This window comes from Saccopteryx leptura, chromosome 4, assembly GCF_036850995.1.
Source record: "Saccopteryx leptura isolate mSacLep1 chromosome 4, mSacLep1_pri_phased_curated, whole genome shotgun sequence".
NCBI lineage: Eukaryota > Metazoa > Chordata > Mammalia > Chiroptera > Emballonuridae > Saccopteryx > Saccopteryx leptura.
Genome location: NC_089506.1, coordinates 125,630,745 through 125,697,682, shown reverse-complemented (window position 1 = coordinate 125,697,682; position 66,938 = coordinate 125,630,745). Strand labels below are relative to the sequence as shown.

General features: G+C 52.1%; 6 protein-coding genes and 1 long non-coding RNA gene across 11 annotated transcripts; 3 read left to right on the top strand and 4 right to left on the bottom strand.

Annotated features, from left to right (window-relative positions):
- Positions 1-17,637: 17,637 nt before the first annotated feature.
- On the bottom strand, positions 17,638-24,742 carry SLC25A10 (solute carrier family 25 member 10). 2 transcript variants are annotated; one of them, XM_066381517.1, is made up of 11 exons: positions 24,355-24,731; positions 21,589-21,708; positions 20,924-21,038; positions 20,750-20,798; positions 20,506-20,547; positions 19,613-19,656; positions 19,383-19,453; positions 18,980-19,072; positions 18,607-18,684; positions 17,943-17,999; positions 17,639-17,853 (listed from the first exon to the last, which is right to left on the bottom strand). In XM_066381517.1, the coding sequence occupies exons 1-11, from the start codon at positions 24,445-24,447 to the stop codon at positions 17,752-17,754; spliced, it is 864 nt and encodes a 287-aa protein (XP_066237614.1). In that variant the 5' UTR covers positions 24,448-24,731; the 3' UTR covers positions 17,639-17,751. The 2 variants fall into 2 exon arrangements, with proteins under 2 accessions (XP_066237615.1, XP_066237614.1); XM_066381518.1 differs by lacking the exon at positions 21,589-21,708 and having other exon boundaries at positions 17,638-17,853; positions 24,355-24,742.
- A 5,800-nt stretch (positions 24,743-30,542) lies between these two features.
- On the bottom strand, positions 30,543-33,806 carry MRPL12 (mitochondrial ribosomal protein L12). 2 transcript variants are annotated; one of them, XM_066381546.1, is made up of 5 exons: positions 33,599-33,801; positions 32,822-33,008; positions 32,599-32,682; positions 30,984-31,118; positions 30,543-30,907 (listed from the first exon to the last, which is right to left on the bottom strand). In XM_066381546.1, the coding sequence occupies exons 1-5, from the start codon at positions 33,670-33,672 to the stop codon at positions 30,791-30,793; spliced, it is 597 nt and encodes a 198-aa protein (XP_066237643.1). In that variant the 5' UTR covers positions 33,673-33,801; the 3' UTR covers positions 30,543-30,790. The 2 variants fall into 2 exon arrangements, with proteins under 2 accessions (XP_066237643.1, XP_066237644.1); XM_066381547.1 differs by lacking the exon at positions 32,599-32,682 and having other exon boundaries at positions 33,599-33,806.
- A 75-nt stretch (positions 33,807-33,881) lies between these two features.
- On the top strand, positions 33,882-37,559 carry LOC136403126 (uncharacterized). Its single transcript, XR_010751108.1, has 2 exons — positions 33,882-34,123; positions 37,094-37,559. It is a non-coding gene; the product is annotated as an uncharacterized lncRNA (long non-coding RNA).
- On the bottom strand, positions 34,845-48,688 carry HGS (hepatocyte growth factor-regulated tyrosine kinase substrate). 2 transcript variants are annotated; one of them, XM_066381538.1, is made up of 22 exons: positions 48,556-48,688; positions 47,153-47,237; positions 46,843-46,918; positions 46,311-46,403; positions 44,619-44,742; positions 43,360-43,412; positions 42,877-42,945; positions 42,104-42,228; positions 40,630-40,708; positions 40,457-40,555; positions 40,230-40,325; positions 39,610-39,648; positions 39,390-39,533; positions 39,238-39,297; positions 38,580-38,793; positions 38,085-38,257; positions 37,865-38,005; positions 37,608-37,785; positions 36,874-37,007; positions 36,690-36,779; positions 36,245-36,334; positions 34,845-35,902 (listed from the first exon to the last, which is right to left on the bottom strand). In XM_066381538.1, the coding sequence occupies exons 1-22, from the start codon at positions 48,590-48,592 to the stop codon at positions 35,792-35,794; spliced, it is 2,310 nt and encodes a 769-aa protein (XP_066237635.1). In that variant the 5' UTR covers positions 48,593-48,688; the 3' UTR covers positions 34,845-35,791. The 2 variants fall into 2 exon arrangements, with proteins under 2 accessions (XP_066237635.1, XP_066237636.1); XM_066381539.1 differs by lacking the exon at positions 46,843-46,918 and having other exon boundaries at positions 48,556-48,578.
- Positions 48,689-48,728: 40 nt separating this feature from the next.
- On the top strand, positions 48,729-53,690 carry ARL16 (ADP ribosylation factor like GTPase 16). 2 transcript variants are annotated; one of them, XM_066381548.1, is made up of 6 exons: positions 48,901-48,979; positions 49,234-49,292; positions 49,802-49,915; positions 50,495-50,610; positions 50,969-51,136; positions 51,658-53,690. In XM_066381548.1, the coding sequence occupies exons 1-6, from the start codon at positions 48,901-48,903 to the stop codon at positions 51,713-51,715; spliced, it is 594 nt and encodes a 197-aa protein (XP_066237645.1). In that variant the 3' UTR covers positions 51,716-53,690. The 2 variants fall into 2 exon arrangements, with proteins under 2 accessions (XP_066237646.1, XP_066237645.1); XM_066381549.1 differs by lacking the exons at positions 48,901-48,979; positions 49,234-49,292 and adding an exon at positions 48,729-48,853.
- A 2,048-nt stretch (positions 53,691-55,738) lies between these two features.
- On the bottom strand, positions 55,739-61,557 carry CCDC137 (coiled-coil domain containing 137). The gene is made up of 6 exons (XM_066381545.1): positions 61,425-61,557; positions 60,519-60,652; positions 57,237-57,453; positions 56,489-56,571; positions 56,245-56,324; positions 55,739-56,110 (listed from the first exon to the last, which is right to left on the bottom strand). The coding sequence occupies exons 1-6, from the start codon at positions 61,547-61,549 to the stop codon at positions 55,928-55,930; spliced, it is 822 nt and encodes a 273-aa protein (XP_066237642.1). The 5' UTR covers positions 61,550-61,557; the 3' UTR covers positions 55,739-55,927.
- A 109-nt stretch (positions 61,558-61,666) lies between these two features.
- On the top strand, positions 61,667-63,327 carry OXLD1 (oxidoreductase like domain containing 1). Its single transcript, XM_066381550.1, has 2 exons — positions 61,667-61,800; positions 62,736-63,327. Exons 1-2 carry the CDS (start codon positions 61,744-61,746, stop codon positions 63,153-63,155), a joined length of 477 nt encoding a protein of 158 aa, XP_066237647.1. The 5' UTR covers positions 61,667-61,743; the 3' UTR covers positions 63,156-63,327.
- The last annotated feature ends 3,611 nt before the right edge of the window (positions 63,328-66,938 follow it).

The window sequence follows — 66,938 nt, the reverse complement described above, 5'->3', positions numbered from 1 at the left end:
AACTGTCTTAGCCCATTTTACTCTCAGGTTGTTTTCTTTTTTCCAATGCTTAAACTGATGAGTTTTTGTGTTGTTGGGTTTTTTTAAATTTATTGGTTGATATTAGAGAAAGGAAGGGAGGGGAGAGAGAAACAAACATAAATCTGTTCCTGTATGTGCTCTGACCAGGGATCAAACCAGCAACTTTTGCATATCCGGACAATGCTCTAACCATCCAAGCTATCCAGCCAGGGCATGGTGGGTTTTATTTAATTTTTTAAATTGAATTTATTGAGGTGACATTAATTAAAATTATACAGGTTTCCACATGATCTTATCAATAGATGCAGAAAAGGCTTTTGATAAAATACAACACAATTTTATGTTTAAGACTCTCAACAAAATGGGTATAGAAGGAAAATATCTCAACATGATAAAGGCCATATATGATAAACCATCAGCCAACATCATATTAAATGGCATAAAACTGAGGACTTTCTACCTTAAATCAGGAACAAGACAGGGTTGTCCACTCTCTCCACTCTTATTTAACGTGGTGCTAGAAGTTCTGGCCAGAGCAATCAGACAAGACAAAGAAATAAAAGGCATCCATATCGGAAAAGAAGAAGTAAAGGTATCACTTTTCGCTGATGATATGATCCTATACATCGAAAACCCGAAGGACTCCACAAAAAGATTATTAGAAACAATAAACCAATACAGTAAGGTCGCAGGATACAAAATTAACATACAAAAGTCCATAGCCTTTCTATATGCCAACAATGAAATATTAGAAAACGAACTCAAAAAAATAATCCCTTGGCCCTGGCCGGTTGGCTCAGCGGTAGAGCGTCGGCCTGGTGTGCGGGGGACCCGGGTTCGATTCCTGGCCAGGGCATATAGGAGAAGCGCCCATTTGCTTCTCTACCCCCCACCCCCCCTCCTTCCTCTCTGTCTCTCTCTTCCCCTCCCGCAGCCAAGGCTCCATTGGAGCAAAGATGGCCCGGGCGCTGGGGATGGCTCCTTGGCCTCTGCCCCAGGTGCTAGAGTGGCTCTGGTCGCAGCAGAGCGACGCCCCAGAGGGGCAGAGCATCGCCCCCTGGTGGGCAGAGCGTCGCCCCTGGTGGGTGTGCCGGGTGGATCCCGGTTGGGCGCATGCGGGAGTCTGTCTGACTGTCTCTCCCCGTTTCCAGCTTCAGAAAGAAAGAAAGAAAAACAAAAAAACAAAAACAAAAACAAAACAAACAAACAAAAAAAAAAAAATCCCCTTCACGATTGCAACAAAAAAAATAAAATACCTAGGAATAAACATAACAAAGAATGTAAAGGACCTATATAACGAAAACTACAAGGCATTATTAAGAGAAATAGAAAAAGACACAATGAGATGGAAAAATATTCCTTGTTCTTGGATAGGAAGAATAAATATAATTAAAATGGCCATATTACCCAAAGCAATATATAAATTTAATGCAATTCCCATCAAAATTCCTATGAGATTTTTTAAAGAAATGGAACAAAAAATCATCAGATTTATATGGAACTATAAAAAACCCCGAATAGCCAAAACAATCCTAAGGAAAAAGAATGAAGCTGGGGGCATTACAATACCTGACTTTAAACTATATTATAGGGCCACGATAATCAAAACAGCATGGTATTGGCAGAAAAATAGACACTCAGACCAATGGAACAGAATAGAAAGCCCAGAAATAAAACCACATATATATGGTCAAATAATCTTTGATAAAGGGGCCAACAACACACAATGGAGAAAAGAAAGCCTCTTCAACAAATGGTGTTGGGAAAACTGGAAAGCCATATGCAAAAGAATGAAACTTGACTACAGCCTGTCCTCGTGTACTAAAATTAATTCAAAATGGATCAAAGACCTAAATATAAGACCTGAAACAATAGAATACATAGAAGAAGACATAGGTACTAAAATCATGGACCTGGGTTTTAAAGAACATTTTATGAACTTGACTCCAATGGCAAGAGAAGTGAAGGCAAAGATAAATGAATGGGACTACATCAGAATAAAAAGTTTTTGCTCAGCAAGAGAAACTGATATCAAAATAAACAGACAGCCAACTAAATGGGAAATGATGTTTTCAAACAACAGCTCAGATAAGGGCCTAATATCCAAAATTTACAAAGAACTCATAAAACTCAACAACAAACAAACAAACAATCCAATAAAAAAATGGGAAGAGGACATGAACAGACACTTCTCCCAGGAAGAAATACAAATGGCCAACAGATATATGAAAAGATGCTCAGCTTCATTAGTTATTAGAGAAATGCAAATCAAAACTACAATGAGATACCACCTCACCCCTGTTAGATTAGCTATTATCAACAAGACAGGTAATAGCAAATGTTGGAGAGGCTGTGGAGAAAAAGGAACCCTCATACACTGTTGGTGGGACTGTAAAGTAGTACAACCATTATGGAGGAAAGTATGGTGGTTCCTCAAAAAACTGCAAATAGAACTACCTTATGACCCAGCAATCCCTCTACTGGATATATACCCCAAAACCTCAGAAACATTGATACGTAAAGACACATGTAGCCCCATGTTCATTGCAGCACTGTTCACAGTGGCCAAGACATGGAAACAACCAAAAAGCCCTTCAATAGAAGACTGGATAAAGAAGATGTGGCACATATACCCTATGGAATACTACTCAGCCATAAGAAATGATGACATCGGATCATTTACAGCAAAATGGTGGGATCTTGATAACATTATACGGAGTGAAATAAGTAAATCAGAAAAAAACAAGAACTACATGATTCCATACATTGGTGGAATATAAAAACGAGACTAAGAGACATGGACAAGAGTGTGGTGGTTACCAGGGGTGGGGAGAGGGAGGACATGGGAGGGAGGGAGGGAGAGAGTTAGGGGGAGGGGGAGGGGCACAGAGAACTAGATAGAGGGAGGCGGAGGACAATCTGACTTTGGGCGAGGGGTATGCAACATAATTTAATGACAAAATAACCTAGACATGTTTTCTTTGAATATATGTACCCTGATTTATTAATGTCATCCCATTATCATTAATAAAAATTTATTAAAAAAAAAATTATACAGGTTTCAGGTATACAATAACATAGCACATCATCTATATATTGTGTGTGCACAAGCCCAAGTCAAATTTCAGGTTGTTCTTATTTTATTTTCTAATTTATTAATCTGGTGTGCCTGTGTGTGTGAATTTTGAATCATGATGAACCAGCAGAGGCTGAGTACTCAGAGTCTGTGTGGCAGGAAGGCAGCCACAGTGACTTGCATTTTGGCAGAGACTCAAAGCAGGCAAAGAAGGGGGGCAGCTTCAGAGTGAAAAGGGGGGCCCAACATGCCCATATAGGAGCTGTGGGCCTGGGGAAGCCACGGACTGCCAACTAGGAACAGGTCAACCTATGTGATGGGTTTGGGAGCAGGTTTGACTTTCTTGGGCTGGTTCCACTTTGGAAACAGAGGCAGAAATTAGGGAAGCTGGCTGTTCTTGACCAAGTCCCGGTGGTGGGCGGCCACTCTGTAGCTGGGTTGTATAGAGACAGGATAGTAAGAAGCTGGGAAGATTCCTTAGCAAGTAGAATGGGGAAAGTGAGACAGACAGCTGAACAAACTGGCTGAGCAGTGTACAGCCAGACGCTGAAGGTCTGTTCCCTAGAGATGATATCTAGGCCTCAGTTGTATTTCAGTTGAGGCTCAGAAAAGTGGCAAAATCAGGTGGGTGGGTGATGCCAGAACCAACTGCAATGACTAATGACTCCCTGCCCTGGGCTGGCCAATCAGTAAGACCACAACCCCAAAAGGGCACACCTGGAAAAGCTGATGAATATTCTATTGAGATCCTCTCCTGTTAGAGATGGAATTAAGCAAGACTCGTGGAGATAAAATACCTGGGCAAGGCAACTTTAATAACTTCTGCAGATGGGCGTGCTGCTGCTAGTGAAAACCAGTCAGCAAGCGTGCTGGCAGAGGGCAAACTTTTTATCCCTAACACAGGCCCTAGGATGCTGGATCTTGCTCCATTGGCTGGAGTGTTGACCGTACCATCTTATTTTTTCCCACTTGGCTAGTTTAAATGGCTGCACCACGGTGGAAGGGAGAGGTGGGGATATCATTAACTAGGTAGGGGTTGAGGAATGGTCAGATGACCGGATAAAGGGAGCTGGGGGATTGGTAAACAAGTTAGCTGTTTCTCATTCTATTCCCTGGTCAGAGGAATCCAAATGAAGGGGGTTGGGAATCAATTGAAGAAAAGAACCTGAGTTAAACAATTCCTTCATCCCCTATACTCTCAGTCTTTAAAAACCTCAGAAAGCCTGACCTGTGGTGGTGCAGTGAGTAAAAGCATCGACCTGGAATGCTGAGGTCGCCAGTTCGAAACCCCAGGCTTGCCCGGTCAAGGCACATATGGGAGTTGAAGTTTTCTGCTCCTCCCCCCTGCCTTTCTCTCTGTCTGTCTGTCTGTCTGTCTCTCTCTCTCTCTCTCTCTTTCTCCTCTCTCTAAAATGAATAAATAAAATCTAAAAATAAATAAATAGAAACCTCAGAATGAAGGACCCAATATGCTCTCTATTGTGACTTAACAGGCTTTCCCTTCCCTCTCCCCCTCTCCTTCCCCCACAGAGTCTCCTGAACGCTAAGGGTCCTCATGAGACTTGTAATCAGAGTCATCCCAGGTTAACCCTGGAACCTGTCTCCAAGGGCCCTTTTCTCTGACTTTCCAGTTTAGGCTCGTTTCCTTCCTTATAGGTATTCTAGAGAGCCAGGGCAATCTTGCCTAGGCTCTTCCTTGTTTCACTTTCCCCAGCTTTATTAAACTTACTTTCAAAATGACCTGGATTTGCCCTGGCTGGATAACTCAGTTGGTTAGAACATTGTCCTGTAGTGCAGAGGGTGCCCGTTTGATCCCGTCAGGGCACAGACATGAGCAGATTGATATTCCTATCTCTCTCTCCCTCTCTTCCTTCCTCTCTCTAAAAAATAAATCATCTGGACTCAAGCTGTGAAATTTTTCCTGCACAAAGTCAAGAACTGGCACACTACTGGCTGGCCCTAAGCATACCCAAAGGGCCAGGTTCCCTTTCTGGTAACAGTATACTCAGTCTCTCCAAGCCTCTCCACATTTTTTCTTTTTTTTTTCGAGAGAGAGAGAAAGAGGGGAAGGAGTGAGAAGGATCAACTTGTAGTAGTTGCTTCCCATATGTGCCTTGACCAGGCAAGCCCAGGGTTTCAAACCAGTGACCCCAGCATTCCAGGTCGACGCTTTACCCACTGGGCTACCACAGATCAGGGTCTCCACATTTTTTCACGGGAGCTATGACTGTGGTTCTGTGGCCTTAGGCCCAGGTGCAGCAGCAGGAGCACCCTGGCCTCATTGACTGGTATGTGGAGGAGCAGGTAGGTCTGTGCTGAGTCAGTTGATGTCTGGCTGCAAGCTGTGGGTCCTTCATTGAGTCTGGAGATCACAGCCCTGCTCTATCCAGCCATCCACGGCTTCCCACCCCAGGACTGATCACAAGGGCAGCACTACCAACCACAAGGAAGCCAGTGACACTGAGATTTGGGCCAGGGCATGGCCAGGGCTGGACAGCAGGCCCACTGAGAGGGCTGCTCCCTGCTCTGGGCCGCACTGCACCCTGGGCTGAGGGGAAAGAGGGCAGCAGATCCCCAATGCCCAGAGGAACCCAAGGGTACTGAACTGCATGACCAAGTACATGGGATCAGCCAATAATAGGAAGAAGGAAAGAAAAAGGGACACACACACTTAGAAGGGGGAGAAAGAGAAGGAGAAAGAAACAGAAAAACATCCCTGCCTGTGAGAACAGACCAAGTACCCAATGCAGGTAAAAAGTAACCAGGAGCAAAGGCCACTCCAAGAGAATTAAAGGCACTTCTTTCCGTTAACCCTTGGTGCTCACAGAGGAGGCACAAAGCTGCCCCAGGGAGTGGACTAGTGGACTCAGAGGGAACAAAGGGCTGAAGTGACAAAGGGCTGGGGGTGACTGGAGAAAAAAAGAGCTAGGAAACAGACTAGAAATGATAGGAGAGACTCCAAGTGGCCACAAGCCACTTCAGGAAGGTTGAGTGATCACCCTGAGGGCAGAGAGACAAAGCAATTCAAGCAGATTACAGGTGTGGACAACAAAGACCACTCAGGAGAAGGGGTCTCTGGAGGGACTAAGCCTGTTGGTCACTGAAATTCAGGATTCAAGAATCATTGAGACCTCCAGACTTTGGGTGTGTGGGGGAGAACTACCCACGAATGACAGGTCGATGTAAGAAATGTCCAAACATGTAGAGAATTTCTGAGTTTATTTCTGATGCCATATGCCAGGGACTGAGATTTCAAATGCTCTGGAGAATAAGAGTTTGCAGCTTGTTTTATTTTTTAATGTTTTTTAAATTGATTTGTATGTGAGAGAAAAACATCAATTTGTTGTTCCACTTATTTATGTATTCATTGGTTGATTCTTGTATGTGGCCTCACTGGGAATCGAACCCACAACCTCTGCATATCAGGACAATGTTATAATCAATTGAGCTACCAGGCTAGAGCAGTTTGCATCTTTTATGTATTTTTTTTTTTAATTTCTCAACTTTTTTTTTTTTTTTTTTTTTTTACAGAAACAGAGTCAGAGAGAGGGATAGATAGGGACAGACAAGGATGAAGAGAGATGAGAGCATCAATCATCAGTTTTTCGCTGTGACACCTTAGTTGTTCACTGATTGTTTTCTCATATGTACCTTGATCGTGGGCCTTCAGCAGACCGAGTAACCCCTTGCTCGAGCTAGCGACCTTGGGACCAAATTGGCGGGCCTTTGCTCAAACCAGATGAGCCTGCACTCAAGCTGATGACCTCGGGGTCTCGAACCTGGGTCCTCCGCATCCCACTGTAGAGTCTGACGCTCTATCCACTGCGCTACCGCCCAGTCAGGCCTTTTATGTATTTTTTGTTTGTTTTATAGAAAGAGAGAGAGAGAAGAAGAGGGAGAGACAGGAAGGGAGAGAGATGAGAAGCATCAGTTCTTCATTGCAGCATCTCATTGCAGTTGTTCATTGATTGCTTTCTTATATGTGCCTTGACCAAGCGCTACAGCCAAGCCAGTGACCTTTGGGCTCTGAGCCAGTGAACATGGGGTTATGTCCATGATCTTGCGCTCAAGCCAGCAACCTCAGGGTTTTAAACCTGCATCCTCAGCATCCCAGGCTGACAGTCTACCCACTGTGCCACTGCCTGGTCGAGCCTTTTATGCATTTGAAATTAAGGAGGGAAGAGCCCTGGCTGGGTAGCTCAGTTGGTTAGTGTTGGGAAAACAGCTGTGTGAGGCTTGCACACTTGCACTTTACTTGATTAGTGTGTGAGAACGTGGTAGAGCCATGTGTGTATAGCCTATATAAGGCTACGGATGGTTTCCTCTGGCGCAGATTGCTTGTCCACCACTTGAATCATTTTGCTGTCAGTTTGCCTGCTGCTGTGAGAAGCAGTTTTCTCCTGCCTGTTTGCTTATTCACCATTTCAAGACTCTATTAAACAAGAATGGCCCAATGCTTTCTGGCTCTATAATTCCTCTACCATCTGCCCGAATCCAATGTAAACTGGACTGGCCTTGGCCACAGGCATTACAGTTTTCCTTCTTTCACCCCTCCTCCTCCCTTCCTCTCTCTGTCTCTCTAAAAAAATCAAAAAAATTAAGCCCTGGCTGATAGCTCGGTTGGTTGAAATGTTGTTCCAAAACACGAAGGTTGCAGGTTCAATTCTCCAATGAGGGCACATACAGGAGCAGCTCAATGTTCCTGTCTCTCTCTCTCTCCCTGCCCCCCCCCCCCCAAAAAAAAGTGTTAGCACTGACATTAGCATTAAAGATAATTGAGGGAAGTTAAAATTCTATGGAGGTGGGCAAAATCAAGGTGAGGATCAAATTATAGGAGAGTTAACAGGATTTTAGTGCTCTCTTGAGAGTTGCTACCCCCTTGGAGAGGTATTACTTCTGGAATTTCAAAGGTGTAACCTAGATGCCCAGAAACAATGAACAGTGCCTGCTTAAGGCAAAGATAAGCCTTTCACTAAGGAAGTTATAAATGTGAGTGTGACTCCCCACCATGATCTGCCCAGTTAGGAATTTAAGATCTTATGGTGTGAGGCTATTTTTCCTTGAACCCCTTATTTTCTGTCCAAAGACACCCAGGCAGGTGGAAAGGTCCAGGATAGGTCAGAAACACAGAAGCAGAATATTCAAAGGCCTGGAGAATTTCCTCCCAGTAGGCTGCAGCCAGGCCTCTGAGCCCCGCAAACCCTGGTGGCCTATTCACCTGTGGGAGGCAATGTCTGGGTGACGTTGGGCAGAATTCAGACCTTGCTCAGGAGGGGGCTATCGAGTGGGGAAGCTGTCACAAACAGGACAAGGCAAAACCTCCATGCACTAAAAGAGGACTGTGGGGAAGCAGCTGTGTTAGGTGGCTCGCTGGTTTACCAGCTGCAAGCACTTTGCCTGATTGGTGAGTGAGCATGTAGCAGCATCACGTGTGTATGGCCTATATAAGGCTATGGGTGCTTGAACTCAGGGGATTGGGGATGGCTGATTGACTGCCCGCCACTGTGAGGGGCCATTTTTGCTATTCATTTGCCAGAGAAGTGGTTTTCCCCTGCCTGTTTGCCCATCTGCCATTGAAAGACTATTAAATGGAATTGCCCAGTGCTTTCAGGCTCCACAGTTCCTCTACTGTCTACCTGAATCCAATGTGAACCTGCCTGGCCTTGGCCACTGGCATTACATCTGGCTCTTTGAGCAGGATTCAGAGCAAGTTGGTATTCAGCTGCCGATACCCTTGAAGGATGGAATATGGAATAGAGGAGTAGCTGTTCCCAGTGGCTCTCCTGTTGGGGACCATGGGCTGGGTGTTTTTAAAATCCTGCAAGAAGAAACCAAGAGCTCTGTGTGTGAGGTTGAAAGCTCCAGGATGAGCTGCAGACTGAGTGGCAACAAAGGTATGAACTGGAGTTTGCACTGGAGAAGGAGGCTGACTGGGTGAGCTGCAATGTGAAATGCAGACTGAGTACCACTGGTGCCTGGAACTGGAATGGTCTCTGGAGAAGAAATTATGGGTTTGCAAGTTGCAGTTTGCTCTGGGAGCTGAATGCTGGCAGCAACAGCTGTTGGAGAAACAACTGCGGGTCCAAGAGCTCAAGTCTCAGCTTCGGGTCAAGAGCTGGCAGCTGCAGGAACCAAAGTGGGCACGGAAGATGGAGCTGTATTCATGCCAGTGGAGTGGCTCTGAGTCAACAGGAGCAGGCGTTTCTAACCTCTCCTCTTCTGAGGAGGAAGTTCGAGCTGCAACTGCCATCTGCAGACCCAGAGCCTGGCCGGTGGTTGCCAAGAAGGTAAAAAAACCAGCAGCCAAGAGTCCCTCAGGGACAGGCACACCCTCTCCCCAGGTAGTGGACCACTGTTGGGGGCACAATTCAGGCAGAAACCAACCAAGCGTCTGGCAGCCTGGTTGCTGTGGTTGTGGGACATGAGGGGTGGATGGCATCATGCTCTCTGGAACAGAGATGGACTATATAAAGCTGTGAGGGCTGTTGCTTGTGCTGCCCCCTTGACTAACAAGAGAAATGGGCCTGTGAAGGTCACCCGAACACAGGTGTGGGTAGATTTGATTGCGGTCAGGGAAGATAGGGAGAAATTAGATGGCAAGCCTAATAAAGTTTTGTTGGAGCTTTGGTGGCAGCTTGAGTCAGAACAGAGGTTTCAATCAGTGAAAAGGCAAGGGAAGCAGGTGGCCCTGGCATCTGCCAGAAAAAATGGCTGGCATTCAGCTTGCAGGATCCCTAAGACCTGTTATCCCAGTTTGAATAGGGAGAAGGCCAAGGAACCTGTCCAACAGGGACTGGCAAGGGGCTGGAGAGCCCATGTGAAATTTGCTATCCACCGGTCCACTTCTAATGTGCAGCAGTTGTTGGCATTAGAAGTTAATAGGTGGTTTTTTATGCAGCAGCAGTAGCAGCAACAGCTAAGAGAACTGTCAAGGCAGCACAGGCCTTGAATGTGTTTCACTCCACCAGGCCCTGTGAGCTTGGACCTCTGAGGGGTTTGGATGGGGCTTGTGGCAACGGACAGCGCACTATGGAAAGGGGCTGAGGTCCGTTAATAAGGAGCTGTATGGCTAGTTGTCAGTAATAGACTTTTACCCTGGTGATTTGCACAGACAAATGGGCTGTTGATCATGGACTAATCATTGAACAGTATAATGGACTCTTGGACTATGACCAGAGAAGGGCACCAGCTCCCTTGATGGATGGGCATGTAGCTTGTGGACAGTACTATGAGACCCTGATGGGGGGAGCGCAGCACCTGTGGAGGCCCTCCTGCACCAGGAAGCTGCTCTCACCCAGTTGCAGAGATGTACCAAAGACACTCTCTTCAGGACATAGCCCTGGATTATGCAGGCCCTCCCATCTATTGTGGGATAGGGGGCTACAGGTGGGCCTCCAGTTGAACCCCTGGGAAGAGTGCTCAGGGAGACATTGTAATTGTCATTTTTGGTAATAACTTATGTATGTAATGTACCTATTGTGAGGCAAGCAACCCTGAAGGGGTTGACTGTGGGGAAGCAGCTGTGTTATAAACTTGCTCGCTGGTTTACAGCTGCAAGCACTTTGCCTGATTGGTGCATGAGCACATGGTAGCGCCACATATGTGTATGACCTATGTAAGGCTGTGGGTGCTTGAGCTCGGAATTGTGGATGGTAGATTGCCTGCTGGCCACTGTGAGGGGCCATTTTTGCTGTTCATTTGCCTGAGAAGCAGTTTTCCCCTGCCTGTTTAATAGAGGCTGCCATTGCAAGACTCTATTAAACAGAATGGCCCAACGCTTTCTGGCTTTGCAGTTTCTCTACCATCTGCCTGAATATAACATGGATCTGCCTGGTTTCGGCCACTGGCATTACAAGGACACATAAAATACAGTGTGTTGAGTAAACAAATGTTTTTAGGTTTGTTTACTTGTATTGAGGCAGCGCCATGTGTGTGTAGTCTGTGGAAGGCTGCGGGTGCTTGCCCTCAGGGCGGCAGATTGCAAACTGCAGACTGCCTGCCACTGTGGGGAGGGGAGACTGTTTACTATTATTTGTGGGAGAAGGGTTTTTTTCTCCCAGCCTGTTTTGGCTAGAGACTGCAGAGAGAGAGAGGGAGTGCTGATGGAATTGGGAGCCCTGATTTTGGCCCAGCCTGTTTGGCTACGGAGTGCTGTTTTGCTTCTGGGGGCCTGGCAGTCCAGGAGAGTCTGGAGTGAGAAAGGGAAGTGGTCTTCCCTGCCTGTTTGCTTGTCCGCCATTATGAGACTTTAATAAACAAAATGGCCCACCATTTTCTGGCTCCATACCAGAAAATGTTCCTTTACCATCTGCCTGAATCCAATGAGAACCTAAATGACCACAGTAATGGCAATTGGCCCTACACCTGGCATAGTTGGCAGGATTCAGATCAGATTGGTATGGAGCACCACCACCTTTGAGGGGTGTGGTAGAGGAGTGGTTGCTGTTCTCCAGCATATGGTTTCCCATGGCTGTCCTTTTGGGGACTGTTGGCTGGATTTTTTTTTTTTTTCAGCCTGAAAGCTCCAGAATGGTCTGCAAACCAAGCACCAGCAATGGCTCGAACTGGAGCAAGCACTGGAAAAGAAGGCCCACTGGGTTCGAGAGTTGCTGAGCACCAACAGTGCCTGGAACTGGAATGATCTACAGGTTCATAAGTAGCAGTTTGCCTTGGAAGTTGAACATTGGCAGCGGCACTTATTGAAACAACTGCAGGTTCAGCTTCAGGCTGAGAGCTGTCAGCCACAGGGGCTGAAGATGGAGCTGTGCCAGCAGAGTGGCTCTGAGTTGGCGGGAGCAGGCATTTCCAGCTCCCCTTCTGAGGATGAGGAGGCTCGGGCTGAAGCTGCCGCCCACAGTCTCAAAGCCTGGCCAGTGGTTGTCCAGAAGTTAGAAACCCAGCAGCAAAGAGCACCTACTGAGCTCCTGGTAAGCTTGCTGAGATTGTGGGGCATAGAGGTGGATGGCATCATGCTGTCTGGAGCAGAGATGGAGAGGTGGACCACTGTTGTCACGTGCTCCTCCTTGGGGCAGTGTCTTCAGAGCTGCCATGATGACAGGGATGAGGGCCTATGTGAACCTATCTGCCTGTAATGGACCTTTACCTTGGGACTTGCACAGACAGATGGGCTGTCTATCGTGGACTGACTCTAGGACTGCGGCCAGAGGGGGGCACCATCTCCCTTGTTGGATGGACATACCACTTTTGGACAGTGTGAGAGACCCTGATGGGGAGGGGCAGCTCTGGTGGAGGCCCTCCTGCAGTGGAAAGCTGCTATCATCCAGTTGGAAGAGATGCACCAAGGACACTTTAAGGTTTTCACGGACACAGTCCTGGATCAGGGGTAGTCAACCTTTTTATACCTACCGCCCACTTTTGTATCTCTGTTAGTAGTAAAATTTTCTAACCGCCCACCAATTGCATAGTAATGGTGATTTATAAAGTAGGGAAGTAACTTTACTTTATAAAATTTATAAAGCAGAGTTACCGCAAGTTAAAGCATATAATAATAATTACTTATCAAGTACTTTATGTCGGATTTTCGCTAAGTTTGGCAGAATAAATCTTTATAAAACAACTTACTATAGTTAAATCTTTTTATTTATACTTTGGTTGCTCCGCTACTGTCCACCATGAAAGCTGGAACGCCCACTAGTGGGCGGTAGGGACCAGGTGGACTACCACTGCTCTGGACTATACAGGCCCTCCCAGCTGCTGTGGAGTAGAGGGCTAGAGAAGGGCCTCCATTTTGCGCTTTGGGTAGAGTGCTCAGGAAGACATTGTGAAGGGCACCTTTGTAATTGTTGCAATTGTATAATTTGTGCTGTTACTATAGTTTGTTTATATAATGTACCTCATTCCTTGCACAGGGATAGCTATGGTGTAGATTGTGAAGCCAGCAAAAGGGGTGAAATGTTGAGTAAACAAATGTTTTGGGATATTTCAAAATGAATATGAAGCTATAAAACATCCCCTAATTTTTGTGAGCAGTGTATTTACCCCACAGTGCCTATAGGAAAAACAGCTGTGTTAGGTTGGCTCGTTTACATTTTGCATGATTAGTCCGTGAATAGTAGCCACATGTTTAGCCTATATAAGGCTATAGGTAGATCACTCTTCTATCACCGTGAGGTGCGGTTCCCTGACTCCCTTAGCTGTCACTGTGAGGGGCAGTGTTCCCGATCCCTTGCCCTCCACTGCGAAAAGCGGTTTTCCTGTTTATTCTCTTACCCATCTGTGTGAGTCTCCAATAAACGGGAATGGCCCCACACTTTCCAGCTCCACAGTTCCTCTACCGTCTTGCGTGAATTAAATGTGAAACTGCCTGGCCTCGACCATTGGCATTACAGTGCCTTTGTTGAAATTTCTTGACAGCTGTAAGGCTAGTAGTTGCAGCCATGCAGGTCACATGCAGGGCACAAAGAACAGACTGATGTTTCTCTCCCCTCCTTCTCTCTAAAATCAATAATTTTTTTTTTTTTTCATTTTTCTGAAGCTGGAAACGGGGAGAGACAGTCAGACAGACTCCCGCATGCACCCGACCGGGATCCACCCGGCACGCCCACCATGGGGCGACGCTCTGCCCACCAGGGGGCGATGCTCTGCCCATCCTGGGCGTCGCCATGTTGCGACCAGAGCCACTCTAGCGCCTGAGGCAGAGGCCACAGAGCCATCCCCAGCGCCCGGGCCATGTTTGCTCCAATGGAGCCTCGGCTGCGGGAGGGGAAGAGAGAGACAGAGAGGAAAGCGCGGCGGAGGGGTGGAGAAGCAAATGGGCGCTTCTCCTGTGTGCCCTGGCCGGGAATCGAACCCGGGTCCTCCGCACGCTAGGCCGACGCTCTACCGCTGAGCCAACCGGCCAGGGCAATAATTTTTTTTTAAAAAGCAAAAAAACGCCCTGGCTAGATAGCTGTTGGTTAGAGCATTGTTACAACACACAGAGGTTGCCGGTACGATCCCTGGTCAGGACACATACAGAAAGACTGTTTCTGTCTTTTTCATCCTCTTTCTAAAATTAATAAACATTGGGAAAAAAAATAAAGGCCTAGGGCTGCTCTTCACCTGAGCCCCCATTTCCCCAGGCACAGTCCTCACCTCAGGTTCAAGGACTCTTCTTTTGCATCAGCACTTGTTCCCTGAGCCTCTGCAGAGGAGCTGGCTCACCTCTTCTACCTCTAAATTTCTTTTCGTTTTATTGTGTGTGACAGAGACAGCGAGGAACAGCTAGGGACAGACAGACAGAAAAGGAGAGAGATGAGAGCATCAATTCTTCCTTGCGGTTCCTTAGTTGTTCATTGATTGATTTCTCATATGTGCCTTGATGGGGGGGGGGGGGCTATAGCAGACCAAGTGACCCCTTGCTCAAGCCAGCAACCATGTGGTGATGTCTATGATCCCACACTGAAGCTGGCAACCCCACGCTCAAGCTGGTGAGCCTGCACTCAAGCTGACGACCTCAGGGACTCAGCTTGGTTCCTTTGCATCCCAGTTCGATGCTCTATCCATTGTGCCATCGCCTGGTCAGGCCTACCTCTGTAACTTTCTAAATAAACTTTCTCTTGTAACTTGAAAGAAAAGAAAAAGAAAAAAGGCCTGGGCTGACTTGTGAAACGTGGAAACATGGGACTTGATATCCTGCAAGTGAGAACTTAATCAATGAACTTTCTTACTGGGGCCAGAGGACCTGCAGGTGAGGCAGGTGAAACCCATACTGAAGGCAGGGGCAGATGTGCCTCACACTCCATACTGGTTCTGACCCAGCACAGAAGGTGTGGCTCCTTAACTGAAAACTCTTGGGGGAGGGCCCCATGCTCCCACCTGCCCTCCAGACCCTTCTGCTATACTTGATACACCATCCCAGGAAGCCATGGGGAGGTTTGTCCACTGCTCTCTTGTGCGCCCCAGGAATTTCATATCCCACCCTGCCCTCTGCTTTCTGTACTGCACTGGTCCCTGGCCAGGCCAGTCCCCACCAGACAGCCTAACCAGATGGGGCACTTTCTCCCCAGTCCTGATCCACGCAGGCATTGCATAATGGGGGCCTGGCTGGGAGGAGGCTGGTGAGATGCCAACTGACTGCTGCCAAGGGTACATTTTTACTCGGGTGAATCGATGCTGGTTCTCCAAACCAAAGCAGCTTTTAGGAGAGACAACATGGTTCATGACAGTTTCTGGAACTTTTTTTTTTCCTTCAATTTCAGTTGACATTCAGTATTTTTTGTATTAGTTTCACGTGTTCAGTATGTTAGAAATTATATAATTTATGGCCCTGGCCGGTTGGCTCAGTGGTAGAGCGTCGGCCTGGCGTGCAGAAGTCCTGGGTTCAATTCCCGGCCAGGGCACACAGGAGAAGCGCCCATCTGCTTCTCTAACCCTCCCCCTCTCCTTCCTCTGTCTCTTCCCCTCCCGCAGCCAAGGCTCCATTGAAGCAAAGATGGCCCGGGTGCTGGGGATGGCTCCTTGGCGTCTGCCCCAGGAGCTAGAGTGGCTCTGGTCGCAACAGAGCAACGCCCTCCGGGGCAGAGCATCGCCCCCTGGTGGGCATGCCGGGTGGATCCCAGTTGGGCGCATGCGGGAATCTGTCTCTCCCCATTTCCAGCTTCAGAAAAATACAAAAAAAAAAAAAAAATTATATAATTTATGAAGTTATCCCCCGCCCAGATATTTCCAGTTCCCACCTAGAATCATGCAGTATTACAGTATTATTGACTATATTCCCTATGCTGTAATTTGTCTTGTGACTATTTTCCCTATGCTGTAATTTGTCTTGTGACTATTTTGTAATTACTAGCCTATGCTTCTCAATCCCTTCACCTTCGTCATCCAGCCCCCTCCCCCTCCCATCTGGTGGTCATGAATCTGTTCTCCGTGTCAGTTTTTATCCTCTAGATTCTGCATATAAGTGAAATCATATTTTGCTCTGACTTATTTCACTTGAACTTGTCTTTCTAACTCTCCTGGGGCCCAAGAGAAGCAGCACCCTTCCCCGTGATCATCTTCACTCACCCTCACCCTCAGGTGTTACTACCTGGGCTGTGGGGCCCAGTGGCCTGGGTGGGGTTCAAAAAAACCCAGCTTTATTGCGGTATCATGGTTTTTAGTGTAGTCTCAGAGCTGTGCAACCATCATCACCACCATCTAAAATCCTATGTGCAAGTGCCCAGAACAAGGGTGTCAGAGGGGCTGCTGAGACCACTTGCCCTGCACATCTCTTGGTGGGCAGGTCCACCTGTCCTGGGGATGTCCAAAGCCCTCAGGGCAGGGCCAAGACCAGCACCCTGAGCCTGTGTGAAGGTCTGCAGTCCAGGGAACCAGGACCTCCTGAGCCCCTTCAGGGCTTGCCCAAGGCTCTAACTCAAGGAATACTTCCTACAGCCAGGAAAGGGCAGCCCCCAGGGAGGTCCACAAGCCTGGCTAGGGGGTTTTGTAGTCCCCAGGTGCTTGCTGATAAGGTGTGACCCTGTGGGGTCCGTTGTGACCTGGATCTGGGAACTCAGCACTGACCAGACCCCTCCACTCACACACCTAGCCACCCTCTTCTTGCAAAGGTTTTAGGTGCCGCTCCCCTCATCCCCAATCCCTCTGCCCACAGGATGCCCCAACACACTGACAGGGCTGCACTCCTCTCCTTCTGGGTGCTGCCCCATAAACCAAGAGCCCTCTTTGGAGGGGTGCAGAGAGGTCTCATCACCCTTGGATAGCAAGGCAGCCTGCAGACCAGCAAGCGACCTGGACACAGGGATCAGACGAGAGGCAGTTCATCCTTTATTACTGTCCTTGCAGACTGGCCCCTTGCTGGGATGGGGACACAGTCCCAAGGAAGCAGATGGATGCCGCCCCCAGCTTCATTTGGAGGGAACAAGCTGCTTTGGCAGTGGACCCTGGGCAGTGGTGTTTTGGCTAATCAGCTGCTGGGGGCCTTGAGGGGTGACCGCCATCTACACAGGGGGGGGTCATAGAGGACCTACCACAGCCTCCTTCTGCCCAGGAAGCTGGAGGTGAGGCAGTGTGAATACAGCAGTGGCCTTTGGGCGCCAGAGAGTTTTTGGTGAAACTAAATGTTAAAGCAACTGGGGGTTAACTGGAGAGGGAGGGGCAGGCAGGGCACCTCCACTGAACTCAGAGCCCTGCACCTGTCTCACACCTGCTCTGTTGGCTCAGCAGCTGTGGAAGCACAGCTACCTTTGAGAGCTTCATAAAAGCTATGGCCCTCTCTTAAGACAGAAGTGCACATGCACACTGGTCCTTGGTGAAAGCTGCCGGAAGACAATGCTGAGGGCCATGGGCAGCTGCTTTATGAAAGAAGAAACCTCAGGGGCTGGAGAAGGGGCAGGGGACCCAGAAAGCCTGGACAGTTCGCATCTCCCATCTTATGTAAACTGTCTGCTCGGAGAGAAGAGAGATCCTGGGTCACTCACGCCTCCCCTTTGAGTGCAGGGCAGGCCCTGGGGGGCAGGTGGGGATTAAGGAGAAGCTACAGGGGCTGCTGGTGGGAGTGGGCGAGTCACTGGAAGGAACTCTGGTCCAGGCTGGGGAGGAGGGGGTCAGAGCCCTGCGAGCAGGTGCTGAGCTCAGGGCAGCTCTCAGCCCACTTGAACTCTACAAGAACCTAGTGCTGGGGTCTGGGCATGGCCCAGCTCACTCCCACTGTCCCATCAGGATGGCACTTTGATGCCAAAATGTTTGCGAAGCTGTTCCAGAAACACAAACGTGAGCACAGTGTGCGGCATGAGGCGGATGCCAGCAGGCAGGAGGCCCTGGGTGGGGAAAGGGGACACAGAAAGTGAAGAGGTGGGGAAGGACCCCCGGTCTCCTGCCCTACTACCCTGACCCCACCCCACCAAACCTTGTAGAAGGCCAGCAACCCGAGCTTTGCAGTCTCCATGGCACAGTGGAGAACACCCTGCAGAAAACGACAAGTAAAGCAATGAGAAAAGCTGCTTCTTACTCAAAAGGTACAAATTACACCACCACCAACCCCAACACCAGTCGGCAGCCCTGCAGGCCAACATGAAGATGTGACCTAACAGCCGGAGCTAGTGTGCATGGTCTGGAATGTTCAAGGGTAAACACAGGATAACATGTGAGCAAAAAGGTCATGGCCGCTTTGCCACTGACTGGCTGACTGCTGATGCGGCAAAACCAGAACCCCTGACGCGTGTCCAGTGTGCCCAGCAGCAGCCTGACCTGCCAGGCATCTGAGGTAGGGGTGGGGAAAGTAGGAGAAGGGCCTCCGGTGCCCTGAAGACACCGTGGGAGCCCCAGGAGGTGCTCGACTGGGCGGCCCACTTTCAAACAGTACCTCCCTAATTCGCACTGACAGCAATGACCCTGTTGCCTCTGTTAATGTGTCAAATAAGCTGACTTAAGAACACACAAGGGGCCAAGGGCTGCTGGAGGCAGCTGGGCCAGCAGCTGGGAAGGATGCAGTCAGAAGCAGAGAGAGAACAGCTGTCTCTATATCCCAGGATGAGGACATGGGCTCACCACCCACCCTGGTCTACACTCACCTGATACTCGCCCTTGGAGTTCATTAGGCGGGTCTTCAGAACATCCAGGGGCTGGCACAGGATTGTGGCACATCCACCCTGGGGAGGGGCGAAACATATCACCAACGGGCCTGCCATGTAGGATGCTTGGGTACACCTCAAACCTGCTCCCTTCAAAGGCCCCAGGGGGCACTCCAAGGGTTGCAGGGAGACAACAGGAACTGCTCTAGCCTGGGCACCGGGAGACCCGTAAACTCTCTTGGCCCAGCACCGAGTCCGACATGGGCATCCACCAACTAGACAGGTGCCTCCTGCCTCCTGATCCCTAGACCTTAGCTCCAGAAGCTGGTCAGGAACCCCACCCCCACCCCCCCCCACCCCACCCAGCACTCACTGCAATGAAGCTGGAGACAAAGTGAGTGAGGATCCCATCAGACAGGTACCCCATGCTGAGAACCAGTTGCTTGGCCTGGTCATAGCAGGACAGCTGTATGGATAGCAGGGGTGGTCAGGGTCCAAAAGATGGCCCCCACCTTCAGGAAACGCAAATGGGCCCACAATGATACCACCCAGACTGACCAAGCACCTACCTGTTCAGTAGTCACCTACACGGTCCTGTACCTAGGTAGACAGGCAAGGCCCAGACATGGAGGGCCTGCCCAAGGTCATACACCTAACCCACCTGTGCCCACCTATGCTCTGTAGGCACTGCCTTCCTCTGATCTCTAGGAGGACTGGGGCAAGGCCAGGAACCCCCAGATACTCCCCGAGAGCCCCACCCTCAACAGAAGCCTTACCTGGCCCACGGTGACCAACATCCCTCTACTGGATGCCATGGTTGCACCCGAGAACAGCTTCCTCAGACCCTCTGCCAATGGAAGGGGAAGGCTGGACACTTACTCAAGTTTGTCAGGCTTCCCCCCAGGTCCTGGAAAATGCTCCCTGCCCCCCCCCCCCCTTGGGACTCTCTTGGATCCTAGCTGGAGGCTTTCCCAAGCTTCTGGAACTCACATGGCCTGCTCCTCACCTTCTTGGGTCACACGGTACAGGCCATCCAGGGCATGAGCGTAGCTGCCAAGGACACAGAATGGGTCCATGTGAGGCCATCCCTGACCACCAACTTCCCCGGGAGGGTTTTCCCCAGGAAGAGCCATGAACCCTCAAAGAAGCATCACAAAGGTCAAGGGCCAATGTCCTGTGCTGCAGCTCAGAGCGTCCTCCTCCCTCAGGGGACTTCAGCACTGAAGATCCCGAGACCCACAAGTAAACACCTGGGTACCAGTCCCTTTGGGGAGATGCTAGCCCTCAGTCTGGTCCTGCATGCAGCTGTTACCAGGGACAGCAGGACAGAACACCTTGCCTGGCACTCTCCCACCCAGTCCACTTGGTCCACCTTCCCCATGGCTTACGCTTTGGCCAGAGTGTGGACAATGGGCTCCTGTGCAGCCACATTTCACCCTGAACTGACACTGATAACTGGGGTTTAACTGCAGTGTCCGTCCATGAACAGTGCATTAGAGTTAACAGTCAGACTTTGTGAAAAATGATTTTATCATTAATAAAATAAAAAAATCCCAGCTCCCAAACACTTTGAAACACTCAATCTCAAACTTCTAAACCATCCCCCATAGGAATGTGTGCAAGGAGCAGATAGAGGAAGAGGTTAGTGACCGGCCCCCGTCCCTGCCATTCAGTTCCTAGTCCCAGATTCCTCTACAGAAGAGATTCAGAGCTCCTGGGGACCCCTCGTGACTCCAGGACAGATATGCATGGTGTATGTTTCCAAAAACTACCAGTCACCCTGCTCTGCTCCAGTTGGCCTGCTGGAGTCCCAGCTGAGTCCTCATACAGTGGCTGGGAGCCTTGCTGGCTGGAGCCCCCTAGTCACACCCCAGGACAGAACTCGGCCCCACTACTCACTTTCGGCGCTGATTCTGAGGCAGTTTCATGTCATTCTGCATCCTGAAAAAAACCACACAGGCTCATGGGCGGGGCCCACAAATGCCCCCTACAGACCCCAGCGATGGCAGGGCTCTCTCAGCTGCCCACCACAGGCTCAGTGGCACCCTCACCCAATGCCCAGAACTCCAAGGTCCAAGTGCCTTGTTCAGGCTGAGCCCTGGCCCTGTTAGGGAACAGCAAAGACCTTGAGGGCCACACTGACCTGACGTTGACCATATCCGCAGGAGTCCCCACGAAGCCTCCGATGCAACCTGGGGCAACACCCCAGAGCCAACATGTGACCACTGGCAATCCCATGCTGCCCTTGAGACCCCACCCGAGCACATTCCCCTGCCTGCCCTCCCCTACTTGGGCCCTTTCTCACCCAGCCACTCACCACTGATGGAACCCAGGAACACCTTCTTATAGAACGGAAGGGGACCCTCACTGCCCTTGGCTATGTGGTCCCGCACAGTTTCGTAGATGGCGAACCGAGTTAGGGAGTAGGTCATCTGAAGGGGAAGAGCCGAGCTCAGAGAGTACAGGTGAAAGGACAGTGCTGGGCATGACCTGCACACCTTGGCTCTCCCCCATCATCTGGCCAGGTGCATATGGTTATCACTGGTGGACCACAGGGACACTAAAGAGCCCTCCACATGGCCAACAAGTGGCTGAGCCAATTTGCAAACCTCTCCCTCCCCAGGCCTCAGCTTCCCCATCTATAAGTGGAGGTCTCCGGCCAGCTGTAAAAACAGGACTGACCCTGTGGAACATGGAAGGCAGCACACTTCCACTGCCATGGCCTGTGCCCAATCAGGGTTGCCAGCAACTTGGGCCCTGGGGTTCCTTCCTCCCAAGTAGCCTTGAAAAGGAAAGGGTTGCTTTGATGCCCATGGGTGTCCGTGGTGGGTAGGAGGCTCAGCCACATTTGAGTCTGTGTGTGGGAGATGCCAGCCATCCCTTCCACCTGCTTGGGCTGCTTAGAGCATGGGCTCTGGAACCAGGACCTATAGAAGCCCCTGGTGGGGCGCTGCCCTGAGAGATGAGGAACCCCCGAGGCACCTGTCTGCACAGGGAGGCACTCAGGCCGTTGTAGAGTGCCAGTATGCCGTCAGAGCGCACCACCTGCAGCGCCATGCCCATCATGCGTAGCTTCACCTCCTGCTGCGTCTGCAGGTGCACCTGTGGGGGGATAGGGCATATCTGCTCAGAGCGGCCATCTAGCCCCACCCTGCAGCCCGCTCTGTACTGAGCGTTTTTTCCAGAGCCTACTGCCATTCCTCCTATCCCACAATGACCCTGTGGGTCAACTGCCACCACAACCCCATTTAGAGATGGGAAACTGAGGCAAAGAGGCTTCCTAAGGGCACCCAGCTGGGGGGTGGTGCTGGGATGCACTATTCCACACTTTTGTTTTACAAATGACAATACCAGGTGACTGTTGCACCAGCCAGGCCCCTGAGAAACACTCTGCATCTGCCTGAGTCCTCTGGGTAGCTGCTGTGGGCAGGGGTTGTCAGCAACATTTTCCATAAGAGGAAGCTGAGGCAGGACCCCAGCAGGGTGACTCCAGAGCCCCATTATTCAGCCTTACCCACTTTTCAGGGGAAAAAGTCATGGGGATTCAGCAGGGGAGAAAGGGAAAGGCCACCTCATATGGTTATGTCCCGCTGAGCCCACTTGGGCAGGTCATTGACTTGTGCCTCAATTTCTCTCGTTGTGCTCTGAGGATTAAAGAGCTCAGTGGATGCCCCTTCAGTCCCTGCCTGGGGAGCTCTGGATTGTGGGGAAGCAAAGGTGGGGATGAAGAATGGCCTTGTGCCCAGCTCAGTGACATAAGTGCCATTCTCCTGCTGCCTGAGCCAAGCTGGGCAGGACAGTAGGTAGTGGGCCCACAAGCAAGCTCCCGTCCAATCAAGAGGCTGAGGATCAAGACAGGACATGAGGACAAGATCTAGGAGCTTTAAAATAATTTTTCCAAAGACCACACTGAGAGGTTAAAAACCCCAGACTGGGCCTCCCTCCAAGGCTATGTGCTCTTTGGGCCACAGGATGAACTACATTTCTGTGGCTGCCTGCTTCCCCTGACCCATCCTGGCGGCATTCTGTAGCAAAACAGCACCTGAGGGTGGGGCAAGGGGCAGTGACACCCAAAGGGGTTTGATTTGGACAATGGACATGGGACTTAACCAGCCAGGGACCTGAGTAATTCGAGGGCCCCTGGAGGCTATGTCTGCTCCCTGTCAGAGTCTGACCCTCCAGGGTACCACTGGTGGAAAAGGGGAGCTTGGTGTGCTGCCGGAACATACAGAAAGCAAACAAATCAGATGCAAGGTTTCCTCTTTCTCCAAATCAAGAAGCAGCCTCCAGTTCACTGTCATGCCCTCTCTCTGGTGGTCAGAGCAAAGTCCAGCCCCTGGGGTTACCAGGTCTTAGGAGCATCAATAGGGCTATCAGCTTCAGGCCCCCCCCCCCATCTGCTAATCCTGCCTTTATCCTTGGCATTTTTACTAATTAGAGAAGCAATCCCCCCACCCCTTTAGCAAAAAGGCTGCTGAAAGAAACATGGCCACAGGCAGGGGACACCTGGGATTCCAGCTCGGCCAAAGCCACAGAAGCCAATTCCTTCCAGGGGGCCAGGGTGGGCACAGACGGCTCTGGGTGGAGGTAAGAAAGGGGGGTGGCAGGGTGGCTGACTCTTGCTTATAGGCCCCATGTGACAATGTGCCAGTCCCCTGCCCCCCCTCCCCAGACTATGATTTGTGCCTCTGGCCCTTTCTTCTTTGTTCTTTGTGGTGAGATAGGGCAGAAAACAACCAGCTTGGCTGGCTGGCCCTGGAGACAAGGAAGTTCTATCTAGTTCTGCCCCTCAAGCATTTTCAAAAAAAAAAATAGAGTGTGCACGCTTCCGGCTCTGAGACCACGTACCTGCATGGCTTTGCAGCACCCACCCTGTCCAAGAGGAAACAGGCCAAAGCAGGGGACCTGTGTCCACCACTGCCCAGACCACATCCCTCATTTCTTTTCTTTTCTTTTTTTTTTTTTACAGGGACAGAGAGAGAGTCAGAGAGGGGATAGACAGGGACAGAGATGAGAAGCATCAATCATCAGTTTTTCCTTCCGACACCTTAGTTGTTCATTGATTGCTTTCTCATATGTGCCTTGACCGCTGGCCTTCAGCAGACCAAGTAACTCCTTGCTCGAGCCAGATACCTTGGGTCCAAACTGGTGAGCTTTTTGCTCAAGCCAGATGAGCCCGTGCTCAAGCTGGCGACCTCGGGGTCTGGAACCTGGGTCCTTCTGCATCCCAGTCCGACGCTCTATCCACTGCGCCACCGCCTGGTCAGGCACATCCCTCATTTCTTTTCCTTCGTGTATGCCAGGACCCTACCTGGCAGGGGACGGCTGGCTCCATGCCTTGGGTATGCTAGAGCGCGAGCATCCCACGGAACCACCCCTCAAGCGTCATCAGGCAGGACAAGAGTCTTCAGAAGTGTGGGGGAAATTGGCTCAGCTAGAGCAAGTGACTGACCAAGGTCACATAGGTAGTAAAGCCTGGGGCTACGGTTTGGACCGGCCCATCAACAGCCAGGAGCCGGCTGGGACACGGTGCATTGGGGTTGCTCCCCCGGGGGTCCGCTGAGACTCGAGGACCTCCCTCCATCTCTCTCCACGCGGGGTCTTCGGGCAGGAGAGTGAGCCGATGTACTGCGGCCCTCCGGGCAGGACAGGGCAGGGCAGGTTGGCCACTACCCACGGGAGTGGGGGCCTGGGTAGGAGCTGAACCGGGACCCCTGCTGCCGTCCTCCCGGCCCACGCCGCCCTCACCTTGAGCAGGTCCAGTGGGTGCGTGCAGCAGGCAGCCCCGCACGAGGCCAGGCCACCGAAGTACCAGCGCGACACGCGTGTCTCGACCGCCATGCCTGGAGGAGAGCTGGTTGCCCGAGTCCGACCCAAACTGGAACGCGATGCCGATCCGGATCCCAGACCGCACCTCCAACCCGGCGCCGGGTTCAAAGCGCTGTTGGCCACCCGCGCCAGGAGGCCAGATCCGGGGTGTGGCCTACGAGACCCCGCCCCCAACAACTTAAAGGCGCCGAGGCCGCTCAGGCAGTCAACCGTGCCACGTGGGTCCCACTCAATCTGTCTGTCTTCCGGTCTCAGGGAACCTGCTGTGTGGGCCTCTCCCAGTCCCCCTAGGAATCTGGCGCCCCTCCTCCACCCTGCGCGGGCCCGACCCCAGGGTCAATGCACGCCCAGGGCAAGTGTCCGAAGGGCATGGTCGACGAGTGGCCTCGAGGCTCAGCCACTGCCCTGCCCCTCTCCCGGAGGCCGGCCTCTGCAAGCTCCCCGCCCAGCCGCGGCCCTGAACCTGCCCGCAGCGCTCGCCCCTCCACACAGGCTGTTCCGCCCTGGGCAAGACGAGTGCAGTTGCAAGAAGTAGCAGAAACCCTCCTTGGGACCAGCCGGCGGTTTACATGAAAAGTAGGGGCAATTTGAAGAGACAATCCATCCGTATCCCCGAAACACAGCCCCTACCCGCTGCTCCCAGCCAAGTACAGTCTCAGGCCTCTGACCAGCCAGCCCCAGGCCAGAGGAGGCCTGGGAGGCAGGGCTCTGGGCCTCAGCGTCAGCGTCCTGGACTCAGGCTCCCTGAGGTGGCCATCAGGCACCTGCCTGTAGTTTTTTTCCATGCTCACCCCACTCCCAGCAAACAACAGGAAGTGCAGGTGGGCTCTGAGCCCAAAGTGAAGTCCAAGTCCAGAGGTTCTCTGCTGAGGCAGCCTTCAATCTCAGAGGGGCAGAACCTATCTATGTCCAGCCTGACCACTGCAGCCCCCACCCCAAGGGAGAAGGGGGAGGGACATTGGGGAAACCACTTCTTGTTCCCTGAACCCTGGAAGGGCCAACCATCCTAGCTGTCCTCTGAGCTCACAGCGTCTCCAGAATGTGTAAGCAAACCTGCCATCAACTTAACTAAAGCCGCCACTTGGAGACTCAGGAGCCAGGTCTAGAACCCTAGGAGGCCTCTGACCCTATGGTCATCATCTGGAGAAGTGAACAGCTGGCTGTAGAGATGGTGTCAATCCCAGAAATGCTGGCAGCCCTGGGGCACAGAGAGGGGCGTGTTTGCCACAGGACAGCTGCTTTATCTGAAAGGGGAGGAGGAATTGAGAAAGATATCAGATAACAAACTAGGTAAAAACCACCCTGGAGGTATATGGAGCACACTGGGAGAGAAGGGGGACAGGAATTCTCCAGAGGAAACCAGAGAGGGAGGGTATACACTAGACTCACATAGAGAACACTTTGTTTAAAAATACCAAAGCTGCCTGACCAGGTGGTGGCGCAGTGGATGGAGCATAGGACTGGGATGCAGAAGACCCAGGTTCGAGACCCCGAGGTTGCCAGCTTGAGCGCGGGCTCATCTGGTTTGAGCAAAAGCCCACCAACTTGAACCCAAGGTCACTGGCCCCAGCAAGGGGTTACTTGGTCTGCGGTCAAGGCACATATGAGAAAGCAATCTGTTGGGCAGATAAAATATATTATGCTCACTTTGTTAAAGAGGCCGTTGCCCAGGTGATATTAATGTGTGTTGAGAATCCTTGTAGCCTGGGGCTTGGTTTTGGTTTTAAGCCTTTCCTACCCTTTTTGATGTGGGGCGGTACAATCCAATCATGACTCAGAAAGTGACTTTGTATTAGAGACTTCCCTATTTTGTATATTGGATTAAGGGTTTGGATTTCTACACTATAAAATGGGGATGGAGCGGGAGCTTGTGCTCTTGGTTCCTGGGATGATTAGCATGAGAGAGCAGAGGGAGCAGAGCAGAGAGCAGAAAGAGGCCATGTGGCCAGGAGAAGCAGCCAAGATGGCGGAGTGCTGAGTGAGATGCCAGTTTGTGTAGAGTTTGTATCTGGGATAAGGAAGGAGATGGGGAACTGAGGAGAATAAGGCTGGTGAGCTAGAAACCTTTGATTCTAGGAAACTCGGATAAGTCAGTGGCTTTGTGAGCACTGAATGTGAGTGGGTTTTGGAGCCCAGTGTGTATTTTTTACTTGCCCGCCGGGTGCAAGCTAGGATTAAAGATGAAGGCCCATCAGTTCTTGGCTCCGTTGTTTCTTTACTGACTGTCCGAATCCAATGCGAACCTGCATGGGCTGGGCCGCTCTGATGGTGGCCCTGGCCGTGACTTCTGGCTTTACACAATCAATGAACAACTAAGGTGTCGCAACGCTCAACGAAAAACTAATGATTGATGCTTCTCATCTCTCTCTGTTCCTATCTGTCCCTGTCTATCCCTCTCTCTGACTCACTCTCAGTCTCTGTAAAAAAAATAAAATAAAAATAAAATAAAAATACCTGACTTAAAAAAAAGAGTGAGTCTTAGACGGATGTAACAGAGGGAATCTGGTCATTTTTTTTTTAACTTTATTTATTCATTTTAGAGAGGAGAGAGAGAGTAAGAGAGAGTGAGAGAGAAGGGGGAGGAGCAGGAAGCATCAACTCCCATATGTGCCTTGACCAGGCAAGCCCAGGGTTTTGAACCAGCGACCTCAGCGTTTCAGGTCGAAGCTTTATCCACTGCGCCACCACAGGTCAGGCGAATCTGGTCATTTTTTTTTAATTATTTTTATTTATTTATTCATTTTAGAGGAGAGAGAGAGAGAGAGAGAAGGGGGGGAAGAGCAGGAAGCTTCAACTCCCATATGTGCCTTGACCAGGCAAGCCCAGGGTTTTGAACCGGCAACCTCAGCATTCCAGGTTGACGCTTTATCCACTGCGCCACCACAGGTCAGGCTGGTCATTTTTAAAAAATAAAATATAGAAGAAAAAAAAATATCGTTCAGACTTAAATATAAATAAAACAGAAATAATTTAAGTTATTTATTCTTTCTCTGCGGACCGGTACCAAATGGCCCACAGACCGGTACCAGTCCGCGGCCCGGGGGTTGGGGACCACTGGGTTAGAGCATCGTCCCAAAGTGCAGAGGTTGCTGGTTTGATTCCTGGTCAGGGCACATACAGGAACAAATCAATGTTCCTGTCTCTCTCTTTCCCTCACTTCCTCTCCCTCTAAAATCAATAAAATAACACCAAAAATTAAAAAATATATATTGCTGGGTGAGGGTATTATACTGACATGTTAACACAATAAATTAAAATTTATTTTAAAAAATGTAGCTAACAGCCAGTGGATAGAGCATTGGACTGGGATGCAGAGGACCCAGGTTTGAGACCCCGAGGTCGCCAGATTGACAAGTCAATGATGTCGAAGTCTGTGAGGTGGAGGTGACAGAGACCTCCAGGGTCCCTAGGACTTTGTGATAGCTCAGGACTTTGTGGTAGCTCAGGAAGCAGGGGGCCAGGTCCTAAGGGGTACCAGGATGAGAACACTAGATCCAAGTAGGCTAGGTCCTGCTGGCAGGGAACCCTATCACTAGCTCTGTGTGATAGGGTTCCCTGCCCTATCACAAAACAAAAGCCATACTTTCTGACCTGTGGTGGTGCAGTGGATAAAGTGTCGACCTGGAATGAAGTCGCCAGTTCGAAACCCTTGGCTCGCCAGGTCAAGGCACATATGGCAGTTGATGCTTCCTGTTTCTCTTTCCCCTTCTCTCTTTCTCCTCTCTAAAATGAATACATTTTAAAAAAAATTAAGAACAAAGGCTGTCCTCACATTGGGGAAGGCTGGCCAGAGAATTAGTAGCCTTAAGAGACACAAATTATGGCCCTGGCCGGTTGGCTCAGCGGTAGAGAGTCGGCCTGGCGTGCAGAAGTCCCGGGTTCAATTCCCGGCCGGGGCACATGGGAGAGGAGCCCATTTGCTTCTCCACCCCTCCCCCTCTCCTTCCTCTCTATCTCTCTCTTCCCCTCCTGCAGCCAAGGCTCCATTGAAGCAAAGATGGCCTGGGCGCTGGGGATGGCTCCTTGGCCTCTGCCCCAGGCACTAAAGTGGCTCTGGTCACGGCAGAGCAACGCCCCAGAGGGGCAGAGCATGGCCCCCTGGTGGGCGTGCTGGGTGGATCCCGGTCGGGCGCATGCGGGAGTCTGTCTGTCTCTCCCCGTTTCTAGCTTCAGAAAAATACAAAAAAAATTAAAAAATGTGTATCTCTTCTTGGCCTTCTAAGATCAAATAAAGAAAAATGCCAAGAGCATCACATGAAATGCATAAGCTCCTGTGAAAAGGTTGGTGGGAAATGCACTGATATTGCAGGTTAGGGAACTTAGGCCCAAGTGGAGTTCTCAAATGGATTCTAGGCCCAGGCACAAGCTCTGTGGTGATAGGCAGGCCAGCAGGAAGGTTTGAAAGCAGGGCTGCCAGGCAGGCCCAGCCCATAGGGCCTGGGGTCTGTTCTGTGGTATTTGTACTTCCTCCTGGAGCCTAGCAGGGAGGATAGAGCCACGTGGGTGGCCTGGCAGACACTGGAGTCCTTGAAATGGGGATCTATTGGGGCAGGTAGCACATGAATCAGCTCCAGCTCTGACATGTCCCATGAACTTTTCACCAGAGTGGACAAAGAATAGGAATGCTAATTCCTACCAGGATCTGATAGGATCTTGTAAGGTGTTGTGTGGGCATCAACAGGGAAAGTTGGGACACACAGCACAAACCCCTCCCACTGTGGAGCCCAAGGGCCAAGGACAGATAGGCTCCAGGGACCAGGGCAATCCCCAGGAGCCAGCCCCTATTCCCAGGTCTTCGACACTTCTTTATGAGCCACTCACAGCAGCAGCATGTCAAGGAGAGCTGGCAGTGGTAGGCTGGGACCTTCATTAGGAGGCCCAGGATCAGCCCAGTGCCGTCAGGAATCTGACTGGGAGGTTGGGTGCAGGGCACCAAGTAGACACCACCGACTGCCACCCTAGCCTGGTGTATGGGAGGAAGAATGTAGCTAGCTAGAGGGCTCTGCCTTTGAGCAAACACCCCAGCAAGCCCAGGATGAAGCAGAGGGCCCCATCATCCCAGTCGTCTCCCTGGCTCCCCTGGAAATCTAGACAAGGATCTATGATCCTGCAAGCCTGTCCCTGAACATGGCCCATTTCCTCCCCCCAATCTCCAAGAGGCATTCAGGTCAGCAAGCCACACCCAGCCCCAGGTGGCCTAGCAGCCACCTCTGGAGGGAAGGTATGCCCAGAGATCTGGAATCATTAATCTTGTGGGGTGGCACAGCCCCAGGCTTGGCCAGGGTGGCTCTCCGGGTCAGGTAGCAGTCTTCCTGGGCCTCCTGACCCTACAAGGTCCAACAGGGAACACACACAGGGAACTAGGCTGGGGGTGGGGGACATGAGGTGGGGTAGGGATGCTGGACACAGCAACCTGGGAAGTACACAGCACCCTCTTCTGGTCCCACAAAGCTAATCTTACAGGTGATTCTTCTAACAGGGCCAAGGGGAGGAACCAAGGAGTGGAGACCCAGGACAGAGCAGGTGGGAGTCTTGGAGGGGGTCACAGGTGCTAAAAGCACACTGCAGGCAGTCTCCCTCCCTCCTGCTCTCAGCCGGAAGTCCCAGGAATCTCCTGCTAAGAACAGTAGAGGAAGCAATCCATTGCCCCCAGAGGAGGAAGTCAAGGGTCCTTGGAGCAAGGTCCCAGGGCTGTCTTTACTCAGGGGCTAATAGCAGCCACCACCAACTGTAAATGCCATATGCAGCACCAGGCCACCTCCTTCATCTCACTCGGGCTCCAAGGTCTAATCCCCTGTGTTGTCCTCTCTAAGGACCACATGACTCTCAATAGATGAGGGCTGCTCCTCACAGGGCCGCCTGGGGCACACGCCTTATCCCTGCCAGCATGGGTAGGGCTGCACCATGACTTCTGAGACTGCCTCAGTGAGGCCAGTGCCACATACCCAGCTCCTGGGTGAAGATCTAGCATTAGCTATGTAGCAACTTCCACCTGAGAGGCAGGACAGATGCTGTCCAGAATCCCCAATGTGCAGCTGGGGGACCCGGATGATCACCTGCAGACCCTCACCCATCCCACTGCCCACATGGACACAGCACTGCACACACACACCTGAATTGTGTATTTCTCGGGACCCATGACACATTCCAGAGTCTGCCCCCAGGGGGCTCACAGGCAGTAGCTGCCCCTTCCTGTCTCAGTAGGTCCATGCCTGTCCCAGAAAACTGGGCTGCCACACAGTGGCAGTGTGGAATTCTTCTCTGAGGTGTCTGTCAGCTGAGCCTGGGTGTTGGGTGAGCTGCAGGGCCTCACCCTGATACCACAGATCCCTGTCCACAAGTTGTTGGCGCTGGCCTACTCCAGGACCACAGTGCCTCCCACTGCCTCCAGGGCTGCCTTAATCTTCTCTGCTTCTGCCTTGGCAACATTGGCTTTGATTTCCTGGGGCAGTGACTCCACCAGCTTCTTTGCCTGCCAGAGAGCAAAGTCAGACACCTGGGTGGCTTCCTGATCAAGCCCAGCCCAGGAGGGTCTGCCTGGAACTCACCTGCACGAGGTTTATGCCCTGGATATAGTTCTTGATTTCTTTGATCAGCTTCACTTTGTCCACAGGCTTTGCCTCTGTCAGGCGGATAGTGAAATGTGTCTGTTCTTTTTGTTTGGGGATGTCTTCTTCTACTACCTGGGGGAGGGAGAATGAGCGGCCAGGTTAGAAAAGATGGCGTGGAACAACAACATTTTGTTACCGGGCAGCTTGTCCAGTAACCTCAAAGGCAAGGCCTCTGCAGAGCCTGGGATTCCAGTATGAGGCCAGGGTAGTCCCTGACCCACTTGGTGCTTTCCCTCCCTTATCTGCTCCTAGGTTAGACTGGGCTCCACCACTCAGAATTGTTTCCAGCTCTCTAAGGTTGTTTTAAAACTGCCTCTTGCCTTGTCTGAGTAGCTCAGTTGGTTGGAGTGCCATCCTGACATGCCAAGGTTGGGGGTTTGATCCCTGTCCAGGGCACATACAATGAGCTAACAATGAATGCATGAATGGGTGGGACAATGAATTAATATGCCTCTCTCTTTAAAATTAAGTAAATAAATAAAATTAAAATGGTCTCCCTCCCCAGCCCCCAACACTAATCTCTTAAAAACTGTAACTTATGAGATAAGGAAGAGTGATGTCAAAGTGCTTTGTGGGTATTTGTAGGTAGGTATAACATTACAGAAAAGTAGTACCATTCTAGGCCTCAGCCAAGTCTAAGGTTGTGTCTTGGGACAAATTTACAACCAACTTTAGCCCCACCTTCACCAAATGGACAACAATGGACAGCAGGTGGGGACAGAGCTCCTGAAATCTGAATAGGCTGGGACAGGAAGTAACTGCCAATTCCCTTGGTTGTGCAAATGGCTCCTGGCTACCTGGGTTTAGAGGTGTGCTTGGGTGGGCACACAGAAGGGAAAGGACAGACCAGAAATCTGCCTTAAACTTCAAGGGACAGGAGACATAAATATGGCAAAACCTTAATTATTGCTAAGACTGGTGAGAGGTATATCAAATTGTTATTATTTCTACTTGTGGTTAATTTGAGATTTTAAAAAATAATATTGAAAAAAACACAAAAACGAATTAGTATATGGCTTCAAGTCTTCTGGTTTTCTCACAGAGGCCCAAACCTGCCCCACTCACCCAGAGGATGGAGCTGACCATCATCTCTCCTGATGTCATCCCCAGCCCTGTACACGCCTCATGGCCCTTATGTCCAACATCCCTCTGCTAGGAATGTCTTGCTCTCTCTCTCAACTACTTACGTCTCCTCTCAGAGTGTCACCTACTCACTAGGCCTTTCTTGAACTCATAATCCTCCCCTTCCCTTAAACTTTTTACCTCCTAGTCCCCACAGCACTTAAAACATCCTACTACTCAATATAATTTCTGTATTTTTCCTCTCATCCAGTTCATCATGTCTCCCTCCACTAGAAACATGGTCTCCAGTGGACAGGGACTTGCATGTCCTCGGCAGGAAGGAAATCCCAGGGAGGCTGACCAGAGCCATAGCTAGAAGCAGACACAGATTTTCAGGGTTTGTTAACTGGTACAGGACCGAGATGATGGACAACGGGAACCGGGTACCAGAGAAATATGTCTTTCTGTACAGGACGCCACCTGGGCTCACCTCAGGGGCAGCAGCAACAGAGGCAGTAACAGGCATCATGCCACCCATTGGCATGAGCCCCACATCTTGTATCTTCAACGTTTTCTGCAGCAACAGAGGAAGGCAGTCTCAGAAGCTGTCTGTCACACCCAAAACAATTCACAGACAAGTCTGGGACACCCCCCAAATACAGCAGGAATAAGACCGGTCCCAGACCTCACTGCCCAGGCCTGGACCATGATACCTTCAGGAGCTCGTTGAGGTCTGAGATCTCCAGGAGCGTGAGGCTGGCAATGTCCTGGACCAGCTGCTGGATCTTGGGGGGGTACTTCTTGGGGGCATTATCTAGAGGTGCACCAGCGAGGGCCTCCCCCCTTCCATGGCTGCTGCATCTCATTAGTCGCACAGCGCAGAAGCGTGGCACCTGTTGGCTAGACCCCATTCAAACAGAGTTGTCAGCCTGGCACAGGTGAGTGATAGTCCAGGTAGGTAGGTGCCAAGTCTAGCCCCTTGGTCCCATCCTGGGTTCTCAGATTTGAGTGTTCACGAGAATAGCAAGGCATTTTCTCAGTTACTTCACACTCTTCAAAAACCTCAGAAATTCACATATTATTGCAGAATGCTGCCCACAACTCTAACTTCTCGGTTTGAATGAACCATAGCAGCTCAGGAGAGTCATGCACATTACCTAAATGCATTTTGCTGCACAAAGACTTTCAGAACCTGGGTCCCTTGACGGCAGACCACCGAATGCACTGATATGAACCCTACCACATCACTGGGCTGAGAGGGAAACTGAGGCCCAGGGAAGGGCAGGAACTCGTCCAAGGTCATCTAGAGCCACCCTGGCACTCTCTGCAGCCCGTAAAATTAGGCAGTTGGCACATGGGGTGTTGGCACCCCCATCCCCGCAGGGACCTGCCGAGTTTGGGTGGCCTCCCGCCCGCCACCCCACCTGAACCATCATTGGCCGGCCAAGGGCCGCCACGCTGCCGGCTCGGCCCTCGACAGCCCGCAGTACCTGGCTAAATGGAGCACGGGGCCTCGAAGCCCAAGACATGGCACCCACAGCGGGAGAGCGGCCGCCGGCAGCATCGCTCCGCGGGCAGGAAGGTCACAAGCGATTCCCAGGAAGAGGGACGCTCTAGCTGTAAGGACCGCCGAGTATACAAACTGGGAAAGAGGCTCTAGCCGACGGGGCCGCCGAGCACTCGCGCTAGAGAGGACGCTCTAGCCGCACTTTGTGCTCGCTTCCTCTCGCTCGCCGAGATTACCCAGGAGGCGGGGGCCACGCAGGCGCACAGTCTCGTTGGCGGCTACGTTCGAGTTCTGAGGCCTAGTCGGCGAACGGCTCGGGCCCTTTGCCCCACGGACTGAAGCTTAACGTCAGGCTCCGTCCGAGTCGAGGACAGACCCCGGCCGAAGCCTCACGTCTGCTAAGCATGTCTTTCGGCTTGTAACGTTTGCTCCGCAGCTTGTAGTCACCCAGCGCAAGGAGTTCCCGCTGCCGTCTGGCCAACCTGCTCCCTGGCTGCTTCCTTCGCCGGTATGGCTGCCTTTTCTGCCATCACGGGAGGGAGCACGTTTTGTCTTCGTTCCAGGCCGCTCCGGGAGTGAGGGCGCTTCCTTTCGCGGGACCTAGCGCGCGTCCTGGGCAGCAGGGCCCGAGCCTCTGCTTAGTGTTTGCTGAAGGTTGTGATTGAGCCCGGAAGGGTCGAGTGTTGGGTACTTGGGCGAAAAGTCTAGCAGGTCTCCGAGAAAGGAGATAAGCCCTGGCTCTTATCTCTGAACACCCGGATCCTCCCAAGAACGGCCGAGGAGTGTCTTCAGCTCAGCCCCGCTGCAGTGTCTGCCCTGAGAGTCCTGGGCCTTGGCTCTTTATGTGCAGCAAGCGGAAGAGCGCGCAAGTCTCTCCCAGATGTCCCCGCTGCCACTGATTTCCTACGAGAAGGCAGGGCTGCCCTCTGCCCACCACCTCGTATATGCTGGTTCTGCCTTTGACCTGGGCTCAGGTAGCATCTGTACCTGTTAAACCAGTCCATTCCTTCACAGAGCTAATGCTGGAGTCATCTAAGAGATTTGGGGTATTTTTTTTTAGCTTTTATTTTTTTAATTCATTTTAGGCTAGGAAGAGAGAGAAAGAGTGGAAAAGCAGGAAGCACCAAGTCCCATATGTGCCTTGACCAGGCAAGCCCAGAGTTTCTAAATGGGTCAGCGTTCCAGGTCGACGCTGTCTTCACTGCACCACCACAGGTCAGGCTTAAATTTTATTTTAGAGATGGAAGCAGGGGGAGCAGGAAGTATCAACTTAGTAGTTGCTTCTTCTGTGTGCATTGACCAGGGGAGCCCATGGTTTTGAACAGGTGACCTCAGAATTCTAGGTCGTGTAAGTTTTGGGTATTTAAGGTGGTGGTCTGAATTCCGGACACAAGGGGCCATGCATCTTCAATATTTAACATTTTATAGGCTATAACTAGTTGGCATTGTAATCAGAATAGAGCCGCGGGCCCTGCAATCCTGTGCCAGGACTTGGGGGCAGAGCAGTGCCTCAGGGAGATAAGATTGCATGTGGGGCTGGGGCAGGGGATAAGTTGGGCTACGAGATGTACCTGCACACCCCTGAACAGAGCTGGACCAGCTGCCCACCACCTTTACTCTGAGCAGACACTTGATATTTGTTGAAGAGGTTTTATTATCGCTGTTTCATTTGGTCTACTGGGGGCCCTGGGTAAGATGACAGCTCAGAAGCAGAGAAGCTGAAGACAAGTCCCCACCCTTCCCATTAGGCTAGTAGCACCCCTGCTGCACTAGGGGCAGCACTAGAGGGCTCTAGGGAGCACTCACACCAGTCAGACCACAGGCCAGCATGGGTGGGGATGGGAGGGCAAAGGGACCTGACACACGAGGCTGGGGGCTTCCTGTCAGAGGAGATGCTTCCTTTCCACCCTCTGCCCTGAGACCCAGCCATGGGGAAGAAGTCAGAGACCAGCCTGGGGATGGACAAGGGTGGGGCCTGGGGGGGGGGGGGATGAGCCAGCAGGCAGGACAGAAAGACATGGGCTAGGGAGAAGGGTGCCCTGCTTGCACGGAACAGGAGCAGGGACAATAGAGGGCATAGAAGGAGAGTATGAGGAGGGAAGATATCGCTAGTCAGGGATGGAGGCCGTGGTCTTGGAGAATGTAGTGTTACTCTGGTCAGTGAGCTGGCACGTGATCAGTCGAAGGAGATGAGCTGGGCTTCATTGCCTTGCACCTGCGCCCCCTGTTGTGGGGGCTGCTGGGTCACAGGTGGTGGCTGCTGGGGAGGGCCACCTGAAGGCGCCATCTGAGGGACAAGGGACCATTGATTCTCTTTCCCCAGGCCCCAGCTCCCCATCCTCATGTGACTTGCCTAGAACACTCGTCTCAGCCTTGTCCTTGGCACTCAGTCCCCTCCAGCCCAGGGAGTACTGACGTAGGCCCCCTCTCCAGCTTGTCCTGGGTTCTCTGTGGGCTTCATGCCCCATAGGCCGATCCCAAGAGTTCCCGACAATCTCCATAGAGTTGAGCTTTTAAGTGAACACAGAGTTTGCTCCCACCCATTACTGTATGTATGGATTCTGTCAGCCAAACAGCTGTCCTGGGAAGGGCCCAGGTCCCTAGGGTGGTTGTTCTGGGAGAGGCTCACCTGCTGGTACATGGGCTGCTGCCCTGAGATGTAGGGCTGTTGAGGGGGTGGCAGAGGTGCATCCTGGCTGGGGAGGGTGGTCATGAGATTCTGTGGAGAATGAAAGGTGCCCTTATATTGAGAAAGGAGCCCTGCCTGACCTGTGGTGGTGCAGTGGATAAAGTGTTGACCTGGAATGCTGAGGTCACTAGTTCTAAACCCTGGGCTTGCCTGGTCCAGGCACATATGGGAGTTGATCTTCCTGCTCCTCCCCCCGCACCATGACTAAATTTTAAAAGAAGAGGAAGGAGACTTGTAGCCAGATGGGGGAGTTTCTGACTCAAAAGACCAACTAGTGGAGCCGAGTTGAGGGGAAAGGAAGTGATTAGAGGGGCCATCCTGCTTAGTGCTGCTCCAGCGTCCTTCCCAGGGACCTGTCCTGTCCGGATGCCCCAGGCAGTCTCACCTGCATGCTGTAGGGCTGGTAACCCATCGACACTGCCTGGCTCCCCATGTAACCCATGCTGCCAGACTGCGGGGCCTGGGAGGCCACATTCTGTGGAGGAAAGGAGTATGATGGGAGAAGGGCTGGGGTGGGCGCCTCACAGGGACCTTTTGGGGAGGTGAGGGGAGCGGCCTTGCCTGCCTACCTGATAGCCCTGGGTTGGAGTGGGCTGGTAGGAGGAGTAGGCTGGGCTGGCACTGGGCCCCGCTGGGCCCTGGGAGGCTGCCTGCGTACCAGTGGCCCCTGCTGGGTACATGTAGGCGCTCACCATGCTGGGATCTGTGAAGGAAGAAGAGTGAGCTTGAGAACCTGGGGTTGGGGAGAACTGTTTTCCTTTTTGTTTTGAAACTAAGTTTATGTTTCAGAAGCATTCTCTCAAGAGGAAAATACATGAAATCAAAAGGATGAGAGAGGACTTCTAAAGTTGAAGAAAACAAGATGCAACTATATTCCAACTGAATAAATGACACTGCTGGAGTGGGTACAACACAGCCTGTTAACTTCTGAACTCAGAATCGAGACTTGGGACAACAAATATCAACCCTTCACAGTTGCCCGGGCTGGCATTCCTGAAACTACTTTCTGTGAATTCTGGGACTGAACAAGTCAGCATGGGACAGCACAAGCCTGTCGGGGATGACAGGCACAGAAAGAGGAGGAAGACTAAGCTGCTGGAGTAAATATGTTTTAGTGCATGCAGATAAAAACGTGTGTGTGTACAGAGAGCAAGTGTGAAGTGTTCAAATTCGGGGAATTTAGGCAATTTTGTGCATCTTTACTCTTAAGTATTTTGTAAATCTGTTTCACCAAAATAAAAATGAAAGAAGGTAATGTCTGGAGCTCATCCTTGCTGGTTGGCATTTCTGTCTACCCCGTTACCTGCTCCGGCCCCAGGCACACTGGAGTAGGGGTTGCTGCTGGCCGGGGCTGGTTGGCTCATATACACAGTGTGCATGGGGGAGCCCTCTACCGAGCCTGCTGGGCTGAAGGTCCCTGGGAAACTTGTGGGGCCAGAGGGTTGGTACAGCACGCCTCCCGCTGTGGGCATGGCCTGGAGCTGTGGACAAGAGTGATGGCTGTCAGGGTGGCTCCCAGTGGCTGTAGGCCAGCAGGAGTGGAATGAGTAGGGTGTGTACCTGGGCATAGGGCAGGGAGAAGGCAGGCATCTGGGCACGCATCTGGATGGTCTGCTTCTGCTGCTCCAGGCGCAGCTGCCGCTCCTTCTCCTGCTCCTGCAGGCGCTGGATAGCCAGCTGCCTCTGCACCTCCAGGTACTCCTGTGGACCACAAGGCAGCAGTCAATACCAGCAGTGTCCTGGTGACCCTGCAACCCAGCTGCCCGCTGGCCCACTGCACCTGCTTCTTCTGCCGCATGATCTCCAGTTTCTGGGCCAGCTGGATCTGGCGCTGGCGCTCTGCCTCCTCAGCCGCCCTGCGCAGCTTTTCCCGGTGTTCCTCCCGCAAGGCGCTCAGCGCCCCCCGGGCATCACGGATCTGCGCCAACTTGTCCTGCAGCCCCTCATAGTATACTGCAAAAGAGCAGAGCAGGGCCCTTGGCTTTGCAGTGACATATGGGCTGCCTGCCCTTGTCCAGCCAAGAGCTTGTTGACAAGGATACAGCTGGCTGTCTCATGCTTAGTGAGACATTTTCTATCACTGGGACCACCTGCCCCCTGGAGCCTGACAAGCCACAGCCCAAGGACAGCCCTGCCCCAGGAAACTTTCCACCACTCAGCCACTGGCCAGCTCAGGAGGCCCTCACACCAGCGAGTAACAGGGCCAAGAGGGCGCCTGTGGCACCATGTGGGTGCAGTGAGGCCAGGACGGAGGCTGGGGCCAGGAGGGACATACGTCTGCGCTCGTCCAGCTGGTTGAGCAGCTCCAGCAGATGGGGATGCATGCCATTGATGGACTGGAAGAGGGACAGCACGGCTGAGTCGTTGGTGATGCTGCGGCCACGCACATGGTTGCTCTTCATGCGGTTGACAAAGGTGCTGACGGCATTCTGCAGGGCCTTCAGGAACTGTGCATGGCTCTCCTCTGACTCCCCGTTCTGGGACTGTTGCTGGGGATACACAGGTGTACCTGGGCTCCTGAGTCAGGGTCAGACTCCCTGGGCAGAGCCACTCTGCCCTGGGCCTCAGCAGCCCCATCTGCACCAGATCCTGACCTGATTCTCCAAGCACTCTGCAAGCACCGTAGCCTCCTGTCCCACAAATGAGGAAACTGAGGCCCAGGGAGGCTTGGCTCTTTCCCACAGGCAAGGCACTGGCCAGGAAAGAGCTGGCTGTGGACCCCATGGCCATGGCCACAGGCACTCCCACTGGTGGTGACATGGGACCTGCCTCCCCCACAAAGGCCCTAGAGTCTTACTCTAATGGCCAGTGAAGCCCAGGAGCCGCAGGACAGACTGAGCTGGGTGGGTCTGGTCTTTTAGGGTAGGCAGTGAGTGGTAAGCCCACCTCTGGGAGGTCACTATGGGTGACAGGCACCTGAGGAGAGAGCTTACCTCACTAAAGGGGCCACTGGAGGATGTTATGGGCTGAAGGTCTGTCTCTGGGAGGGGAGTCTGGAAAAGACCAGAGGTGAGTGAGGCCAGCCTATCCTGATGTCTCCCTCCCAAGGGACTATAGACCAGGAGCACTGAGAATGGCTCCTCACCTCCACCATGTTTGTTGGGGCTGTGTGTCCCTCCCCAGGCTGGGCAGCTGGCTCCGTCAGCGGCACAGGTGCAGATGGTGTGGGGCTCTTCCGCACCTCCTCCTGCTTCTTCTCCCAGTAGTTCCGGTTGAGGTACCGGGCAAGCTACATAGGTGACAGACAGGAGGTCATCCAAAGGCCAGGGAACAACCAGGGGAAGCACCTCATGTGGGGAACTTACCTCAGGGTCCATGTCTTCAGCCAGTGGTGCCGATGAGTTCTGGGGAGACATGGGAGGGTCTGAGAGCTCACAGGCCCAATACCCCTCACTCCTCCCCAGCCATCACTTAGGAGGCCCAATGGCAAAGCAGTGAAAGAAGACCCTGGAATCTCACCAGGACTGGTTTGAGGGTGGCCCAGGGACTCCATAACTGTTGACAAGGTGAAAGGCAGCACCTGTCCATCCCATCAACCATACAGATGGTCCTCAACAGGTAGTTGACAGGGCTATTCTCAACCCTTGGTTCCAACTGGCCCTACCCACCTAGTCAGAGTGGCTGGGTTGACCCCCAGATAATAAGTCCTGTCACAGCTGTGGGTTGAGCTAGAAAGAGGCAGCTACCCTTGGCGCCAGGACTCCCACTTCCTCCTGCCTGGGGTTGTGGGGGAGACTGGGCTCTCACCTGTGGAGCCTTCAGCCTTTCTGGTTTTCTGGCCTAAAGAGAACCTCTGACCTGGGAGCCAAAAGCCAGGGGTGGTGGTGGGGGACAAGGCCAAGTGACATGATGCTGCCCTTTCTGGGGCAGCCTTCCCACAGGAAGCAGTCCAAGCCAGCGTAGCTGGGCTGCAGGGGGTGCTCACCACAGGCGAAGAATACAGGCTGCTGGCGGGGGGCGCCGATGAGGCCACAGGTGCGGGATCTGCCTTGGGGTACACAGTGTATGTGGATTTCTGTCTCTGTGGGAGGACAGGAAAGAGTGTTCCACAGGGAGCAGGTGGCACAGCAGGTTGATGGTCCACACTCCATCCTCCCCCAGCACTCTAGGACTTGGTGAAGCTTCAGGTCCCCTCAGCTCCCGATAGCTTACCATCCTCTCCTTCTCCTCAGCCTCTGACTGTGACAGGGCCAAGGCCAGCTGTAGCTCCTCTTCCTCCTGCAGTGCTGTCTCATCCCTCTTGGGGGGAAGCTGAAGGCAAGCAGGCTGGGTGAGCAGGGCCCGGGGAGAAGCCCCCAGGGAAGAGGACCCGCAGTTGGGCATACCTGGGACTGCTGCGACAGGGGGCTGGTCAGATACTCCGGGGGCAGCTCCGTCATGGAGGGGGCCTTGCCTTCCACTTTCCTGAAGCAACAGGATGCTGTGGGGGACCGAGCACTGCACCCCGGCCCTCCAAGTTCTCAAGGATGTCACCTGGGATTCCCTCCAATGTCACCATGGAGTGACGACAATGGTTCCACAGGCCACACTCTGAAGAAAAACTGAACCCTCAAACCAGCTGTTGCTTCCAGGCCAAGGGGCCCTGGGCAAGTCACCCAGCATGAGCCACAGCCCATCTCTTGGAAGTGAGCCACCTGGCTGGGCTACAGCTTTCTACAACTAAGAAATATCCCAGTACAGTGGCCGTGGACACCACCTAATGGATCACTCCTGTCACTGACACTGGAACAGATGGATGGGCAGCACAGGCCTCTACACCCACTGCACTGAGGATACAGAGTCCATACCAAGGTCCCACCAGGAGTGCAGAATCTGACCCTAACCACGAGGGAACCTAAGGCCCAAACTGAGGGCACACTGCAAGGGCCTGGATGCTTCAGGAAAGACAGAGGATGGGAACACACAGTGGGTGAGGGAGCTGAGAGCTGGGTGGGCCCTGCAGGGAGAGAACTGTCACTGACATCACTGGGACTCGGTGACAGCAGAGCAGGGACTGCGGAGGACACACTGGCGTCATACTGACATCAGTGCCTGCCCCAACAACCCCACTGGGGCTCCGGAACCTAACATTCCTCTTCTGGGCCATGCACAGGAAGTTTCACAACCAGACCCATGTGTGAACATACACACAGTCAGGGGAATCACCCTAACAACATGTCAGTGGAACACCATGGGACCAGGTGGAGGGTACCTCTCCTCTTGTCACGCCGGTGTCTTTCCTGGAAGTTTTACTTCCAAACTAAAAAGTTAGAAGGCAAAAAAAAACTCTAGCAACTAGCTGGCAGGTCCCTGGCCCCTGGTGTCAGCCTGGTTCTGCCCTGAGTCTGGGCACAGCTGAGGTTGGTACACAGGATCCAGGCTGGCGCTCCGACACACGTTGGCCAGATGAAAGCTAGGTTGCACAGCCTGAGCAGGTGGTGGTGCAGTGGATAGAGTGTCAGACTGGGATGAGGAGGACCCAGGTTCGAGACCTCAAGGTCGCCAACTTGAGCACAGGCTCATCTGGTTTGAGCAAAGCTTGGACCCAAGGTCGCTGGCTTGAGCAAGGGGTCACTCAGTCTGCTGAAGGCCCACGGTCAAGGCACATATGAGAAAGCAATCAATGAGCAACTAAGGTGTCGCAATGAAAAACTGATGATTGATGCTTCTCATCTCTCTCCGTTCCTGTCTGTCTGTCCCTATCTATCCCTCTCTCTGTCTCTGTAAAAACAATAATAATAAAAAAATTAAAAAACAAATTGTTTAAGAAAGCTAGGCTGCATAAAGCACAGGGAGTGGCGGGTGCCTGGTGGGACTTACTTATTGAGCTGCTCGTAACAGGGCTCGCACACGCGCACCTCCTTCTCGATGCCAAACTTGGGGATGGTGGAGTATCTGGAGGAGCACTTGCCACAGAAGATCTGGCCGCAGGCCCGGCAATGGTGCTGTGACATGGGGTAGGAGAGGCGACTGCATGATGGGCCTGTGACACCTTGTGCCACTCCACCCAGTACTGTGTACTGAGAACGACCAGGCTAGCATCCCAGACCAGGTGGGCCAAGGGCAGGTGGAAGGCAGGGAGGGAGGACAAAGACTCTGCCTGGGAACAGGGCCCAGGATCTCAACTGCAGCCACCGTTTGGAGGACAAGATTTTAAATTTAAAATTAAAAAGTTCACAAAAACACTTGTGAACAATGCTAGGCAGGGGTCTGGTGAGTCTGCTGACACCCCAGGTGACATCACCATCCCTGGCCTGGGCCACAGTGGGAAGAGTCACTGGCTTGGGGGGTCTAAGCAGGACGTGCTGAGTCAGCAAAGGGGATGTAGCTGAGGGGCTGCTAGCCCAGGCAGTGCAACCCAAGCCCCCAGCCTTGGGCCTAGGTGTTCCTCTCCCTGGGGAGAACTAAGTTTTACCTGGCGGCATAGGCCGTCAGACACCAGACCCTTGGTGACCATGCTCACCACACAACTGAGGCTGTATTTCCTCCCAGCACTACCAGGCCACCTTCGAGAGGGAAAGGACCGTGTGTGGCTGCGGTGGCCTCACAATGGCAGTGGGTAGCAGGGCCCCTCTCCCCACAGGTGCACTCACCTTGCGGGTCACCACCCCGAACTGCACCCTGCACCGATGGCACTCTTCGGCATCCACCCAGTCGGGGGCCTGGAGGACAGCCGAGTCAGGACCTCGCATCCCTGCCCTCCCTGTACACAATCCCTGCTCCTCAGATGGGAGAAGACCATGTGGGCAGAGGCCAAGTCCAGTCACTGCAAACATGAGGAAGGAGCCCCCTTCAAAGGACTTCTTTTCTTTCTAAGGCTCAACAGCAAAATGCCTGTGGTCTTAAGGACAGGTCAATGCTCATTTGACTACATGAACCCACTAACCACACTCCAAAGGCACCCTGAACTGTTTTCCCATCTCATTCTGCTCAATCTGCTTGGCAATGTTTGAAGTCTCACTTGTGAGACCAACAGCAGCTCGCCCACGGCCAGTGTTCCCATCAGGCTCCATCCAAGGCTGTTTCCAACTTCCTCAGAGCAGCCCCAACCCCACACCCCAGCACCAGAGACTCACTCTCTCTGCAGCAAACATGGCGTCACTCTCCTTGAACTCAGGGAACACGTGTCCTGGAGAAAGGAGGCTGCAGTCACTGTTGGGGCCCCCACAGCCTCACCTGTCCTCACCAGTCTGCCTTCACACCTTTAGGAGCCACATTCTAGATCTCACCATCTGCCTCCCCAAACAAACTTCTCAGAGGCACAGCTAGCAGGCCGCCCCACACCCAGGTGGCTCCCCATGGGCCACTCGTCCTGGGGCTGAGGCAGAGCCAGGCCTTGCTCCCACGTCAAGACCTCCCAGACCTTCCATGGGCCTCCCATCTGCTTCCTAGCCCTGCACTCCAGCAACCCACACTTTCTAGTGTTCTCAAAGTCAAGGTCCCCAAGTTTTTGTTGAAGCACAGACCCCTTGGGAATCCTGTAAGACTCTGGACATTCTCCCCAGGAAAGCAAACATGGGCCCACACCTAGCATCCAGTGTCCAGGGACTGACGGTCTGAGACCAGCCTATGGACTTGGACAGGATCCTTGTTACACCTTCTCCACACAGTCCTGCCCACACTATAGGCCACATATGCTAGACCCTGCTCACATTCAGTCCCTTCTCTTCAGGGCTGGGGTACCTGACCAAGCCTCTTTCACTCTCTGCTCAGCAAGCAGGGCAGCAGCAGATGCTCTAAGCATGCCTGGACCACAGTCCTCCTTGAGAAACCCACAGCTCTTTGTGGCGAACACAACAGTGGGAGGAAGGCAGAGAGATCCTTACAACATACACCTCAACTGTCATGCCCCCGGCTTAAAACTGCCCAGGGACTTCCGCTGAGCTCAGAGCTCCGGCCTGCACCCCTCCTTAGGGTAGGAACCCCTGTGCATTCAGCAGCCTATCTGCTCAGCCCCAGGCCTCTACTTGTTGTTCTCTCAGGGTTAGGCATCCCCACTCACTTATCCTGAACCTCCCCCCCACTCCCCAGGGGCCAGTTCTCGGCTTTACTTCCCTTTTAGGGCCCTTTACTCTCAGAAACGAGCTTCTCTGTTCACTTCTTTCATGTGTATTGTGTGCGACTTGGCTCCAACCCAGCCCCAAGGGGGGTGAGGTCCAAAAAGGCAGGGCCTTCAGGGCCCAGAGCTGGGCTGGCCCCACGCACCCACTCTGGGGACGCCTGGCCCAGGTGCCCACGCTGGTCCCTTGGTGAGGTGCTGTCCTGTGCCTGCCCAGAATAAACACAGCCCCCCTTTGTTTTGCCTGTTGTAGATGGTGTCCCAAAGCCGACTCACCTTCCACTTTCATGATCTGGTAAGTGTCCTGGACCACCTTATACTTGGGCTCATTCCGAAAAGCATGCGCCCAGGCCTGGATCAGGTACAAAATCTTGTTTCGGACGTTGACTTCCACCTGCCTCTGAAGAGAAGGGAGGAAAGACATGAGGAGGACTGCAGAAGACGCAGGCACCAAAAAGGATGTCTCAGCGTGACTAAGAGGCTGGTGAGACCTCACTACTTGGGGCAGAGGTGGGGCAGGTCCCCTGGATAGGGTGCAGGGGCCATGTATGACCCTCTCCCCAACCCTGAAGATGAAGTTCTCAACCTGTCTGCCTACTTGGGGCCTGCATTGTAATTCCCGCGAAAAGCTAGGGCTCCTGAGACCAAAACTCTCCAAGACCCTTGATCACATAAAGACCTACCTGAACAGATTAGGAGCCCCTCAGTCTGTAACCTACTCTTGCCCTGCCTGATGCTGACCCCCTCCTTCCGGTCACAGCCACTCCAGGGCCGCCCCCACATACAAAGCCATAATTTCCACCAGCTTAGAGCTTAGCCAGTCACACTTCCAGAGCCCTCTGAGGAACTATCCGCACACAACACTCAGGAGGGTGGTGGGACGAGAAAGCTGTTTCATGGGGATGCCAACCACAGCTCAGTGCTGGGCTTCTCAGTCTTTCCTCTGATCTGTGTCCAATCAACAGGCCCCCCTCCTTTCTCCAAGGACAACTAACTGTCTTAGATCACGTGCAGCAGAACAGGGCATGATCTGCTGATACAGGAAGGAAGTGGCTTCTGTCCATTCTTCCTGATGGGCTTCAGAGAAGCCAGATCTCAGCTCATATCCCAGATGGAATCTTGGGACAGGACCAGACAACCATGGCCTGACCTTCTGGTGACAGTGAGAAAGTGCCTGGGGCTGTGCTCCTTGGCAGCCACTCAGGAGCCTCACTTCTGTGGGGTGCCTCTTCACCTCAAAAAATGTCTGCTGAGCAGACAACTGCTAAAGGCATAGGGGTGCCCACTCTGAAGAGGGGTGGAGGCCAGAGCTCTGAGTGCAGCAGAAGTCCCTGGGCCGTTTTAAGCCAGGGCATGACAGTTGAGGTATATGTTGTAAGGATTTCCTTGTTGTGTGTGCTCTGCATCACACAACCTTAGGTGTCACTGCCTATATCACAATCCCTGCAGGGTGGGAGATCATGGGCAACGGCTGCATAGGACAATGTTTTGGGCTGAGGATGGCTTTATCTCCTCTGCCAAAGGAGGGCATAAAGCCCTCCCCAATGGGTCTCTCTCACTCTGCCTCCATAAATACATCAGACTCATATATCTCCTACTCAAAAGCCTTTCTGCTGTGCTTGGGACATGCCCACTCGCCCTTGGGGCTCCTCAGGCCTCTGCCTGCACAAACGCAGCTCCTTCTGCCACTCAGCGATTATCCCCTGCCCTTCAAGTCTTGGCTCCCAGCCTGCCCCAGGAAACCTTCCCTCACCCTACAGGAAGAGAGGGGCCTTCTGTGCCCAGACATCACCGAGCTGGAACTGGCATGGTACAGGGACTATAGGTGCTCACCCTGCTGGCCTCTGCCACTCTGGCACTGTTCCTGCCACAGGTGCCAGCAAACACCCGGAAAAGCAAAGGCCTGGCAGTGGGGCAATGCACTCCTCCTCCCTCATCTGGACCCATTGCTCCTGAAGGAGTACCCACCTTCAGCAGCTCCTTCAGCTCTTCCATGGTCTGCTTGTTGGCCACCTCATCATGGACGGTCTGGCCACAGTTCTTCACCACAGACTCCATGACCTGCAGACCCCAACGAGGAGAAAGGTCAGGTTGCTGGCCAAGGCAAGAGCCCCTACTGGATGGGCCTGCCTTCCCAGCACAAGGCAGGCCTCAACAGGCCCCCCAAGCCACCTACCCGCTGGGAGAGCCCCCACGGCAGCCTAAGGCAGGCAGCAGCCAGCACTATACAGGCTACTCCTAACTCCACATGTTATTACCAAGGACAGAGATTAGAGTCACCCTCCTGCCCTAGGTGTGTCAACTTAAGGTGGAGAAGCTGAGACCCAGCTCCTATCCCAGCTGTCAGGGCTGCTCACATCTGCTTTCATGCTTGGGGCCCATACAGTGCTGACAGTGTACCCAGGCAGGTGGACAAGGCTGCAGGGGCCACTCTTTCCTGCCATCCTGACTGCTGGGAATGGGGAACCCTGAGAGGACTGGAGTGCAGGGATCTAGTCACCTCTAGAGCATACAAGGCTACATGGGGGTTCTTGTCGTTGACTTTCTTCTTGATGGAACTCACGGCATACTTTGCCCTGAAAGAAAAGTGTGTTGGTAGAAGCAGAAAGAGATGGGAAAAAAGAAAGTCTCAGCAACTAATACGAGACATGTCCAGCTGCCATCTGGCCCTTGAGATCTTCCAAGCTGTACAGAGAGAGAACTTTGACTGTCCCCCAATCTCAAAAAACCCAACTCACAGACCATGCAGCTCTCCATCAAGGTTATGGGGACCAGGAGAGTCAGTGGGTCCAAGTGTCCCCCTCACTTACTGCGTATCCCCCTGGCGGATCAGGTCACAGATCTGCAGAATGGACTCCCAGTCGGTCTCTAGAAGAAGCTGGCTGGTCGCTTTGTCTAGGGCAGGAATGCACCATTATGGGAGCTCATCCTGCTGTGGTTCCCAAGGGGGGCCCTAGCTTAGCAACAGGATGGAGGGGCTGCCTCCTACTCATTTTAAACATTTAGACCCAATGGAAAACCCTGTGAAAATCCTCCTGATGTAGTGACAACCATGAGAATGCTGTCCTGCCCTAATGAGGCAAACAACTTGAAAAATAACAGAGAAATCCTGTTGTGGGCCTGTTACACACCAGGTGCTCTTGGCCAAATGCTTCTCGTGAAATCGGTTCTCACACAGCCTTATGAGCTAGGTTCTATTTCCATCCTCTTGCAGATAAACTGAAACAGAGAGGTGAGGTCACTGCCTAGAGTCACACAGCTTGTGGGGACAGAGCCAGAATTCAACACTATGTTGACTGCTTCTCAACAGAGAAATCTGCCACCTCATCTTCTCAGAGTCCCTGGTTTCAGAAGTTTGACCTAGTCGGTTAGATTTCCACTGGGGCAAGGCTTCAGAGATGCAGTATGGACTCCTGTCTTCTGCTTCAAGTGTCTTGTGTGGTGAAAAAGGCCCGACCTCCAAGACTTCTCCAACTAGCACCTCACTCTCTTCCATTGCAGCTGCCTCAGACAGATGAGCTCTTGAGGTACTGCAGCTTCCAGCCCCTCTAGCACCTCCTTCCCCAGTGACTACAAATAACCTAACAAGGCCTGTCCACCTTCAGTTTTGATCTGGTGGTAACTTCTGGATTGATCACCAAAAGGCTGAACCACCTTAGGTTGGTAACTAAGTTCCTTAGCTTGAACCTTACAAGAGCAAGAATGATGTGTCTTCTGAGGTCTCCAAAACTACACCTCCAGGCAGATCAGAAAGGATCAATCAGCCAAAGCCTCGGAAAGACGAAGGAAACGCCTTCCTGAGCCACCAGGCGCTCCTCGGAGCGGAGCGAGAGAAGACAGAAGGGGTTGGCCTGGTCCCCAGGGAAGCAGCCTTGAAAAGCTCCTGGCAGGTCCCAGGACGGTGTCTTTCATTTGGCAGTGCCAATGTTTGGGTCAAAAGACCTGAATTCCACTCAACCTAAGCTTTTTGGGGGAAGGGCGTCTACTGAGATTTTACTGTTCAATCGAGTCACCCATCTTCATGACTCAGGACTTCGGGCTCGTTCGGTCAGATGACCGTGATCGGTTCCCGTGGACCTGCCGACTCCAGGCCCGGCCTACCCGTAGACCCTCGCCCGACCCTGCCAGCGCCCGCGCCCAGAACCGCCGATCCCCATTTGCGGCACGCCCACCTAGAGCGCGGGTCGGCCAGCAGGGGCGGGAGCTGCGTTACCTAGGAGACGCTCAAAGGTGCCGCTGCCGCGCCCCATGGCAAACCGGGTCCGACCTGACGCCGCGGCCTCCTTCGCGGCGAGCAAACGCGCCCCCGACTTCCGCTTCCGCCTTCCCCCTCGGACGCGCGCACGCTGTCGTCGCCGGGCTGGCTTTCGAGCCGCGAGAGGGCAGCCTTTCCGCTCGCCCCAGACGCTGTGCGCCGATTTGGGCCGCGCCGAAGACCAATGAGAAGCTCTAAAAATTAGAAAAAGAAAGAAAAAAAAGAAAGAAGCAGTGGTTTATCCAATCAAAGTGGGGTGAGGGCGAGCCTTGCATCGCTGCAGTGCGGAGCTACGGGTTCCGAATGGCGCGAGAGATTGAGATGTGTCTACTGTTGGGGGCTACAGGCGTGGGGAAGTCGCTGTTGGTGACACGATTGCAGACTATCCTTCCGCCCCGGGCGAGGAGATCTAGGGAGACAAGGGGTGCCTGGTGGTGGGGGGCCGGGGTGCGGTGTGGGGGACGCCTGGGGTGACCGGGGTTAGGGGACGCGGGACGCGGGACGCTCATGGGGCGATCGGGGACGGGGTCGCAGTGGGGACTGGAGAGGGGTCCTAGAGGGCTGGGGGAAAGCCCGGGTCGGAGGTCCAGCCGCCGCTCTCCTCTGCCCCTCTTGGAGTCCTTGACCGCCTCGCATAGCTGAGTTCTCAGGATGGGAAGGGCGACCTGGGCGATCCTCCTCCGACGCGGCCCACGGTAGGCGTTGCCCTCCCGGGATTTTAGTAGAAACGGTACTCCTTGCGGTTTGCAAACTGCTTTGGGTTCTTAAGCGGAAACGAATCTAGCCGGTTAGATGAGTTAAATACATCCCAGGGGAAGAGTCACAGGAAGGAGCTGGTCCCACTGGGAAAGAGCCGTGGTGGAAGTGGGTGCTTGGCGGGGGAATCCCGAGCCGCCCCTCCACACACTGTTTAGATTACTGTCGCTGGTCGCCCCACAGGGTGAATCCACTGGTAGTTGATTTTTTGGCCACAGCGAATCCACTGGTATAAGTTGATTCTTTGGCCACAGCCAGCCAGGAGGGGTAGGGCCCAGAACTCTGGGAAGCGTCTGTACCCCCACCCCTTTGTTAGGGTTCTGCTTTAGGGCCTAAGACCTTGATAAAGGGTCTTTGGGGGTTTAGGTTATAGTGTAAATGACCAGGTACGTTGTTATTCTGGGAAAGAGCTTGTGGAGGTCTCTGCATCCTGTTTTTTTCCCCACAGGTGGGCACCAACCTTACTGACATTATGGCGCACAGAAAGATCACAATCCGGGAGCTGGGGGGGTGCATGGGTCCCATCTGGTCCAGTTACTATGGAAACTGCCGCTCTCTCCTGGTAGGTCATATTCTTTTGAATTCTTTTAGAATTAGGTCCCCATATCGGTATTGTCTACTCCCCGACCTCACTTTGTATAAGAGGGAGTTTGGATTTCTGGACGACCATGCTAGCTAGTCAAGAAACAGGGCTCATGCTATTGCTTCCTGGGGGGAACTCAGCCTGATCCCTAGTCCTCCCGCTCCCCAGCTAAAGGCTTGCTCAGGGCAGTGTTCGTGCTCTGCAAGTAACTGCCTAATGCCCACCCTCTACCTTGTTGCCATGGATGTGTTTTTACATTTATGTTTAAATTCCACATTTCTCGGTTCATCCCATCCTGGCAAACCCCATGTCCCAAATTTTGGGACCCTTCCTGGAAAAACAGAACCCTTCCTGATGGCCACATGAGGAGACTTCCACATGGGTGACAATTGGTCACTCTCATACACCTCATTTCCTTCTGCTTCTGCCTATCCTCTAAGCCCTTTGTTTCAAAAGTCATTTGCCGTTCCTGAGCCAGGTCTATGATGCCTAGGGAGGAGATTTGGCAGACACTGTCTTCATCAGAGTGGCCCTGAACTTTTTTCCTCTTCTTCCCAGTTCATGATGGATGCCTCCAACCCCACCCAGCTCTCTGCGTCATGCATGCAGCTCCTGGGCGTCCTTTCTGCAGAACCACTTGCAGAAGCATCGATCCTGATACTCTTCAATAAAATGTATGGGTCTGTGGCCCAAGGGGGAACACTCTAGAGCAGGCATCCCCAAACTATGGCCCACGGGCCGCATGTGGCCACCTGAAACCATTTATACAGCTCCCGCCGCACTTCCGGAAAGGGGCACCTCTTTCACTGGTGGTCAGTGAGAGGAGCACTGTATGTGGCGGCCCCCCAACAGTCTGATGGACAGTGAACTGGCCCCCTGTGTAAAAAGTTTGAGGACCCCTGCTCTAGAGGATGCTCAAAGAGGAGCTCCCTTGAAGTGTAGCCAGGAAGGGGTGGCACCTTAGGGAGGAGTGCAGTGGGGGTGGGGTGGGCTTGTGGGGCCCACTTTGACAAGGCATCCCTTTTGCTCCAGTGACCTACCCTGTTACATGACCACAGAGGAGATGAAGTCCTTAATCAGGCTCCCAGACATCATTGCTCAGGCCAAGCAGAACATCACCATGGCAGAAATCAGTGCCAGAAAAGGAACTGGCTTGACAGGGGTGCTGCACTGGCTCCAGGACACCCACAGAACCAGCAGGTGACTACTAACTGGAGAACGTGGCTGGATGGCTCTATGGAGAGAAGGCAGAGGATGGCTCTACTAGGCCTCTGGAGATTTGACCCAGCATAAATGCATAAACCTAGAAGGCAGGCTTCTGTGCTGAGCTGCAGTGATGGATAAACTGAAGCACCCAGATTACAGAAACTCCTGATTGCCAAAATTGGAATGAAAATACTGTCCAGGGCTGGGAGAGTAGGACTGGCCTACCAGACCTCTGGTCCCCCTGGGCACCCAGAGAAGCATGGAAGGCAGGGTTCCTACAGGTAGAGAAGGCAGGGAGAGGCTACAATGGGGCATAGGTGCCATGGAGTTTGTGCCAGCAACCTGCTGCACCCTTCCATTCCCCAGGTCCTTGGTGTCACAGCTCCCCAGTTTCCTGCTCTGTTCTTCCATTTCAGCTGAGGGAGCTAGCGAGAAAACTGTTGGTTGGTGGGTGTCTAGGGTACTCATAACATATTACCACAAACTGGCTTATAGGAACATGTTTATGGTTACAGTTCTGGGGGCCAGAAGTTTGAAATCAAGGTGTCCTCATGGTTGGATCCTCCCCCTTGAGGCTCTGAGGGAGAATCCATTCCTTGCCTGTCTCCTGGCTTCTAATGGCTACAGGTAATTCTTGGTGTCCTTGGCTCATGGCTGGCCAAACTTGAATTTCTTTCTGCCTGCTCCTTTCCATGGCCTTCTCTTATAAGCACACCTGTATATTGGACTTTGGGCCCATCCTAAATCCAGGAGACTTTGAGATTCATAATTACATCTCCAAAAACCTTTTTCCCAAATAAGGTCATATTTGCGTGTTCTGGGGTTACAATTTAGCTGTATGTCTCATGAACCATTAAAACTACTGTAACTGGAGAAAAACAACTACTGTAACTGGTAACTGGGTGTGTTTGCCAAGTGTGGTTTGAAATGTTAGGCCTTGCAGTGTTTCTGGCTCTTGGCTGTGTGCAGCCTGTGCCACTGCTGGGTGCCACTTTCTCAGACATGCCTTGTGAATAATTTTCTTTTATTATTTTTATTTTATTTTTTTAATATTTTTCTTAAGTTGGAAACGGGGAGGCTGTCAAACAGACTCCCGCATGTGCCTGACCGGGATCCACCCAGCACGCCCATCAGGGGGCAATGCTCTGCCCATCTGGGGTGTTGCTCTGTTGCAACCAGAGCCATTCTAGCGCCTGAGGCAGAAGCCATGGAGCCATCCTCAGTGCCCAGGCCAACTTTGCTCCAATGGAGCCTCAGCTGCGGAGGGGAAGAGAGAGACAGAGGAAGGAGAGGAGGAGGGGTGGAGAAGCAGATGGGCGCTTCTCCTGTGTGCCCTGGCCCGGAATCGAACCCAGGACTCCTGCACACCAGGCCGACGTTCTACCACTGAGCCAACCAGCCAGGGCCAATTTTCACTTACACCACTAAGCAGTCGTGGACATGGGCAATCTCCACATTGGTGGGGTTCTTGTAGATTTAACAGATAACTTGGGACCCAAAGAAAGGAGTTTCAGACATCCCTGAAATTTCAGAGGACTTGAGCAAAGCCTGGCTAAAAGCACAAAGTGTTAGAAGAATCTCCTTAAGCTGTAACTCATCAGTTCTTCAGCTAAGAGTGCAAGACTCCCAGAAAAGGAGTTAATACTGGGTATGAACGCTGGGACCTGTCTTCAGGGTAACAGCAGCTGGGAAGGTCCCCCTTTTTTTTTACTATAAACTTCTGAGTTATGCAAACCATGTTTTATATATTCAAAAGTGAACTAAAACAAAGCAAAACTGGGAACTTAAAACCTGAAAAAAAAAATCCATGGCTGGATAGTTCAGTTGGTTAGAGCATTGTCTCAAAACACTAAGGTTGTGGGTTCAATGCTAGGACAGGGTACATAACAGGGAAGTGACCAACTAAGTGGAACAAATGATTCCCTGTGTTCCTCTAAAATAAATAAAACTAAAAACAAAAGATCTTATCTGTTTATCAAACTGGTACCATAACCAGACAAAGAAAAGAACCTTTTAAGTTGACATTCAAATAGAATAACTGGCTTGTCCATCTTTAGTTGGCTAAAAAAAACTGAAGAAGCCTTAAACTTCATTCTGTACTTTGTGTTAGTACTTTTCACATTAGAGCTTTCTGATGTATGTTGGAGGATCAAATTTTTAAAAAACAATTTTCAGTGTAAAAGATGTAAACAGAAGAAAAAATACTAAATTTTAATAGTATCAACATAAACTCAGAATTGTAAAATTGTATATTTTAAATTACTTTTAAGGCCTGTCTGCAAAAATAGTATACAAGCATTAACATCTCAGCATCAATGAGCATTTTTATAACCCAGATCTTTTTTTTTTTTAATATTTTATTTATTGATTTTTTTAGAGAGAGAGGAGAGAGAGAGAGAGAGAGAAGGGAGAGGAGCAGGAAGCATCAACTCCCATATGTGCCTTGACCAGGCAAGCCCAAGGTTTCGAACCAGCGACCTCAGTGTTCCAGGTCAACGCTTTATCCCACTGCGCCACCACATGTCAGGCCTTTTTTTTTTTTTTTTTTTTTTATTTATTTTTTTTTATTTATTCATTTTAGAGGGGGAGGAGAGAGAGAGAGAGAGAGAGAGAGAGAGAAGGAGGGGAGGAGCAGGAAGCTTCAACTCCCATATGTGCCTTGACTGGGCAAGCCCAGGGTTTTGAACCGGCAACCTCAGTATTCCAGGTCGACGCTTTTATCCACTGCGCCACCACATGTCAGGCCTTTTTTTTTTTTTTTTACAGAGACAAAAAGTCAGAGAGAGGGATAGATAGTGATAGACAGACAGGAATGGAAAGAGATGAGAAGCATCACTTATCAGTTTTTCGTTGCGACACCTTAGTTCATTGATTGCTTTCTCATATGTGCCTTGACCATGGGGCTACAGTAGACCAAGTAACCCCTTGCTTAAGCCAGTGACCTTGGGTCCAAGATGGTGAGCTGCACTCAAGCTGGCGACCTCAGGGTCTCGAACCTGGGTCCTCCACATCCCAGTCCGATGCTCTATGCACTGCGCCACCACTTGGTCAGATCTTGGTTTCTATTTTTTTTTTTTTTTTTTTTTGTATTTTTCTGAAGCTGGAAACGGGGAGAGACAGTCAGACAGACTCCCGCATGCACCCGACCAGGATCCACCCACCCGGCACGCCCACCAGGGGCGAAGCTCTGCCCACCAGGGGGCATCGCTCCGCTGTGACCAGAGCGACTCTAGCGCCTGGGGCAGAGGCCAAGGAGCCATCCCCAGTGCCCGGGCCATCTTTGCTCCAATGGAGCCTTGGCTGTGGGAGGGGAAGAGAGAGACAGAGAGGAAGGAGGGGGGGGGGTGGAGAAGCAAATGGGTGCTTCTCCTATGTGCCCTGGCCGGGAATCGAACCCGGGTCCCCCGCACGCCAGGCCGACGCTCTACCGCTGAGCCAACCGGCCAGGGCCAAGATCTCGGTTTCTAAATACCACACCTCCACCAGAAGAAACAGTCCCTTACAGAAAACAGACTCCATATCTTGGATAGAGAAAGAAAACCTTGTGTCTGAAGGCTAGGAATCCTAAGAAACTCAAGAGTTAAGTATCAAAAGATCTTCCATAAATGAACCTCCAAAAACCAAAAAAAGAAAAAAAACTTGAAATGTATAATGTATTGTTAAAATCACTTAAGTCCAAAGTGATAGGTCCCCCTACTGGCCTTATTTGTTACTATATGCAACTATGATAAATGCTAAGGTGGTTTCTTTATGAAAAATGTTTCCTCGCCTGACCTGTGGTAGCGCAGTGGATAAAGTGTCAACCTGGAAACGCTGAGGTTGTCGGTTCAAAACCCTGGGCTTGCCTGGTCGAGGCACATATGGGAGTTGATGCTTCCTGCTCTTCCCCCCTTCTCTCTCCCCTCTCTATAATGAATAAATAAAATCTTAAAAAAAAAATGTTTCCTGCAACTCATGCCCTCTGTGTGGGTGGCATCATTAGTCTTCCCCTGCCTTTGTGGGGACTTAACAGTAGCACTATGAGCAGGTGGTCTACATGCTGACCACCCCTTACCCAGGGTCTACCCTCCCTTGCACAGGCCTGCTGCCTGACTTGTGCCTACAGCTGTGCTGCTCTGTTGAATCCAGGGCAGCCTGTGATGGGTTTGGTTGACCTAAGTGAGCAGTATCTACAATTAATTGGCATTTAGAGACAGGATTGTGGAATTGGCTCCTGGTTGTCTCAGCCCAGACCTGTGTGTTCAGAACAGAGCTGAGAGTGATGCTAGGTTCATGGGAATCATGCTGGGTGTGACTGGCTGTATCTCAACCAGGTGCTGGGCCCATCTACAGGGGCTCAGGATAGATGGTATGCTGTGTGAGACAGGCCTGGCAGATGGTCACTCATGAAAGAGTAGTTTGTTTGTTTTTTATTTTTTATTTTATTTATTCATTTTAGAGAGGAGAGAGAGGGAGAGAGAGAGAGGAGAGAGAGACGGGGGAGGAGCGGAGGCATCAACTCCCTATGTGCCTCGACCAGGGAAGCCCAGGGTTTTGAACCGGCGACCTCAGCATTTCCAGGTCGACGCTTTATCCACTGCGCCACCACAGTGGCGCAGTGGATAAAGCGCCACTAGAGCCCTTTCCTGAACTTGGGAGCTGGTATACCAGGCTTTGGATGTGTCCAGGGAAAGGACTTTGATCTGTGGGCCCCTGCCAACGCCCCCTCCCAGTGAGTGTGGCAGCCCTAGTCTCTTGCCTTCACAGACACTTCTGTGGCTTCTTCACGGGAGGGAGGTGGGCTGACTAAGCCTTCTGCTGCTGCTGCTGTTGCTGCCACCACTGCCGCTTCTTTATTGCCCTGTAGGCCTGCACAGCCCGCTCTCTCTCCTTCACCATGATCCGCTGTTGGGCCACTGAGGTGGCTAGAGGCTGGGACACACTGCCAGGGCTCAAAAGCATCCCCAGCATCAGTGATTTCTTGCTGGGCTGAGGACCAGATACAGAAGGAACAGCAGATTCAGGAAGAGGGGAGATGACAAAGAGCCTGGTCTAGGAGCTGTTAAGCCCAGTGAGAACCACACTCACCAGTGACAAATAGGAAGTCCCCAACCCCTGCTTACCTGGCTCCTGCTCACGCTTGTTCTGGGCTTGGCAGTCAGCTCAGGAGGCTGTAGGGCAACCTCACCAAACTTCACTGTATCTGGAGGAGCAGAGGAGCACCCCTGAGGCCTACTGCCCACACAACCACTGCAGTCCTGGCACCTAAACTGCTATCTGCCCATCCATCATCTCGGGGGAACACAGATACCCGCCAGCCCCCAAGCCCCCACCTAGGGCTAACACAGTCCCATCCAAATGAGCCACCTTGGAGCAGCTCCTGCTCTAGCTGCTCTGCTGCCTTTTCCTCTCTTCTCTGCCAGACTTTTTCCTGTCGCCGTCTCTGGAACCTGGGGAAAAAAACACAATGCCATTCTGATTCCCTACTTTCAGTTCACTGTATTAGCAGGATGTGGAGTTGCCCTGCCTTTGCAGGATGCCCGAGACAGAGCCCAGGTGGCTGCCTCCAAGTCCCCAATCATACCACCACCCACCGCTCTCCACCAGAGAGGGCCTGAATCCAGCTGGCCAAGACTGTGCAATGGAGTTGCCAGCACCTCTTCTTCACAAACAAGAAGCTGAGGCTAATAGGGAGTCACTGCTAAGGGTCCTCAAATCTACTCCAGACAGGAAAGGTGACATTAGGAAAAGAACCCCAGTCCACATCTAGGCAGAGAAAGTGGTGTCTGCCGATCAGAGAGGGAATGACAAGGCTGTGTGTCAGTCTCACCCACACCCCTCCCACAGCCCTGATTTCCACAGGGGCAGGTATGGTCCCCAGTGTCCAAAAAGCCCTCCTGGGGGACAGAGCATTTTTTCTCTAGTTCCATTCAGCAACAAGCCTGGGCTGGACAGCTGGCCCTGACTTGTTCTGGCTTTTGGAATTCAAAATTAGACCCTCAGTTCCATATCAGAGCAACCCTGAACCATGGAGTGCAGTGGGGGTGCCCCTGGCAACAAAACTGTCGCTACAGAAGATGATCATGGGACCCAAGCTCCTCCAGCCCCTGCTCACGCTTTCTTCAGCTCTGACTTCTTGGGAGCCGCCTGCACCTCAGGTTGCTGGTTGTCCTGGTTCTTGTTGAGGAACAGCACGTGCTGGGCCTCCTGCTCCATGCGCTGAATGTAGGCCCCATCGGACTCCCACTTCCTCTGCTTGAACTTGGGGACTGCAATGTCTGGACCCATTCCCCTTGCTTCCTTCTCCAACGTCTTTCTGAAAGCTGCCTGAGCTGAGGACAAAGGGAGATAGGGCATGAAGGGCAGGGCAGAGTGGGTGGTGCCAAGCTAGCCACCATGGTCATGCCCCTCTCAAGGCCATAAGAAGGGAAGACTAGACTGAAAAGGGAGCAGCCCAACTACAGTGGCTGAAAAGGATCTAAGATACCAATCTCTGGGCACCCACAGGGATGGAGTCCCCATAGCCCACTGGTACATGTTAAAGATGTCATTGTAGCTTGGCTGAAAAAAGAAATAAGAACCAAAACATCCACCAGTAGGAGACTGCTGAATAAGTCCCCTGTGTCCACTCAGAGACATCACTACCCAGGTGTATAGGAGAGCACACTGGAACTCCACACAGCAATGTGGATAGATCTATAAAGTCCACTGTAAGTGAAACCTAGGACACTAAATGCATTGAAAGAAGGTATATAGTTTACGTTGTATGGATGTGAAAGTATGCGTAGATTTCTCCTGGGAAGGTTTACAAGATGAGCAGTGGTTTCTTTTAGGGGGAGGAAGGCTACACCTCACTTGATGTCTTTCAGAACTATTTGATTTTACCATGTATGTGGGTTTGTTTTTCTTTTTTTTTTTTTTTCTGAAGTTGAAAACAGGGAGGCAGTCAGACTCCCACATGCGCCTGACCGGGATCCACCCGGCATGCCCATCAGGGGGCAATGCTTGTTGCAACCAGAGCCATTCTAGCACTGATGCAGAGGCCATGGAGCCGTCCTCAACGCCCCAGGCCACTTTGCTCCAATGGAGCCTTGGCTGCGGGAGGGGAAGAGAGAGACAGAGAGGAAGGAGAGGGGAAGGGGTGGAGAAGCAGATGGGCACTTCTCTCCTGTGTGCCCTGGCCGGGAATCGAACCTGGGACTCCCGCACACCAGGCCGACGCTCTACCACTGAGCCAACCAGCCAGGGCCTGTTTGTTTTTCTTGACAGAGAGAGTTGAGTCAGAGAGAGGGACAGATAGGGACAGACAGGAAGGGAGAGAGATGAGAAGCATCAATTCTTTGTTGTAGCTCTTTAATTGTTCAGTGATTGTTTTTTCATATGTGCCTTGACCAGGGGGTACAGCTGAGCAAGTGACTCCTTGCTCAAGCTGGTAAGCCTCTGCTTAAGCCAGATGAACTCACGCTCAAGCCAGCAACCTCGGGGTTTCAAACCTGGGTCCTCCGTGTCCCAGTCTGACACTCTATCGGTTGCGCCACCGCCTGGTAGGCTATTTTTTATTTTCATTTATTTATTTATTTATTTGTATTTTTCTGAAGTTGGAAACAGGGAGGCAGTCAAGACTCCCGCATGCACCCGACCGGGATCCACCCGGCATGCCCACCAGGGGACGATGCTCTGCCCATCTGGGGTGTTGCTCTATTGCGACCAGAGCCATTCTAGCTCCTGAGGCAGAGGTCATGGAGCCATCCTCAGCGCCCAGGCCATCTTTGCTCCAATGGAGCCTCAGCTGCGGGAGGGGAAGAGAGAGAGAGAGAGGAAGGAGAGGGGGAGGGGTGGAGAAGCAGGCGGGTGCTTCTCCTGTGTGCCCTGGCCTGGAATCGAACCCAGGACTCCTGCACGCCAGGCTGACGCTCTACCACTGAGCGAACCGGCAGGGCCATATTTTTTTATTTTTTAGAAGGGATTTTTAAAATGTTCATTGATTGACTTTAGCGAGAAGGGGGGAGAGAGAAACATGCATTTGTTGTTCCACTTATTTATGCATTCACTGGTTGATTCTTTTTTAAAATTTTATTTATTTATTTTAGAGAAGAGGGAGAGAGAGAGAGAAAGAGGGGAGGAGCAGGAAGCATCAACTCCCACATGTGCCTTGACCAGACAAGTGCAGGGTTTTGAACCAGCGACCTCAGCATTCCAGGTTGATGCTTTATCCACTGTGCCACCACAGGTCAGACTCACTGGTTGATTCTTGCATGTGCCCTGCCCAGGGATCAAACCTGTGACTTTGGCGTACTGGGGACAATACTCTAACCAACAGGGTTGTTTATCTTTTAAATATACTGCTCACAAAAATTAGGGGATATTTTACAGCTTCATATTCATTGTGAAATATCTCCTAATTCTTGTGACCAGTAGTACTAAAAAAAGGGTTCACTGAAAAAGCATGGTTCAAATGTGCCATCTTTCCCCAGGTCAGTGCACCTCCTCCACCCCTGCCCTTCCTTACCTATTTCACTATGCCTTTGGCAGCCAGGTAACCCCCAATAAAAAGCCCAAGGTTGCCTGACCAGGTGGTGGCACAGTGGATAGAGCATCGAACTGGGATGCTGAGGACCCAGGTTCGAGACCCCGAGGTCGCCAGTTTGAGCACAGGCTCATCTGCTTTGAGCAAAAAGCTCACCAGCTTGGACCCGAGGTCGCTGGCTTGAAAGGGGTTGGTCTGCTGAAGGCCCATGGTTAAGGCACATATGAGAAAGCAATCAATGAACAACTAAGGTGTCACAATGAAAAAAAAATTGATGCTTCTCATCTCTCTCCGTCCTATCTGTCCCTATCTATCTGACTCTCTCTCTGTCTCTGTAAAAAAAAAAAAAAAGCCCAAGGTTTAGGTGAAATTATTAAATAGCTGTAAAGTCAGCTCTACATTTGGGAAAATGAATATGTATCTATGCAGAAGCTGATGGGTGGGCCCCAGGCTGGCCTTGGGGGAGGGTTGGGGTCAGTTTGTCAGAGGGGCCTCAATTCCCTCCTTAACCCCCAGAAACCACCTGCTTCTCTCCACCATGTCTCACTTGCAAAAGCCTCACGGGCCTGCCCTGTCCACTCTCCCTCCTTCACTTGTTCCACAGCGACCTTTTTCAAAGTAAAGCTGAACGGATCATCTCTTTTGATAAATCTCCACTGCTCTTGGGGGAAATGAAGGGTCCTTACACAAGGCCCAAGTCTTCTTTGGGGTCTCATCTGAAACTACATTGGCCTCAGCGGCTGCTGTGGCCTTGGAGACACCGGCCTTGGGTCAGTACTCTGCATGTTCTCGCACACTCAGACCACTGACAGGCCATTAGATATTTGGGCAATTACGTTTTATTACCACCCACATAGACTTGCACATTACCTTGTTTCTTCCTCTTCTTGTTACTGACGGGGTTTTTCATCTCCTGGCGGCTCCTCATTATTTCTCGGAGACGGAGGGGGATTTCCTGTTCATCCTGGTTCTTGGGCTTACAATTCACTTTCTTCTTTTCTTTGCTAAGAAGGAGAACATGGGGGTGAGACACGTCCCAAGTCCGCATAAGCAGAGTCAAAGAAATCGAAGTTGAGCCTGAAAAAGAAGCTTCGCAGGTCATCCTGGCTGCTGGGGGACACGCTAGTCAAAGCAGCACCCTGGCCCTGGCTGGTTGGCTCAGTGGTAGAGCATCAGCCTGGCGTGCAGGAGTCCAGGGTTTGATTCCCGGCCAGGGCACACAGGAGAAGCACCCGTCTGCTTCTCCACCCCTCCCCCTCTCCTTCCTCTCTGTCTCTCTCTTCCCCTCCCGCAGCCGAGGCTCCATTGGAGCAAGGTTTGCCCGGGCGCTGAGGATGGCTCTGTGGCCTCTACCTCAGGCGCTAGGATGGCTCTGGTCACAACAGAGCAACGCCCCAGATGGGCAGAGCATTGCCCCCTGGTGGGCCGGGTGGATCTCGGTCGGGCGCATGCGGGAGTCTGTCTGACTGCCTCCCCATTTCTGGCTTCGGAAAAATACAAAAAAAAAAAAAAAAAGCAGCATCTTCACCCGGAGGCAGTCCCTGAACCGGATTCTCGCAGAACGCTCCGAGCGCCCCAGGGGGGCCGTCGCTCCCTGACCTCGTCCAAGATGGCAAAGATGGCACCCTGGAAGGTGGCAACTGTCACACTGGAGACTCCCCCGCGCTGCCGCTCGCCAGCTAACCTGCTGGCGCGCCCATGTGGACATGGATAGGGCAGGGCGCGGAGCTTGGCCAGTCGAGGGGCCTGGGCAGACTACGGGGCGGTGAGACTCACCTGCGTGGCCTGGGCCTCGGCGCCAATAGCTGCTTCCCCTGAAGCTGCTCCCACGGCCTCTGCGGCCGCCTTGGGTCGCTAGGCCCCGCTGTCCCCGCAGGGGTTCGGCGCCCAGCTCCCGCCATCTGCACCCGCTGCGGCACCGGAAAGGCCACTTCTTTCCGACTCACGACCGTCACTTCTGCTTCCTGTGCTCAACTCCTTGCTCATTGGGGCGGCGCAGCTCCCAGCCCAGCTGCTATTGGCCAAGGAGTTCGCCGCTCGCGGCCTGCACGGGGCGGAGACGAGCGCGCAAGCGCCTTGAGACAGATTGTGGGTGATGCTGCGGAACGCAGCCGGGGGAGGCCGGGCAGTGGCCGCAGCTGCTCTCTGCTTGGTAAAACCTGCGGGGAAGCATGCGGTGGCGGGGGCCGGGCGGGGACTCGTTCGCGGGACTGGGGCGGGCACGGACCGGAGAAGCCCCCCCCCCCCCCGGCCTCCCCGCTTTCAGGGGTTGGTGACTGTAGCCACCGCGCGGCAGGCAGGCAAGGCCTCGCCTCTTTTGCATTCTGCTCTCGCTAGGCACCACTCCCAGTCTGCGAGAAGGGCTGTTTTGTCACTGGGCAGAGCTCCGGGACAGTGCCAGCTGGGTTCTGAGCTCGTTCACCCGTTCGACAGTTTCTACTGAGTGCCTGCTGTATGCGAGCCCCTTGGGAAAGCGGCAGTAAACAAGGAGCTGATGCTCCTTGCAAGAGGAATTAGAAATAAATGAAATTTGGTCTGATTCCATCAGTGTTGAATGCCCGGGAGACACATGGAGCAGGGAAGGGAGCCCCAGGGCTAGGCTGGGACTGGAGGAGGCAGGGAGGGCTGCCCACAGGCCTTTGGGAATGACCTAAGCAGCCTAGACTTCTGTGATAGAAGGAAATTAACACATGTGGTTAGTCAGATGATCAGGGGGACAGGCAGTCTGTACTTGTTGGAGAAGGAGAGGTGGCTTCCAATGCCCCATTCCTGTCCATGGAGCAGAGCCTTCTTAGCTGGAGGTGCCAAGCTTCCCATCCCCACCCCACTATCTGCTGGAATGCACACCTAGTGCCAGACCCTAAACCCAGCTCTTCTCATGCTTTGTATCATGTCATCTTCATACCAACCATCATGTTCACTTTGTGGATGGAAACCGTGTCTAGAGGTGAATGAAGTAACTTATCTAAGGTCACACAAAGTGTTAAAGCCAAGGAGGATGTGGAGCTCTCTACTACTGACAGCAGACTGGTGAAATTTCCATGAGCTGGGGGCTGGTGACACTCACAGGCTTATCTGCATTTTCAGGGGCCAGGCCAATTCTGCAGCTGGGACTGGTGTCACAGACTTCCTGGAGGCCACAGGACTCTGCGCAGGTACCATCCCTGGATCCCAGTCTGTGAAGGCCGCAGAGAGTTCAGAAAGGACTGTGTGGAAGAGGGCTCCCAAAAAGGTACAGATGACACCAGACATCCCAAGTCCTCTCTGCCTGGTAGAGATGCCTCAGAAGCCCTGTACCCACCACCACCTGTGCCGCAGCCCCCCACAAACTGTTGCATGAGCGGCTGCCCCAACTGTGTGTGGATGGATTACGCAGATGCACTGCTGAAGCACTACCAGGATGGTGGGGAGCAGGCCCTGGCCACCCTGCAGGAGCATGTGGCTGACGAGAACCTCAAGGCCTTCCTCAGAATTCAGATCCAGCTCCACTTGAAGAGTGGAGGCTGAGCCAGCCTGGCCAGACACAGTTATTCCATGGGCTCCAGCCTGGAGCGCCTTACCCAGGAAGCAACACAGCCTCCTCTTTCTGTGGCCCCTTTGTGGGGCTTATGTCAGGTGGGAATCATGAGAATTATTTATTGACTTCACCTGAAAATAAATAAGTTCTCTGTGCTGATGAGATGAGGCTTCTGTGCTTTTGTCTGAAAGACTTCTATAGCCTCGTCAAAGAGCAGGTACAGGTTGTCATCAGATGTTCACTGAGCACCTACAGCCTTCAATCTGTGAGGGAGAAATAAGACTAATTTCCTTCAATATTCAAGTAACAATGATCATAGAGACCCCCTTCCATGTCCCAGCATCCTAGAAGTCCCACCCAAAGGTCAGCTGTAAGTTACTCAGCAATGCAGCAGAGGGAGGGCCACCTGGTCCCAGGAAATTGTCATTGACAAAGCCCTTGGCAAGCACAAATGCTCCTGGCTGCCTGGGAAGTTCCTTACTTGTCTAGCTGCTGGGTCTCTTGGGGAGATACCCATCCGCCAACCAAGTAGACGCTGCAGGTCAGCCTGCAGGCACCTGAGCACTGTGTAGCCCCCAGTCCTTCCAACCCACTTAGGCATGACCCCCAGGGCAACTGGCCAGGTCTGAAGGACCAGGAGGCCTCAGGCATTAACCCTAGAGCCAGTGTCCTGGCACCAGCCCTGTCTTTGGCTGTAGACCTAGTTACTGGACCATTAGCCCAAGTAGGACTTGATCTTAGGGCCCTCACTGCCCGTCCCCATCTCTCCTGCTCATCCTTTGTCCATGGAAATTTTCCTACTTCATTCTCCTTTCCCTCTTTCCCACCCACCTACCCAGCAATTCCAAGCTTTTTTTTTTTTTTTTTAACAGAGACAGAGAGTGAGTCAGAGAGAGGGATAGACAGGGACAGACAGACAGGAATGGAGAGAGATGAGAAGCATCAATCATTAGTTTTTTGTTGTGTGTTGCAACACCTTAGTTGTTCATTGATTGCTTTCTTATATGTGCCTTGACCACGGGCCTTCAGCAGACAGAGTAACCCCTTGCCGGAGCCAGCAACCTTGGGTTCAAGCTGGTGGGCTTTTTGCTCAAACCAGATGAGCCCACGCTCAAGTTGGCGACCTCGAGGTCTCGAACCTGGGTCCTCTGCATCCCAGTCTGACGCTCTATCCACCTCACCACTGCCTGGTCAGGCCAATTCCAAGCTTTGATACCAGTGGCCTGGACAGGGCAGGGGTTAAATGAATTTATGCCAGTTTTGTTTTGTTTTTAATAATTTTTTTTAATTTTTTTATTTATTCATTTTAGAGAGGAGAGAGAGAGACAGAGAGGGGGGGGAGGAGCTGGAAGCATCAACTCCCATATGTGCCTTGACCAGGCAAACTCAGGGTTTCGAACCGGCGACCTCAGCATTTCCAGGTTGACGTTTTATCCACTGCGCCACCACAGGTCAGGCGAATTTACACTAGTTTTATCTTCTCATTTAAGGGAAAAGCTAAGGTTGTATTATGACTTCACAAGGGATTTGAGGTCACAGACAGGCCTTCCCTTTTTTTTTCTTAAGTGAGAAGCAGGGAGGCAGAGAGATAGACTCCTGCATGCCCTCCCACCAGGCAGACTGGGGCTGTTGCTCTGTTGCTTGGCAACCAAGCTATTTTAGTGCCTAAGGTGAGGCCATGGAGCCATCTTCAGCACCCAGGGCCAACTTGCTCCAACCAAGCCATGGCTGCAGAAGGGGAATAGAAAGATTGCAAGAAGGGAGAAGGGTAGGGGTAGAGAAGCAGATGGTCGCTTCCCTGTGTGCCCTGACCAGGAATCGAACCTGGGATGTCCATACACTGGGCTGACGCTCTACTACTGAGCCAATGGACCAGGGCCAGGCCTTTCCTTTAAGCCAAGTCAGTGTTTCACATAAAGATAGAGATCTGTGGGCAAGAAAAGGAAACCACACAACCACATGTCTAGTCTGACATCCTCTAGTTTGGGCTGTCAACTGGCATAGCTATTGCATGTCATGTCATTCAGAAGCATTCAGAGTTTGGGTTGGTTCAGAGACACCTGATTATGGTGACACATGTTTATTAGAGTATCTCAGAGGGTATCCAGCTTGACCCTATCCGTACAGATTTGAAAATGGCCTAGGAACGGAGAGATTTCCCCCCAGAGATGGCAGCACAGCAGATCACTGTGCATTCTATAGCCCCTTGGAGAGTCTACCACAGATCTATTTACCTATTTTTATTTTTTAAAATTTTTATTTATTTAATTATTTGATTTGAGATTTTATTTATTCATTTTAGAGAGAGGGGACAGAGAGAGAGGCTGAGAGAGAGAAGGGGGGAGGAGCTGGAAGCATCAACTCCCATATGTGCCTTGACCAGGCAAGCCCAGGGTTTCGAACCGGCAACCTCAGCATTTCAGGTCAATGCTTTACCCACTGAGCCACCACAGGTCAGGCCCTATTTTTATTTTTTTAAGTGAGAGGCAGGGAAGCCAAGAGACAGACTCCCGCATGCACCCTGACTGGGATCCACCTAGCAAGCCCTTTACCCAGCCATGCTCTGCCAATCTGTGGCTGCTACTCTGTTGCTCAGCAACTGAGTTATTTTAGTGCCTGAGGTGAGGTCATGGAGCCATCCTCAGCACCTGGGGCCAACTTGCTCAAACCATTTAAGCCATGGTTGTGTGAGGGGGAGAGAGAGAAAGAAGAGTGAAAGTGAGGAGTGGAAAAGCAGATGGTCACTTCTCCTGTGTGCCCTGACCAGGAATTGAAACCAGGACTTCCACATGGTGGGCTGACACTCTACCGCTGAGCCAACCATCCAGATCTATTTCTGTATTTTTCTCAAAAATGGGTTTCTAGCCTGACCTGTGGTGGCACAGTGGATAAAGCATTGACCTGGAATGCTGAGGACACCAGTTCAAAACCCTGGGCTTGCCTGGTCAAGGCACATATGGGAGTTGATGCTTTCTGCTCCTCCCCCATCTCTGTCTTCCTTTCTCCCTCTCTCTCCCCTCTCTAAAATGAATAAATAAAATCTTTTTAAAAAAATGGATTTCTGGCCTGACCTGTGGTGGCGCAGTGGATAAAGCATCAACCTGGAAATGCTGAGGTTGCCGGTTCGAAACCCTGGGCTTGCCTGGTCAAGGCACATATGGGAGTTGATGCTTCCAGCTCCTCCCCCCTTCTCTCTCTCTTTCTCTCTCCCCTCTCTCTCTCCCCCCTCTCTCTCTCTGTCTCTCTCTCGCCCTCTCTCTCTCCTCTCTAAAAATGAATAAACAAATAAATAAAATTTTAAAAAATGGATTTCTAAAAGGTTTTCTATAGCCTGACCAGGTGGTGGCACAGTGGATAGAGCGTCGGACTGGGAAGCAGAAGGATCCAGGTTCGAGATCCTGAGGTCGCCAGCTTGAGCGCAGGCTCATCTGGCTTGAGCAAAATAAAAATTAAAAAAAAAGCTCACCAGCTTGGACCCAAGGTTGCTGGCTTGAGCAAGGGGTTACTCGGTCTGCTGCAGTCCCATGGTCAAGGCACATATGAGAAAGCAATCAATGAACAACTAAGGTGTCGCTACGAAAAACTGATGATTGATGCTTCTCATCTCTCTCCGCTCTTGTCTGTCTGTCCCTATCTATCCCTCTCTCTGACTCTCTCTCTTTCTCTGTCCCTGTAAAAAAATAAAATAAAATAAAAGGTTTTCTATAGGCACACGTGTGTATATTCATATATGTGTACCTGTGTGTGCATGTATATATGTACACATATATCCA

Coding starts and splice junctions, on each gene's coding strand:
- OXLD1 (XM_066381550.1), top strand. CDS start 61,744: ATGCTGCGGAACGCAGCCGGGGGAGGCCGGGCAGTGGCCGCAGCTGCT. Junction 61,801..62,735: donor CCGCAGCTGCTCTCTGCTTG/GTAAAACCTGCG, acceptor CTGCATTTTCAG/GGGCCAGGCCAATTCTGCAG.
- ARL16 (XM_066381548.1), top strand. CDS start 48,901: ATGGCGCGAGAGATTGAGATGTGTCTACTGTTGGGGGCTACAGGCGTG. Junction 48,980..49,233: donor GTTGGTGACACGATTGCAGA/CTATCCTTCCGC, acceptor ACCGCCTCGCAT/AGCTGAGTTCTCAGGATGGG. Junction 51,137..51,657: donor GACACCCACAGAACCAGCAG/GTGACTACTAAC, acceptor TTATGGTTACAG/TTCTGGGGGCCAGAAGTTTG.
- CCDC137 (XM_066381545.1), bottom strand. CDS start 61,549: ATGGCGGGAGCTGGGCGCCGAACCCCTGCGGGGACAGCGGGGCCTAGC. Junction 60,653..61,424: donor CCGAGGCCCAGGCCACGCAG/GTGAGTCTCACC, acceptor TCTCCTTCTTAG/CAAAGAAAAGAAGAAAGTGA. Junction 57,454..60,518: donor CAAGAAGAGGAAGAAACAAG/GTAATGTGCAAG, acceptor CTTTGTCCTCAG/CTCAGGCAGCTTTCAGAAAG.
- MRPL12 (XM_066381546.1), bottom strand. CDS start 33,672: ATGCTGCCGGCGGCCGCTCTCCCGCTGTGGGTGCCATGTCTTGGGCTT. Junction 32,683..32,821: donor ACCTCAACGAGCTCCTGAAG/GTATCATGGTCC, acceptor CTGTTGCTGCAG/AAAACGTTGAAGATACAAGA. Junction 31,119..32,598: donor CTGTTGCTGCTGCCCCTGAG/GTGAGCCCAGGT, acceptor TCCCTCCCCCAG/GTAGTAGAAGAAGACATCCC.
- HGS (XM_066381538.1), bottom strand. CDS start 48,592: ATGGGGCGCGGCAGCGGCACCTTTGAGCGTCTCCTAG. Junction 36,780..36,873: donor CTCCAACCCAGGGCTATCAG/GTAGGCAGGCAA, acceptor TTTCCTCCACAG/AATGTGGCCTCCCAGGCCCC. Junction 36,335..36,689: donor ACCAGCCCTACAGCATGCAG/GTGAGACTGCCT, acceptor CATTCTCCACAG/AATCTCATGACCACCCTCCC.
- SLC25A10 (XM_066381517.1), bottom strand. CDS start 24,447: ATGGCGGTCGAGACACGCGTGTCGCGCTGGTACTTCGGTGGCCTGGCC. Junction 21,039..21,588: donor GTGCCTCCCTGTGCAGACAG/GTGCCTCGGGGG, acceptor CTTCCCCTTCAG/ATGACCTACTCCCTAACTCG. Junction 17,854..17,942: donor GGTTGCTGGCCTTCTACAAG/GTTTGGTGGGGT, acceptor TTCCCCACCCAG/GGCCTCCTGCCTGCTGGCAT.